We start from the raw sequence: 72089 nt of genomic DNA, 5'->3' as shown, positions 1-72089 counted from the left end.
AGTTTGCTTACTGTATTTCATATTTGTATTATGTTTGTAATAATAATAATAATAGTTCTTTTCAGGGTGGAAATTGGATTACACAACTGAAGCTGTTGGAATCCATTTGGATTTACTGTCTTCATACTCTCTCTCCAAATGGTCTGAACAATGTACAATTGAGCACCCCTCCAATTGGTGTTTTCTGCCTACCATATTGTAACACAGATAGTATGGGCAGGCTGGAGTTGCATTAATGTACCCTACCTAGCATTTCTGATTGATTCCATAATATACACACCAGGATGATGTAGCCTCCAAAAGAGACGCCCCATGGGCTTGAGCCATTGTTTTTGTAGCACCGGCATCTCTGTGTACAGTCCCTCTTGCCCTTCAAAGACGCCAGCCTATTAACCACCGCGGCCCCTGTCTTGCTCCGTCTCCCACTTCCAGGTCTGCAGCCGCCTGGGGTGCGTGCACCGCATGCAAGTCCCCGGGCACTGTGCTTAGGGTGCTCGCACACTTCCGATTTCTTAAAGGGACCGCAGGCATTCCTAAAAAGGGCCGCAGGAACTTCCTTAAAGGGTCCCCAGATTGGGTAAGGCCCTTCCAAGTCTTCCTTGGGCTTCCACACAGTGGTTCCACTACCTAGCCCATTACAGTATGCATAGGCCATGGAATCCTCTGACCCCACAGGTGGCTTCCATCTCGGACCTATACCAGGAGGTCTCCCACCAGAAGGATCAGTAGGATAAGATTTTATCCTATCTACAGGCTGTGAATACCCGTCTAGACATGTTGTCAGTACTGGTCGCTTCCACATCCTATCAGGCGTCTGTTGCCACAACAGTGACCCACCAGGCTGCCAGTTATGCACCAGGTTCCGGACATCGTTTGTTGGCACCACCACCCTTTGGCGGAGATCCCGCCCTGTGTTGGGGTTCATTAACCATAGCACATTGCACTTCGAACTCCTGACTTCATCAATTCCCATTTATCTGGTGAGGCCCTAGCATGAATGGAATATGGCCTTTAACACCCGCGATGGCCATTACATGTATCTTGTTATGCCGTTTGAACTCTGTAATGCCCCAGCTGTCTTCCAAGAACTGGTAAACGACATCTTCTGGGATCTGCTCTATACATGTGGTAGTATACCTAGACGACCATCTTGGTATTCTCTCCCGATATGCCAACACACAGGAGGGATGTTCACCACTTTCTGCTAAGGTTAAGAACTAACCGTCTCTATGCCAAATATGAAAAATGCGTCTTTGAACAGATCTCCCTTCCGTTTCTTGGTTATTTCAATTCCGAGACCGATGTGAGGATGGATCCCGAGAAGGTATCCACCATCCTAAAGTGGCCTTAAGGATATCCAATGGTGCAAATTATTATCGCCAATTTATTCCGCATTTTTCCTCCTCAACTGCTCCTATCTATCTCTGTCCTGATTTCTGTACTAAGGAATAAACTCCAGAGGCAGAAGACAGCTTTGTATCCCTCAAGCAAGTATTCTCCTCAGCTCCTGTGCTGCATAGCCCAAACTATAACAAGCAGTTCTTCCTTGGAGGTGGATGCACATTCTTCAGGGAAGTGGCCATTTTTAATCAGAAGTTTTCATCCAGCCACATGGTGTCCTGCGGCTTCTTCTCTAAGCTCTTCACTGCACCTGAACGCAATTACTCTATTGGCGACAGAGAACTGCTTGCGATCAAGATGGCTCTGGAGGAGTGGTGATACTTGCTGGAAAGATCGTTGCACCCTGTAGTTATACATACTGACCATAAGAATCTTGCTTATCTGCAATCTGCACAGTGGCTTAACCCTCGACAAGCCAGGTGGTCTTTGTTTTTCACTCGCTTCAACTTCACTCTCCATTTTCGTCCAGCTAATAAAAATGTCAAGGCAGCGCTCTTTCCAGATCCTTCCAGGACTTCGACCAGGAAGAGGAGCTTAAACACATCATCGAGTCCTCCAAAATAATCACGGTCGTTCCAATGGACTTGTCTCGCTTTTCCTCCAGAAAGACTTACGTGGCTGAACCCGATAGGTAGCAGTTTCTTCTCTGGAGTCATTCTTCAAAGGTAGTGGGCCATGCTACAGGCGTTCTTAGTAAAAGACTCTGAGCGGATGAAAAGAAACACTGACGAGATGTCTTGATTCACCTGTTTCATCCCGGAGATAAGGGCTGGTTTTCATCTAAGTATGTCAGTCTCACGATATTGTCCTATAAACTGGGTCCTTGCTGCATCGGTCCCTTCGAAGTATTGAAGCAAATTAATGCAGTAGCTTACAAACTCCCTGTCTGTTTGCGAATCCCCAATTCCTTCCTTGTGTCTCCTCAAACCTGTTGTCTTCAGCTCTTTCTTCAAGGTTCCTGGTACCACTCCAGACCCTGTGAGCACTGACGTTTGAGGTAGAGAACATCCTGGCCACCAAGAAGGTAAGAGGGCAGACTATCTTTCTTTTGAATTTGAAGGGGTTTGGTTCTGAGGTTCTGGGAGCCCAGGGAGAACATCCATGCCCCTCTCCACCTGGAGAGATTTCTGGCATGCTTGACAAAGAGGGGGCATAAGGGGGTAAACTGTAGTTCTGGGGTCTTTGTAAACAGTCTCTCTGCCCCTGCAGAGATGCCATCATACTAATTGCCATGGACCCCATCCTGCTCAGTCTTCCCATTCCGGGTCTGCAGCTACCCGGAGTGCGTGCACCACATGCAGATCCCTGAGCACTGTGCTAAGGGCAGGTGCACACATCCCATTTCTTAAATGGACCATATGCATTCCCCTAAAGTATCCCCAGCCAATAACTGGAGGACACTTACTATTTAAGGCATCTTCTCCAACATGGAGGTGCCTGTGCAATGTTGTGTTTGTTTACTAAAACTCTTGTGAGTTCTCAGATTTCTGCATGCTGCACCTGCCAGTGCTTATCTAAATGTCAGCTTGTTCTGTTGCACCTGCCAGTGTGCAGCGCCCCAGAGTCCTGGTCGTTGCAGTACTGTGGCTCCGCCACTAAGGGGAGCTATGGTACGTCTGATGGCACTGAAGGAGTTCATCTGATCAGGTATCACAGACACCAATACATTTCACAGTCGGGCCTCCAGGGGGAGCTAAGGGTTCTATTCACTAGGCCACTCCCCACCATTGTGGGTAAACTGGGGGTCAGGCAGGAAGTTAGATCAGAAAGCTGACTGGGTTGGAACCAGGCAACACCTTGTGGCAGAGGGTGTTGTGGGGGAAGATACAGTAGGGTCTCTGTCAGGGGTGGGATCCTGACAGAGGCTTGGCAACTTGAAAGAACGTAACGGGACCGTGCCTGCTCAGGATATCGGCGGTGCCCAAGGAAGGATCAGAAGCGAGATAGATTGTGCTGAGTGAGAAACGAGATCAAAGCAATAAGGAGAACACCAGTAGGGGTCGTGCTGTAAGACCGAGGCAACATCCTACTGAGACGCACAACCGGTGGCCGGAACGCCGAGGGAGTATCACAATATTCAGCTTCAAGCAATACTCTAAACAGCGGCAGGACAGTCAGTCTAAGGCGGGCTGTCTCACTTAAATCACCTATGTAGTCTTGGGGGGCAACTTGTGGAAAGGGGCGACTCTAGGGTCCCGGAAGAGCTCCGAGCCTACCCGTCAAACGGGTGCCGTCCCAACCGTAACATCAGGGAGGGACGGAGGATTAGCAGAACATCATCTAATCGAGTTGTGAGGGAACTTAAGAAACAGACACAACAGTTGTGAGGACCGCAACACATAGCGCTAGAAGGAAGGCACAGATTTCCACCTGCTAAGAGAACTCTGGAGGTGCCATTGGACCGGCCGGACTTGCGCAGCCTGGTTATCCGGATTCCGGACTAAGGACCCAGAGATCTTCAGTAAAGAGGTAAAGAGACTGCAACTTGGTGTCCTCGTTATTTACTGCACCGCACCACTATCATCATCACTCATTGCACCGGACGTCCCCCACTGACCGGCAGGGCCACGGACCGGGTCTAGCCACCGTGACAACCCCAGCGCAGAGACTCAGAAGCCCGGTACCGGGTACCCCTCGGCCCTGCGGCGGTGTGGGGGAGCTCCAAGTGCTTATCTGAATGCCAGCTGGTCCTCTGGCACCTGCTAGGGCTAATTTCAATGTCAGCCGATCCCGCTGCACCGTAATAAAGATATATTGCAAGACTAAGAAAAAAGTTAATAATCAGTGAGAATAAATGAATAACGAAATATGCAAATATTAGTTGGTGAAGTCGATAAGCATAAGAATAAAGTGACAAGTGCTAAATAAAAAGGGGAGTAAAAGCAAAAAGGGGCAGTGCAAAAACATATCAAAATATGAAGGGACAAAGGGAGGTGATAATGATTATTAGATGAAAAGAAGGTGTATAGTGAAAGAAATAAGAGGGTGTTAAAGAGACAATGGAAAGTGGTACAGAAGGTGGGCAGGATGTGGGTTATATGGAGGAAAGAGGTTGAAGGTAGAACAGGGTGAAAAAAGGCTGCAATTGATAAAAAATTACAGTACAAAGTCTGTGAATCCACCAGATATACAAAAACATAAATAACTGGATGTAAGGAACCCACTTGTAAACAATACAAATTTATCTCGTCTATCAGAGTATTCCACAAAGCAGTATAAAACAGCAGTCCAAATATAAGTCATCATAAATGGCAAAGAGGAAGTGAGTTCATTAGAGCCCTTTTAAAGTCAAGAATAGATGAGAAAATATATCCAAGCAGGTAAGTATAGGCAAGGGCGATGGAGAACATTGATAATATAGCATCAAAGCGAACCTCGTTAGGAAACATTCTTTCCTGTCTAATGACTTGTACATAAATCAAAATTAAAAAGAGAAAAAAAATACCATTAGTCACTGGTAAATGTAATTTTAACATTTTACTACCTTATTAGGACATGTGGTGTGTGTCACATGGTCAGGTACATCCTGTTTAATTTATTAGAGGGACTCTGAAACTCTCAAAGTCTATGTAGACAATGCAAGAACTCCCAAAAATTAGAAGGAAGAGGGACTCTGATACGCCCTGTATTAGACATAAAGGAGGGCCTCATACACATTCTGTTCAGGAGGTTGTCAACTACAATGTGTAGTGTGCAGCTTTAGACCTTGGAAATAAGGCTCTGTTCAAATACCTTGCGTTTCCAAATATGCCTGTGAGTGGCGCTATCGCTGTCCGTTCATCCCCATCACGTGGCCCCTGGCTGTGGCTGCCTCTGATGTCTGGTGATGTACAGGTCCTTCTCACAAAATTAGAGCATCAACAAAAAGTTAATTTATTTCAGTTCTTCAATACAAAAAGTGAAACTCATATATTATATGGTGTCATTACAAACAAACTGATCTACTTCAAGTGTTTATTTGTTAATGTTGATTATTTTGGCTTACAGCCAATGAAAACCCCAAAGTCATTATCTCAGTAAATTAGAATAATTAACAAAAAAACCTGCAAAGGCTTCCTAAGAATTTAAAAAGGTCCCTTAGTCTGTTTCAGTAGGTTCCACAATCATGGGGAAGACTGCTGACTTGACAGATGTCCAGAAGGCAGTCATTGACACACTCCACAAGGAGGTTAAGACAGAAAAGGTCATTGCTAAAGAAGCTGGCTGTTCACAGAGTGTTGTATTCAAGCAAACTAATGGAAAGTTGAGTGGAAGAAAAAAGTGTGCTAGAAAAAGGTGCACAAGCAACCAGGATAACCGCAGCCTGCTGGTGTAGGTCCACTTTGTTTTATCAAGACCCATGTCAGCGCAGCCGTCTACCAGGAAATTTTAGAGCACTTCATGCATCCCTCTGCCCAAAAAATTTTTGGAGATGGAAATGTCATTCCCCAACAGGACTTGGCACCTGTCCACACTGCCAAAAGTACCAATATCTTGTTGAAAAAACAACCGTATCACTGTATCACTTGATTGGCCAGCAAACTCGCCTGACCTTAACCCTATAGAGAATCTATGGGGTATTGTCAAGAGGAAGATGAGACACCAGACCCAACAATGCAGATGTGCTGAAGGCTGCTATCAAAGCATCCTGGGCTTCCATAACACCTCAGCAATGCCACAGGCTGATCAAATCCATGCCTCACCACATTGATGCAGTAATTGATGCAAAAAGAATCCCAATCAAGTATTGAATGCATTTACTGAACACACATTTCAGTAGGCCAATATTTCAGATTTTAAAATCAGTTTTCAATCTGGTGTTATAAAGTATTCTAATTTACTGAGATAATGGCATCTAGGTTTTCATTGGCTGTAAGCGATAATCATCAACATTAACAGAAAAACACTTCAAATAGATCACTCTGTTAGGGATGTGTTAGGTCTACTATCTCATATATTAAGAGGGAATCTGCTGTTGGGGAAAAGAATCTGGCTGAGGACTGTAAAATACTGTACTCTTATTATGTTAATAAACCTTCAGATGATTCTTTACATAGGTGGCTGGGGAAGGGAAGAGAATAATTGACCTACAGGAAAAAGCACAGAGGAAGCTTTTTTCTCCAAGCAGACATATTTTGAACTAGGTAATCAATCCAGTAAATTTCAAGTATATACAGTCAAACAGAACCAAAATTCTCCTTCACTACTAAGTATTAAATAAAAAAAGGGTGTCTCTTTGCTTAAGTTGGAACAGATAGCACAAAGATTTGAAGAATGTTTCAGGGATCTTTATAGTTCCCAATTGAATCATACATCAGAGGAAATAGATAACTACTTAAATCATATTGAGTTTCCTAGATTTTCTGATGAGTGTTAATCACGTAAGGTTAAAAACATCAGCAGTTTGAAATACATGATGCCATGTTGTCAGTTTCTAATGGGAATGCACCAGGACAAGCTGGCATGCAGGTAGAGCTATACAAAAGATACCTGGACCATATTCCAGGTGCCTTCTGGGAAAAGCGAAGAGTCTCCCTCAGCAAGAAGATCATTGGGTACAGCCGGGACCAGCGGCTTGGAAAGCATCGCCAAACCAGGGATTGAAGCTTGAAGAGGACAATTTGCATACTCCAGGTGCCTTCTGGGAAAAGCGAAGAGTCTCCCTCACCAAGAAGATCGTTGGGTACAGCCGTGACCAGCTGCTTGGAAGGCATCACCAAACCAGGGATTGAAGCTTGAAGAAGACAATTTGCATACTCCAGGTCCCTTCTGGGAAAAGCGGAGAGTCTCTCTCAGCAAGAAGATCATTGGGTACAGCTGGGACCAAGCGCTTGGAAAGCATCGCCAAACCGCACACCTTATGCCGCACAAATTTTTGCCTTTAGGACATTATTGCAAAAGAGCTTGGCTGATTGAGTAGATAACACAAGGAAAACACACAGCAAGTCAGCAGGATCAAGGGGTCAACATGGCAGATGTGACAACCTACATGGTGAGCTGCAACATGTGCTACATGTTCAAAGATCGACCAGAAGTGAAGTGTAGACTACTGGCCCTTTTAGAAGAAAAGGTGCGGAGTCTGGAAGAAAGAATTGCAACTTTGAAACTCAAAGAACATGAAGACTTCCTAGACAGAACAGAAGCATCTCTACTGGTCACAGAAGGTGAAGAAAGTCAGAGAACCTCCAAAACCAGACAAGTGGAAGTATGTGACCAAATGAAGCAAGAAGACCATGGAGACATCACCCACCACACAAGGCCGAGAAATCGATACCAAGGCCTTGTGGAGGACGAAGATGGCACATCTAAGGATGAGGCACTACCAGCAAGCAAAGAAGAAAAGGGTACCCAGCAGCACCCAGAAGTGACAGCAAAAAGTACAGCCAAGAAGCGAATACGATTTGTAGTAGTGGGAGACTCACTACTGATAGGCACAGAAGCAGCCATCTGCAGACCGGACATAACCGCAAGAGAAGTATGCTGCCTCCCAGGTGCAAAGATCAAGGATGTGACAGATAGGATACCAAAACTCATCAGTTTCAAGGACATCCACCCATTTCTTCTGATACATGTTGGCACCAATGACTTGGCAAGGAAGGACCTACCGACAATCTGCAAGGACCTTGAAGAGTTGGGGAAGAAAATAAAGGAACTGGATGCACAGGTAGTTTTTTCTTCTATCCTTCCAGTAGACAGGCAGAGCACCAGGAGATGAAACAGGATCCTTGATGTGAACAACTGGCTAAGACGATTGTGCAGTCAACAAGGATTAGGATTCCTGGACCACGTTGTGAATTACCTGTGTGACGGACTACTAGCCAGAGATGGACAACACCTCAACAAACCTGGGAAACACACATTCGCCAGAAGACTCGCTAAACTCATCAGAAGGGCGTTAAACTAGAAGAAGAGGGGACGGGAAGAAAAACATTAGACTCGAACATGAAGCCAGAAAATATACTGATGAGGAATAGGAGGTGTGGCAAAGAAGACCCAAATCAACATACTCAGAAGGGAGGTAAGAAAATTTCTAAAACAATCCACAGGGAAGAGATTGGAACAAAACAAAATCCTCTAAACTGCATGCTCGCAAACGCCACAAGCCTGACAAACATGATGGAAGAGCTAGAAACAGAAATATCTACAGGTAACTGTGACATAGTGGGAATAACGAGGACATGGTTAGATGAAAGATATGACTGGGCAGTTAGCTTACAGGATTACAGTCTGTTTAGAAAGGATCTTAAAAATCAGAGAGGAGGAGGGGTTTGTCTTGACTCTTTATGTAAAGTCTTGTCTAAAGTCCATTTTAAGGGAGGATATTAGCAAAGGGAATGAGGAGGTCGAGTCCATGTGGTCAAAATACATGGAGGGAATAATAGTAACAAAATTCTCATTGGGGTATGTTACAAATCCCCAAATATAACAGAAATCATGGAAAGTCTACTACTAAGGCAGATAGATGAAGCTGCAACCCATAATGAGGTCCTTGTTATGGGAAACTTTAACTACCCAGATATTAACTGGGAAACAGTGTTAGGGCTAGCGGAACGCACCGAGTAAATATAGAGATTTTATTATAATTGATGCGTTCGCAGCCCGGGGTCCACCGTGCAGGAGAACCTGCTGCTAGCAAACGGCGGAACTATATGGCGGTATGAGCTAACCCTGTTACATCACAGAGTAGCCGAAACTCAAAGCACTGCGCCCTGTTTGACTTCACAGTGGCACAGGCTAACTACTCAACTGAGAGCAGTCAGTGGTCATGCCTGCACACAAACTCCTCGCCGGAGGTGCCAGCATTCTAGGGGCATATTTCAGCCAGGTCCCTGAATACATTCACACAAAATCTCCTCGCGGGAGGTGCCAGCATTCTAGGGGCTTATTTCAGCCGGGTCCCTGAACACAAACTCACATGACCACACTGGCGCAAAGCACATAACATAGAACAATACTAGCGCATGGCCGTGCGGCCATGCGAGCCTTAAATAGTTGCAGCACGTACAGGACCCTCCTAGAAGGACCAATGAGAGGCTGCCACAGAGCGTGAGCACCTACAGGACCTTCCTGAAGGACCAATGGCCTTAGCTGCAGTATCTGATCATGTGACCCTCAATCTCCACTGAGAGTTCTTACTCTGGGCATGCTCAGAACGAGAAAAGCAGGACTTAGTCCCAGAAGCGTCTGCTCGCCGCTAGGGTTGAGCGACTTTTACTTTTTTGGGGTCGAGTCGGGTTTTGCGAAACCCGACTTTGTCAAAAGTCGAGTCGAGTGAATTCGGCCGATTATCGCGAAAAGTCGGGGATCGACCGAAACATGAAACCTAATGCAAGTCAATGGGGAAGCATAGTCGGCAGTGAGTGGAGGCCAGGAAAACACCTACAGTGCCCATTTTAATGGCAAAAACATTCATTCTTGTTACTGAAGCTTGTCAATGTTAATGTACCTTATAATAATAGACAGGCATTGGAAATTGGGGGTCATTTGGCAAAAGTTGTGGGGGGTAGGGCTGGTTCAAGTTTTTAGTGGGCCCAGGAAACGTGGACTACGTCACGGCGGTGGAGCAGTGAGAGGTAAGTATGTCAAGTTTGCAAGTGCTGTGATCCTGAGCAAGCAGGGGGGGCCCACTTGTTGGCATTGGCTCTGGCACAGGGCCCCTCAAAGTACAGCGGTGTGTTTGCACGGCGGGGGCGCCTCCCACCGGCAGCGACACTTTTGCGTACTCTGAGGGGCCCTGTGCCAGTGATGTCGCCAACGAGTATGCCCCCCCACCTGATGAAGGAACCTGCACTTTCATCTGCATCTTCCTCTTTGTCCCTGTGTAAGGTGGTATAGCATGCGGGAAGGGGAACCTTACTTTCAGCAGGGTCAGATTCTGGCTGTGTAGAGTGCAAGGGGAATGTAGTGGTATGGGTCAATGTACCAGCAGACTCATCTAGCAGTGGCTGGGCAATGGGCAGGATGGGGAGGAAACACAGATATAGGGCCAAAGAATAAAGTAGGCTAAATGCAGTTCAAAATTGGTAACAGGACTAAACAGGCGGCATTGCTTTGTTCAGTGGAGGAGCAAACCCAGGAGCAGCAGACACCGTTTTAAGGGCCCAACCACACTGGTAGGCCAAATGCAGTTTAATATCTGGTACTATAGGCCGAAAGCCTAAAGACTGAAGCTCAGCTTTATACAGTGGAGGACAACACCAGGGAGCGGCACACACCGTTAGTAGGGCCCAACCAATGTTGAAGGCCAAATGCAATTTAATATCTGGTACTATAGGCCGAAAGCCTAAAGACTGAAGCTCAGCTTTATACAGTGGAGGACAACACCAGGGAGCGGCACACACCGTTAGTAGGGCCCAACCAAAGTTGAAGGCCAAATGCAGTTTAATATCTGATACTATAGGCCGAAAGCCTAAAGACTGAAGCTCAGCTTTATACAGTGGAGGACCACACCAGGGAGCGGCACACACCGTTAGTAGGCCCCAACCAAAGTTGAAGGCCAAATGCAGTTTAATATCTGATACTATAGGCCGAAAGCCTAAAGACTGAAGCTCAGCTTTATACAGTGGAGGACAACACCAGGGAGCGGCACACACCGTTACTAGGCCCCAACCAAAGTAGTAGGGCAACTGCAGTGTGATATTAAAAAATACTTAATGAGAGCCTGTAGGTTGAAGCTCAGACAAGGAAACCTGGAGGAGAACACCAAGGAGGAGGAGAAGACCAAGAAGCGGCAGACACCATTACTAGGCCCCAAACAAAGTAGTAGGCCAACTGCTGTCTTATATTAACAACTATTTAATGAGAGCATGAAGGTTGAAGTTCAGCTTTTTCAGTGGAGGACAGCGTGATTGAGTGGCGCCGCAGACAGACAAAGGTAGTATGTGTTAACTTAAAAAGTTGGCTCTATGCATTTTTAAATTAGTTACAGGGATACACAGGCAGCATTGGTGTGGTCAACGTAGGACAATTGGAAGGAGGGACCGCAGACAGACTTCCTAGGCATAAAATAATAAAATAGGCTCTATGCAGCTTCCAGTAGGTGGCAGGGGTACACAGGCAGCATTGGTGTGGTCAGCGGAGGACAATTGGAAGGAGGGACCGCAGACAGACTTCCTAGGCCCTAAATAGTAAAAGAGGCTCTATGCAGCTTAAATGTGGCTACAGGGGTACACAGGCAGCATTGGTGTGGTTAGCGGAGGACAATTTGAAGAAGGGACCGCAGACAGACTTCCTAGGCCTAAAATAATAAAATAGGCTCTATGCAGCTTCCATTAGGTGGCAGGGGTACACAGGCAGCATTGGTGTGGTCAACGTAGGACAATTGGAAGGAGGGACCGCAGACAGACTTCCTAGGCCTAAAATAATAAAATAGGCTCTATGCAGCTTCCAGTAGGTGGCAGGGGTACACAGGCATCATTGGTGTGGTCAGCGGAGGACAATTGGAAGGAGGGACCGCAGACAGACTTCCTAGGCCCTAAATAGTAAAAGAGGCTCTAGGCAGCTTAAATTTGGCTACAAGGGTACACAGGCAGCATTGGTGTGGTCAGCGGAGGACAATTGGAAGGAGGGACCGCAGACAGACTTCCTAGGCCTAAAATAATAAAATAGGCTCTATGCAGCTTCCAGTAGGTGGCAGGGGTACACAGGCAGCATTGGTGTGGTCTGCGGAGGACAATTGGAAGGAGGGACCGCAGACAGACTTCCTAGGCCCTAAATAGTAAAAGAGGCTCTATGCAGCTTCCATTAGGTGGCAGGGGTACACAGGCAGCATTGGTGTGGTTAGCGGAGGACAAATGGAAGGAGGGACCGCAGACAGACTTCCTAGGCCTAAAATAATAAAATAGGCTCTTTGCAGCTTCCATTAGGTGGCAGGGGTACACAGGCAGCATTGGTGTGGTCAACGTAGGACAATTGGAAGGAGGGACCGCAGACAGACTTCCTAGGCCTAAAATAATAAAATAGGCTCTATGCAGCTTCCAGTAGGTGGCAGGGGTACACAGGCAGCATTGGTGTGGTCAGCGGAGGACAATTGGAAGGAGGGACCGCAGACAGACTTCCTAGGCCTAAAATAATAAAATAGGATCTATGCAGCTTCCATTAGGTGGCAGGGGTACACAGGCAGCATTGGTGTGGTCAACGTAGGACAATTGGAAGGAGGGACCGCAGACAGACTTCCTAGGCCTAAAACAATAAAATAGGCTCTATGCAGCTTCCAGTAGGTGGCAGGGGTACACAGGCAGCATTGGTGTGGTCAGCGGAGGACAATTGGAGGGAGGGACCGCAGACAGACTTCCTAGGCCCTAAATAGTAAAAGAGGCTCTATGCAGCTTAAATTTGGCTACAGGGGTACACATGCAGTATTGGTGTGGTCAGCGGAGGACAATTTGAAAGAGGGACCGCAGACAGACTTCCTAGGCCTAAAACAATAAAATAGGCTCTATGCAGCTTCCAGTAGGTGGCAGGGGTACACAGGCAGCATTGGTGTGGTCAGCGGAGGACAACTGGAAGGAGGGACCGCAGACAGACTTCCTAGGCCCTAAATAGTAAAAGAGGCTCTATCTATGCAGCTTAAATTTGGCTACATGGGTACACAGGCAGCATTAGTGTGGTCAGCGGAGGACAATTGGAAGGAGGGACCGCAGACAGACTTCCTAGGCCCTAAATAGTAAAAGAGGCTCTATGCAGCTTAAATTTGCCTACAGGGGTACACAGGCAGCATTGGTGTGGTCAGCGGAGGACAATTGGAAGGAGGGAACGCAGACAGACTTCCTAGGCCTAAAGTAATAAAATAAGCTCTATGCAGCTTCCGGTAGGTGGCAGGGGTACACAGGCAGCATTGGTGTGGTCAACGTAGGACAATTGGAAGTAGGGACCGCAGACAGACTTCCTAGGCCTAAAATAATAAAATAGGCTCTATGCAGCTTCCAGTAGGTGGCAGGGGTACACAGGCAGCATTGGTGTGGTCAGCGGAGGACAATTGGAAGGAGTGACCGCAGACAGATTTCCTAGGCCCTAAATAGTAAAAGAGGCTCTATGCAGCTTCCATTAGGTGGCAGGGGTACACAGGCAGCATTGGTGTGGTCAACGTAGGACAATTGGAAGGAGGGACCGCAGACAGACTTCCTAGGCCCTAAATAGTAAAAGAGGCTCTATGCAGCTTAAATTTGGCTACAGGGGTGCACAGGCAGCATTGGTGTGGTCAGCGGAGAACAATTGGAAGGAGGGACCGCAGACAGACTTCCTAGGCCCTAAATAGTAAAAGAGGCTCTATGCAGCTTATATTTGGCTACAGGGGTACACAGGCAGCATTGGTGTGGTCAGCGGAGGACAATTGGAAGGAGGGAACGCAGACAGACTTCCTAGGCCTAAAATAATAAAATAGGCTCTATGCAGCTTGCATTAGGTAGCAGGGGTACACAGGCAGCATTGGTGTGGTCAACGTAGGACAATTGGAAGTAGGGACCGCAGACAGACATCCTAGGCCTAAAATAATAAAATAGGCTCTATGCAGCTTCCAGTAGGTGGCAGGGGTACACAGGCAGCATTGGTGTGGTCAGCGGAGGACAATTGGAAGGAGGGACCGCAGACAGACTTCCTAGGCCCTAAATAGTAAAAGAGGCTCTATGCAGCTTAAATTTGGCTACAGGGGTACACAGGCAGCATTGGTGTGGTCAGCGCAGGACAATTGGAAGCAGGGACTGCAGACAGACTTCCTAGGCCATAAATAGTAAAAGAGGCTCTATGCAGCTTAAATTTGGCTACAGGGGTACACAGGCAGCATTGGTGTGGTCAGCGGAGGACAATTGGAAGGAGGGACCGCAGACAGACTTCCTAGGCCTAATATAATAAAATAGGCTCTATGCAGCTTCCATTAGGTGGCAGGGGTACACAGGCAGCATTGGTGTGGTCAACGTAGGACAATTGGAAGTAGGGACCGCAGACAGACTTCCTAGGCCTAAAATAATAAAATAGGCTCTATACAGCTTCCATTAGGTGGCAGGGGTACACAGGCAGCATTGGTGTGGTCAGCGTAGGACAATTGGAAGGAGGGACCGCAGGCAGACTTCCTAGGCCCTAAATTGTAAAAGAGGCTCTATAGCTTCCATTAGGTGGCAGGGGTACACAGGCAGCATTGGTGTGGTCAACGTAGGACAATTGGAAGTAGGGACCGCAGACAGACTTCCTAGCCCTAAAATAATAAAATAGGCTCTATGCAGCTTCCTTTAGGTGGCAGGGGTACACAGGCAGCATTGGTGTGGTCAACGTAGGACAATTGGAAAGAGGGACCGCAGACAGACTTCCTAGGCCTAAAATAATAAAATAGGCTATATGCAAATTCCAGTAGGTGGCTGGGGTACACAGGCAGCATTGGTGTGGTCAGCGGAGGACAACTGGAAGGAGGGACCGCAGACAGACTTCCTAGGCCCTAAATAGTAAAAGAGGCTTTATGCAGCTTAAATTTGGCTACAGGGGTACACAGGCAGCATTGGTGTGGTCAGCGGAGGACAATTGGAAGGAGGGACCACAGACAGACTTCCTAGGCCCTAAACAGTAAAAGAGGCTCTATGCAGCTTAAATTTGGCTACAGGGGTACACAGGCAGCATTGGTGTGGTCAGCGGAGGACAATTGGAAGGAGGGACCGCAGACAGACTTCCTAGGCCTAAAATAATAAAATAGGCTCTATGCAGCTTCCAGTAGGTGGCAGGGGTACACAAGCAGCATTGGTGTGGTCAACGTAGGACAATTGGAAGGAGGGACAGCAGACAGACTTCCTAGGCCCAAAATAATAAAATAGGCTCTACGCAGCTTCCAGTATGTGGCAGGGGTACACAGGCAGCATTGGTGTGGTCAGCAGAGGACAATTGGAAGGAGGGACCACAGACAGACTTCTTAGGCCTAAAATAATAAAATAGGCTCTATGCAGCTTCCATTAGGTGGCAGGGGTACACAGGCAGCATTGGTGTGGTCAACGTAGGACAATTGGAAGGAGGGACCGCAGACAGACTTCCTAGGCCTAAAATAATAAAATAGGCTCTATGCAGCTTCCAGTAGGTGGCAGGGGTACACAGGCAGCATTGGTGTGGTCAGCTGAGGACAATTGGAAGGAGGGACCGCCGACAGACTTCCTAGGCCCTAAATAGTAAAAGAGGCTCTATGCAGCTTAAATTTGGCTACAGGAGTACACAGGCAGCATTGGTGTGGTCAGCAGAGGACAATTGGAAGGAGGGACCGCAGACAGACTTCCTAGGCCTAAAATAATAAAATAGGCTCTATGCAGCTTCCATTAGTTGGCATGGGTACACAGGCAGCATTGGTGTGGTAAACGTAGGACAATTGGAAGGAGGGACCGCAGACAGACTTCCTAGGCCTAAAATAATAAAATACGCTCTATGCAGCTTCCATTAGGTGGCAGGGGTACACAGGCAGCATTGGTGTGGTCAGCGGAGGACAATTGGAAGGAGGGACCGCAGACAGACTTCCTAGGCCTAAAATAATAAAATAGGCTCTATGCAGCTTCCATTAGGTGGCAGGGGTACACAGGCAGCATTGATGTGGTCAACGTAGGACAATTGGAAGGAGGGACCGCAGACAGACTTCCTAGGCTTAAAATAATAAAATAGGCTCTATGCAGTTTCCATTAGGTGGCAGGGGTACACAGGCAGCATTGGTGTGGTCAGCGGAGGACAATTGGAAGGAGGGACCGCAGACAGACTTCCTAGGCCCTAAATAGTAAAAGAGGCTCTATGCAGCTTCCATTTGGTGGCAGGGGTACACAGGCAGCATTGGTGTGATCAACGTAGGACAATTGGAAGGAGGGACCGCAGACAGACTTCCTAGGCCCTAAATAGTAAAAGAGGCTCTATGCAGCTTAAATTTGGCTACAGGGGTGCGCAGGCAGCATTAGTGTGGTCAGCGGAGGACAACTGGAAGGAGGGACCGCAGACAGACTTCCTAGGCCCTAAATAGTAAAAGAGGCTCTATGCAGCTTAAATTTGGCTACAGGGGTACACAGGCAGCATTGGTGTGGTCAGCAGAGGACAATTGGAAGGAGGGACCGCAGACAGACTTCCTAGGCCCTAAATAGTAAAAGAGGCTCTATGCAGCTTAAATTTGGCTACAGGGGTACACAGGCAGCAGTGGTGTGGTCAGCGGAGGACAATTGGAAGCAGGGACCGCAGACAGACTTCCTAGGCCATAAATAGTAAAAGAGGCTCTATGCAGCTTAAATTTGGCTACAGGGGTACACAAGCAGCATTGGTGTGGTCAGCAGAGGACAATTGGAAGGAGGGACCGCATACAGACTTCCTAGGCCTAAAATAATAAAATAGGCTCTATGCAGCTTCCATTTGGTGGCAGGGGTACACAGGCAGCATTGGTGTTGTCAACGTAGGACAATTGGAATTAGGGACCGCAGACAGACTTCCTAGGCTTAAAATTCGCGCGTTTACTTCCTTACGAGAAGTCCCGGCTTGTGATTGGTCGCGTGCCGCCCATGTGGCCGCGACGCGACCAATCACAGCAAGCCGTGACGTAATTTCAGGTCCTTCAGGATTTTAAAATTACGTTCTGGCTTGTGATTGGTCGCGTCGCGGTCACATGGGCGACGCGACCAATCACAAGCCGTGACGTCACGGGAGGCTGGACACGCGCGCATTTTAAAATGCGCGCGTGTCCAGCCTCCCGTGACGTCACGGATTGTGATTGGTCGCGTCGCCCATGTGACCGCGACGCGACCAATCACAAGCCAGAACGTAATTTTAAAATCCTGAAGGACCTGAAATTACGTCACGGCTTGCTGTGATTGGCCGCGTCGCGGCCACATGGGCGACGCGACCGATCACAAGCCGGGACGTCACGGGAGGCAGGACACGCACGCATTTTAAAATGCGCGCGTGTCCAGCCTCCTGGGACGTCACGGCTTGTGATTGGTCGCGTCGCCCATGTGACTGCGACGCGACCAATCACAAGCCAGAACGTAATTTTAAAATCCTGAAGGACCTGAAATTACGTCACAGCTTGCTGTGATTGGTCGCGTCGCGGCCACATGGGCGGCACGCGACCAATCACAAGCCGGGACTTCACGTAAGGAAGTAAACGCACGAATTTTAAGCAAACAACGCTGCCGGTTACCTCGGTGAGGTCCAGGCTGCGTCGGAGAGGTGAGTATAGCAATATTTTTTATTTTAATTCTTTCTTTTACACATTAGTATGGATCCCAGGGCCTGAAGGAGAGTTTCCTCTCCTTCAGACCCTGGGAACCATCAGGGATACCGTCCGATACTTGAGTCCCACTGACTTGTATTGGTATCGGGTATCGGTATCGGATTGGATCCGATACTTTGCCGGTATCGGCCGATTCTTTCCGATACCGATACTTTCAAGTATCGGACGGTATCGCTCAACACTATTCCTAGGCCTAAAATAATAAAATAGGCTCTATGCAGCTTCCATTAGGTGGCAGGGGTACACAGGCAGCATTGGTGTGGTCAACGTAGGACAATGAGAAGGAGGAACCGCAGACAGACTTCCTAGGCCTAAAATAATAAAATAGGCTCTATGCAGCTTCCAGTAGGTGGCAGGGGTACACAGGCAGCATTGGTGTGGTCAGCAGAGGACAATTGGAAGGAGGGACCGCAGACAGACTTCCTAGGCCTAAAATAATAAAATAGGCTCTATGCAGCTTCCATTAGGTGGCAGGGGTACACAGGCAGCATTGGTGTAGTCAGCGGAGGACAATTGGAAGGAGGGACCGCAGACAGACTTCCTAGGCCTAAAATAATAAAATAGGCTCTATGCAGCTTCTATTAGGTGGCAGGGGTACACAGGTAGCATTGGTGTGGTCAACGTAGGACAATTGGAAGGAGGGACCGCAGACGGACTTCCTAGGCCTAAAATAATAAAATAGGCTCTATTCAGCTTCCATTAGGTGGCAGGGTTACACAGGCAGCATTGGTGTGGTCAACGTAGGACAATTGGAAGGAGGGACCGCAGACAGACTTCCTAGGCCTAAAATAATAAAATAGGCTCTATGCAGCTTCCAGTAGGTGGCAGGGGTACACAGGCAGCATTGGTGTGGTCAGCGGAGGACAATTGGAAGGAGGGACCGCAGACAGACTTCCTAGGCCTAAAATAATAAAATAGGCTCTATGCAGCTTCCATTAGGTGGCAGGGGTACACAGGCAGCATTGGTGTGGACAACGGAGGACAATTGGAAGGAGGGACCGCAGACAGACTTCCTAGGCCTAAAATAATAAAATAGGCTCTATGCAGCTTCCAGTAGGTGGCAGGGGTACACAGGCAGCATTGGTGTGGACAACGGAGGACAATTGGAAGGAGGGACCGCAGACAGACTTCCTAGGCCTAAAATAATAAAATAGGCTCTATGCAGCTTCCATTAGGTGGCAGGGGTACACAGGCAGCATTGGTGTGGTCAACATAGGACAATTGGAAGGAGGGACCGCAGACAGACTTCCTAGGCCTAAAATAATAAAAGAGGCTCTATGCAGCTTAAATTTGGCTACAGGGGTACACAGGCAGCATTGGTGTGGTCAACGTAGGACAATTGGAAGGAGGGACCGCAGACAGACTTCCTAGGCCTAAAATAATAAAATAGGCTCTATGCAGCTTCCAGTAGGTGGCAGAGGTACACAGGCAGCATTGGTGTGGTCAGCGGAGGACAATTGGAAGGAGGGACCGCAGACAGACTTCCTAGGCCCTAAATAGTAAAAGAGGCTCTATGCAGCTTAAATTTGGCTACAGGGGTACACACGCAGCATTGGTGTGGTCAGCGGAGGACAATTGGAAGGAGGGACAGCAGACAGACTTCCTAGGCCTAACATAATAAAATAGGCTCTATGCAGCTTCCATTAGGTGGCAGGGGTACACAGGCAGCATTGGTGTGGTCAGCGGAGGACAATTGGGAGGAGTGTCTGACACAGTAAGTACTCCGAGTCCCAAAACCTAAATTGATGTTAATGTATCCCAAACAAAACCAAAACCAAAAAAAAAAAAAGGGTGGCATACTTAGGTACAGGGGTGGGCTCCTATTCTGACTTTCAGACATTGTAATTTGGCGCAAAGTATTTACTGGTGTAAATGTAGGACAGGGTCCCTGACTATTTTAACTAGCATCATACATGTCAACAAATTGTTATCGTCTGTGCCAGGCATGGAAGGATTTCAGCGCATAGACTAAACAGTGGTGGAGCAGTGACAGATAATTTTGCAAGTGGTAGAGCACTGTTTGACCTTGAGGGGGGACACTCTCTCCTGGCCGGCGGTACAAGCCCAGGGCCCCTCATGTTACAACGGTGTGTCTGACGTTGGGTGCGCGCCACCACCGCCAGAGACACTTCATTGTACTATGAGGGACCCAGTGCCAGTGCCGTCGACCAAAAGTGGGCACACCCACCTCTTCAGACAAACGGCACTCTGACGGGTGCTGGCGACAAGTGGCAAGACCACGGCCCCGTGGGGGGAGTTAGGCCATTTAGGGAGGTGTAAACATGTCGTATGCTGGACAAACAGCAGCTGCAAATTAAAAGATTGGAACAGTCAGTAACACCAGTCCCAAAGCAAGACCTTTTTACAGGAAAGCTAGGTGTCAGCCGGGAAAGGTGGGGCAAAATAATTTGAAATCCATGAGTGGTTCATTTTAATGAAGGTTAGATCATCAACATTTTGGGTAGCCAGACGAGTCCTTTTTTCGGTCAGTATTGAACCAGCAGCACTGAATACTCTTTCTGATAGCACACTAGCTGCTGGGCAAGCAAGCTCCTGCAATGCATATTCAGCCAATTCAGGCCAGGTGTCTATTTTGGATGCCCAGTAATCAAAGGGGAATGACGGTTGAGGGAGAACATCGGTAATGGAGGAAAAATAGTTAGTAACGTTGTCTCCTGTCACTTTGAATGGATGCTGCTGTACCTGTCGTGTCTGCGGTCATTGCGAAATCACTCCACAACCTGGTCAGAAAACCCCTCTGTCCTACGCCACTTGTGATTTGTGCACCTCTAACACCTCTGCCCTGTTGCCCCCTGCAGCTCGTGTGAGAACCATCACCGGCGCTGTGTGCTGGGAATGCCTGAATCAAACAGTCTACAAGAGTAGCTTGTTTGGTTGCCAATATCTGTTCGAGGTTCTCATGTGGCATGATATTTTGCAATTTTTTCCTTTATAGCGAGGATCTAGGAGGCAGGCCAACCAGTAATCGTCATCTGTCATCATTTTTATAATGCGTGGGTCTCTTTTGAGGATACGCAAGGCATAATCCGCCATGTGGGCCAATGTTCCAGTTGTCAAGTCAGTGCATATGCTGGGTTGAGGAGCACTTTCTGGCAAATCAACGTCACTTGTCTCCTTCAAAAACCCTGAACCCGGCCTTGCACCGCCAGCAGTTTCTATTGCCCCCTGAGAAGCTTCCTCATCCCAAAAATACTCATCCCCATCATCCTCCTCGTCCTCCTCCTCTTCGCCCGCCACCTCGTCCTGTAGACTTCCCTGAGCAGACAATGGCTGACTGTCATCAAGGCTTCCCTCGTCCTCGGCTGCAGACGCCTGTTCCTTTATGTGCGTCAAACTTTGCATCAGCAGATGCATTAGGGGGATGCTCATGCTTATTACGGCGTTGTCTGCACTAACCAGCCGTGTGCATTCCTCAAAACACTGAAGGACTTGACACAGGTCTTGGAGCTTCGACCACTGCACAGCTGACAACTCCATGTCTGCCATCCAACTGCCTGCCCGTGTATGTGTATCCTCCCACAAATACATAACAGCACGCCTCTGTTCGCACAGTCTATGAAGCATGTGCAGTGTGGAGTTCCACCTTGTTGCAACGTCGATGATTAGGCGATGCTGGGGAAGGTTCAAAGACCACTGATGGTTCTGCATACGGCTGGAGTGTACGGGCGAACGGCGGATGTGAGAGCAAAGTCTGCGCACTTTCAGCAGCAGGTCGGGTAACCCCGGATAACTTTTCAGGAAGCACTGCACAACCAGGTTTAAGGTGTGAGCCAGGCAAGGAATGTGTTTCAGTTGTGAAAAGGCTATGGCAGCCATAAAATTCCTTCCGTTATCACTCACTATCTTGCCTGCCTCAAGATGTACAGTGCCCAGCCATGACTGAGTTTCTTGCTGCAAGAACTCGGACAGAACTTCCGCGGTGTGTCTGTTGTCACCCAAACACTTCATTGCCAATACAGCCTGCTGACGCTTGCCACTAGCTGTTCCATAATTGGACACCTCGTGTGCTACAGTGGCAGCTGCAAATGGAGTGGTCGTGCGACTGCGGTCTGTGGACGAGCTCTCGCTTCTGCTGGGGGACGAGGAGGAGGAGGGGTGACGAACGCCTACAGCCAACTGTTTCCTAGACCGTGGGCTAGGCAGAACTGTCCCAATATTACTGTCCCCTGTGGACCCTGCATCCACCACATTAACCCAGTGTGCCGTGATGGAGACGTAACGCCCCTGGCCATGCCTACTGGTACATGCATCTGTTGTCAGGTGCACCTTTCTACTGACAGATTGCCTGAGCACATGGACAATGCAGTCTTTTACATGCTGGTGGAGGGCTGGGATGGTTTTTCTGGAAAAAAAAGTGTCGACTGGGTAGCTCGTAGCGTGGTACAGCGTAGTCCATCAGGGCTTTGAAAGCTTTGCTTTCAACTAACCGGTAGGGCATCATCTCTAACGAGATTAGTCTAGCAATGTGGGCGTTCAAACCCTGTGTATGCGGATGCGAGGATGAGTACTTCCTTTTTCTAACGAGAGTCTCATGTAGGGTGAGCTGGACTGGAGAGCTGCATAGGGTTGAACTAGCGGGGGTGCCGGTGGACATGGGTGACTGAGACAGGGTTGGTGATGGTATTCTTGCTGTTGCCCTACATACAGTTTTTCCTACCACGAACCTGGTGATTCCCTGACTGCTTTGGCCTTGCGACGAAACCGCCACATTACCTGCAGGTGGTGTGGTAAACGGTGGGCTTACAGTGAGGGAAGGGATGTCGCATTGCTGACTAGCTTCATTGTGAGAGGGTGCTACAACGTTAAGGGACATTTGGTAGTTTGTCCAGGCTTGCAAGTGCATGGTGGTCAAATGTCTACGCATGCAACTTGTATTTAGATTTTTAACATTCTGACCTCTGCTGAAGGTCCTTGAGCATTTCTTACAGATGACTTTGCACTGATCATTGGGATCTTGGTTAAAAAAATGCCAGACTGCACTCTTCCTACTATCGGATACCTTTTCAGGCATTGCACACTGAGCTACTTTAACCGGACGACCACGCTGTCCTACAACTGGTTTTGGTTTTGCCACACGTTTTTGGCCAGATACGGGCCTGCCAGATGGAACCTGTTGGGATGTTGATGCCTGCTGCGGCTCCTCCTCCTCCGCTTCAGAGCTACTGCCGCCTGCACCCTGTTCCCCCAATGGCTGCCAATCGGGGTCAACAACTTGGTCATCTATGACCTCCTCTTCTATGTCCTGTGCACCTTCCTCTGGGTCACCGTGTAAGCAGGTGATATAGCGTTCGTGACGGGGCTCCATAGTCTCATCGGGGTCAGATTCTGGATCAGTACACTGCGAGGGCAATGTTCTGATCTGTGTCAAAGGAACAGCATAATAATCTGGCTGTGGCTGTGCATCTGTGCACTCCATGCCCGATTCATCTTGTAATGGGCATGGCCTGTTAACAATTTCCCTTTCTAACCCAGGCACGGTATGTGTAAAGAGCTCCATGGAGTAACCTGTTGTGTCGCCTGATGCATCCTTCACTGTTGTTCTGGGTGAAGGACACAAGGAAGCGACTTGTTCCTGACCGGGATCATCCACTGACGACGCACTGCTCTGACATTTGGCATTTTCCGAGGAGGAGGCGAAAGAGCTAGAGGCAGAGTCATCAATGAAAGCCAATACTTGTTCCTGCTGCTCCGGCTTCAAAAGCGGTTTTCCTACTCCCAGAAAAGGGAGCCTTCGAGGCCTTGTGTAGCCAGACGATGACGCTGGCTCATCAACTCGAGACTTAGGGGCTATATTGCTTTTCCCGCGACCATCTGATGCTCCATGACCACCACCACTACCATCATTACCAGCTGGCAATGACCGCCCATGGCCACGACCTCTTCCACCAGACTTCCTCATTCTTGGAAAAATATAACCAAACTAACAACCATTATGTGGTCCTGTAAAACCAGGTAGAAGTTGTACGTGAACTTGTTGTGAATTTAAATCTCCCTTTTTTATGTGTGGGAGAATGCAGGGAAAAATCAGGCCCACTGTATTACACTACACTGTTTGATTGGCAGAAAGAGGCTGGCAGATATGCCACTGTCGCGCCCCCTCCACCGCCGCAGGGCCGAGGGGTACCCGGTACCGGGCCTCTGAGTCTCTGCTTCTGGGGTTGTCACGGCGGCTAGGCCCCGGTCCGTGACCCTGCCATGGGGGCGCACAGTAGAATGCAAGGTGTGGGTGTTGGTAGTGATGATAGCGATGTAGCGGTGCAGTTGTGGGGTGCAGGTCGCGATAAATAACGAGGACACCAGGTTGCAGTCTCTTTACCTCTTTACTGGAGATCTCTGAGTCCTCAGTCCAGAACACGGTTCACCAGGCTACGCAAGTCCAGCCGGTCCAATGGCACCTCCAGAGTCCTCCTCTCAGGTGGAAATCTGTGCCTTCCTTCTAGCGCTATGTGTTGTAGTCCTTCCCTGCTGTGCTCACGGAAAGTGACCCCACAACGGTTGTGTCTGTTTCTTAAGTTCCCTCACAACTCGATTTGATGTTCCTCTGTAATCCACCCCTCCCTGTATTCAGGTTGGAATGGCACCCGTTTGTCAGGTAGGCCTGGAGTTCTTCCGGGACCCTAGAGACGCCCCTCTCCCGCAATTGCCCCCCAAGACTTCATAGGTGATATGTGGTAGACAGCCCGCCTGAGACCGACTGTCCTGCCGCTGTTTGGAGTATGGCTTGAAGCTGTATTCTAATCCACTCCCTCGGCGTTCCGGCCACCGGTATTGCGCCTCAGCAGGGTGCTGCCTCTTTCAACAAAACCCCTGCTGGTATTCTCCTTCTGCTTGATCTCGTTTCTCACTCAGCACAATCTGCCTCGCTTCTAGTCCTTTCTTGGGCACCGCCGCTAAGCTGAGCAGGCACGGTCCCGTTACGTTCTCTCAATGCCAAGCCTCTGCCAGGATCCCACCCCTGGCAGAGACCCTACAGTCTCTCCCTTCACAACACCCTCTGCCACAGGGTGTTGCTCTGTTCAATCCCGTCAGCGTTCTCTCTAACTTCCTGCCTGACCCCCAGTTTACCCACTATGGTGGGGAGTGGCCTAATGAATAGCACCCTTAGCTCCCCCCGGAGGCCCTGCTGTGAAACATATTGGTGTCTGTGATACCTGATTGGAGGAACTCCTTCAGTGCCATCGAACGTACCATGGCTCCCCTTAGTGGCAGAGCCACAGTACTGCAACGACCAGGACTCTGGGGCGCTGCACTCCCCCCTGGTTAAACACAGTACTCCGGGACTGGGAAGAAAAACAACAATACAGATTAGTAAACAGACATACAATTTTGTTGAGTGCAAAACAATAAGTATACTTGAACAGGCTTCCCTTTATGGGAGGTGAGGACACTTTTAACGTTACAAACATAGTCAACATTATAAATTACAGGCTATACATAACTCCTGTTACCCAACCGGGTATTCTACTTAGTGCAAATTCTGGAACAATAAATTAACATTGCCTTTAAGAAACATACACTCTTAGTTTACCAAAGGCCTTCCTATAATCACATTACAGGGTAGGGTAACTTCACATTCTCCTACTTTGAACCTGCAGGACCGCCTGTCCCTATGGCACCAGACCTACTGCCTCTCCTTTCTTTTACAGGACCGCCCCGTTCAGCCAGGGCCTACTGCCTTTCGCTACTATACATAGTATAGACATAACATTCCTTTCGTTTAAAGAACTCTGAGCCAGCTCTACTCGGCTCCTTTAAGGACTCACTCTCTAACCCCTACGGGTTCGCTTTCTGTCCTTAGTAACAAAGTAACTTTCTATGGGGACGCAGGGTTTACCTTCTATCCTCACCTTCATCATTACTTCTTTACTTTCAACTACGCAGATCTCTACTTCTACCCCTGCGGGCTCTCTGCATCTTTTCCTTTCACAAAACATTATTTTCAGATTTCACAATTCAAACAATTTAAACACATATAACTTTTCATGTAAAACAGTTACATTCTTTCTCAAAGCATCATCATATTACCGTTCTAAAACAGTATCGCTTTCAAGTTCAATTCCACGCATCCCCTTTAAGAGGGGACCAAGCCTTTCTGAGGTAGCTCATCTTCTCAGCCTACCAGTCCACGCAAAGGCTCCGGAATGGCATCTTCTCAAAGTGTCTTTTAACTAAAACCAGTAGGAAAGGTATCTTCGCAAAGTGTCTTTTAACTAAAACCAGTAGGAGGCACCCTTAAGAAGGTGCAACTATTTACAAGGAAGTTCGAATCATGCACAGTCCATGATTACTGCAGTTTGTGTAAAACTTCTGGAAAACAACAATAGTGACCCCGGGTCAACAAAGGGGTCACCTTTTAAAGTTTACCCTGGACGGGTTTTAGCAGCAAACAATCAGGAATAGTTAAAACAATAAAATAGCAACTATTTACATTTTTCAGGTTTCCGAGGTTTATTGTTCTTCAGGTGGCTTTGGTTCCGGGACCCCGGCCACTGTAGCGCCAGTGTCCGCGGTTCGAACATGCAGATGAACTCGATTGGCCAACTCTGGGGCTGCCACTAGGCGCACCGTTGCGATGGTGACAAGTTCGGGTACTCCCGGGACCAGGTCTGGGGTAGCTAGTGCCGCGACTCCAGACATACACCGCCGAACATTCCGTGCATACCACCCGAGTGGGTTCAAGTGGCGGCTGTAGGTCACTGGATCCCCCTTTTGTAAGGGTTCTCCGCTTCGGCCACAGCAGGGAGCCCTCACGTTACAATGCGCAACGAAAACATCAGTATCCAGTCCCGGCTCGTGTATGAGGCCCCACCCCCTTTTTACATGGTAGGCCAACACAGTGCCCCGCCTTACCGCGTCTCTGTCATCCCCTGTCGGGGGGGGTGGTCGTACTTTCGATGGGCCCATCGACTCAGTCCCTTTCCGTCCTTTCCACTGCAGAATCAAGCACTGTCTATATTGTTCCCATGTAAGCACCGCAAGAGTGGACCCGTTCTCCCGGGATCCATCTGCTCTAAACCAGGGGGTGTCCCACCGAAGAACTACTCCATCTAAGCTCACATCCACGGGCTCCCCCACTCCAGTCGACAGCGGTGGCACCATCCTCCCCAGGTCATCGGGGGATAGCACCATTAGCCCTGCCGAGATAAGTCGCTCCCTACTGAGACGGAGGTGGGTCATGGAATCGGGCTCGTGAAGGGGAGCAGGGACGTCGGCCATACCTGCGCCTAATGTGGTTCCATCGGTGTCGCTCCGGTCCATTAACAAGGGTGCTGGAGTCGGCTGCAGCCCGGACTGCGGCTCCTCCAATAGGATTCTCGGATTCGGCTCCGCTTGCTGTAGTTCCTCCTCCTTTAACTCCGAAGTCAGGATTGGTGGACGTAGCCCCGCTGTCGGGTCCGCAGGCTTCCGGTCCATCGTTGGTGAAGGAGGACAAGCCGGAATCGCTTCCTCCTCGCTCAGGCACTCGCCGTTCATCGTCGCTGCCTGATAGTCGGTCACAGCGCATGCACCTAACTCCGCCATTTCTCCGAGGTCGGGCTTCTCCGTCCCCAGCCCCTCGCTGTTGCATATCAAGCGGTGTTTCTCTTCCGTTTTGGGGCAGGTCACTCCTCTGCAACCAGAAGTGCAGGGGGCGGTAGCCATTTCTCGCGCCACACTGGGAGTCTCCGCCCATAACACGCCCTCCTTCCCCTTGGATGTAGCAATGGCGGCGCCTTTTGGCGGGAACTTTTGGCGGCTAATGGCGCAGCACAGTCTTACAATAAAGTACAATCCAAGCACAGTAAATCACAGTCTCTAGGCACACATGACCTGATTCTTCAGGCTTAAGTAGATCCTGTTCGTGACGCCAAGTTCTGTCACGCCCCCTCCACCGCCGCAGGGCCGAGGGGTACCCGGTACCGGGCCTCTGAGTCTCTGCTTCTGGGGTTGTCACGGCGGCTAGGCCCCGGTCCGTGACCCTGCCGTGGGGGCGCACAGTAGAATGCAAGGTGTGGGTGTTGGTAGTGATGATAGCGATGTAGCGGTGCAGTTGTGGGGTGCAGGTCGCGATAAATAACGAGGACACCAGGTTGCAGTCTCTTTACCTCTTTACTGGAGATCTCTGAGTCCTCAGTCCAGAACACGGTTCACCAGGCTACGCAAGTCCAGCCGGTCCAATGGCACCTCCAGAGTCCTCCTCTCAGGTGGAAATCTGTGCCTTCCTTCTAGCGCTATGTGTTGTAGTCCTTCCCTGCTGTGCTCACGGAAAGTGACCCCACAACGGTTGTGTCTGTTTCTTAAGTTCCCTCACAACTCGATTTGATGTTCCTCTGTAATCCACCCCTCCCTGTATTCAGGTTGGAATGGCACCCGTTTGTCAGGTAGGCCTGGAGTTCTTCCGGGACCCTAGAGACGCCCCTCTCCCGCAATTGCCCCCCAAGACTTCATAGGTGATATGTGGTAGACAGCCCGCCTGAGACCGACTGTCCTGCCGCTGTTTGGAGTATGGCTTGAAGCTGTATTCTAATCCACTCCCTCGGCGTTCCGGCCACCGGTATTGCGCCTCAGCAGGGTGCTGCCTCTTTCAACAAAACCCCTGCTGGTATTCTCCTTCTGCTTGATCTCGTTTCTCACTCAGCACAATCTGCCTCGCTTCTAGTCCTTTCTTGGGCACCGCCGCTAAGCTGAGCAGGCACGGTCCCGTTACGTTCTCTCAATGCCAAGCCTCTGCCAGGATCCCACCCCTGGCAGAGACCCTACAGTCTCTCCCTTCACAACACCCTCTGCCACAGGGTGTTGCTCTGTTCAATCCCGTCAGCGTTCTCTCTAACTTCCTGCCTGACCCCCAGTTTACCCACTATGGTGGGGAGTGGCCTAATGAATAGCACCCTTAGCTCCCCCCGGAGGCCCTGCTGTGAAACATATTGGTGTCTGTGATACCTGATTGGAGGAACTCCTTCAGTGCCATCGAACGTACCATGGCTCCCCTTAGTGGCAGAGCCACAGTACTGCAACGACCAGGACTCTGGGGCGCTGCACCACTAACAGGACTGACACAGATGCACACACTGGCAATATAAATCTCCCTTTTTTATGTGTGGGAGACAGCAGAAAAATCAGGCCCACTGTATTACACTACACAGTTTGATTGGCAGAAAGAGGCTGGCAGATATGGCACTAACAGGAGTGACGCAGATAAAAACACTGGCAATAGAAATGTCCCTCTTTATGTGTGGGAGAATGCAGGGAAAAATCAGGCCCACTGTATTACACTACACAGTTTGATTGGCAGAAAGAGGCTGGCAGATATGGCACTAACAGGACTGACGCAGATGCACACACTGGCAATAGAAATGTCCCTCTTTATGTGTGGGAGAATGCAGGGAAAAATCAGGCCCACTGTATTACACTACACAGTTTGATTGGCAGAAAGAGGCTGGCAGATATGGCACTAACAGGAGTGACGCAGATAAAAACACTGGCAATAGAAATGTAACTTTTTTTGTGTGATAGAATGCAGGGAAAAATCAGGCCCACTGTATTACACTACACAGTTTGATTGGCAGAAAGGCTGGCAGATATGGCACTAACAGGAGTGACGCAGATAAAAACACTGGCAGTAGAAATGTCCCTCTTTATGTGTGGGAGAATGCAGGGAAAAATCAGGCCCACTGTATTACACAACACAGTTTGATTAGCAGAAAGAGGCTGGCAGATATGGCACTAGCCGGACTGACGCAGATGCACACACTGGCAATAGAAATGTCCCTCATTTTTTTAATATGGGAGACAAGGGATTGAATCAGGCCCACTATATCACGGTATAGTTCCTGTGGCACAAAATGACTGACAGATACCACAGACAGCACTCGCACAGATGCACAAGTTTGGCAAGATTATTCTCCCTTTATTTTAATTTTTTGGGGGGATATGTGAGACAAGTGATTTAATCTGGCCCACTGTTATACAGTAGGTTTTCTGTGGCAGAAAAACAAAGACAGATGCCACACACAGGACTGGCAGTAATGCAGATTTGCCAATCTTAATCTCCCACTTTTATTTTTTTTTTCTGGGAGAATTGTGAAGAAATCAGGCCCACTGTTATACAGTAGGTTTTCTGTGGCACAAAAAAAAAAGCCACACACAGGACTGGCACTAATGCAGATTTGCCAATCTTAATCTGCCACTTTTATTTTTTTTTCTGGGAGAATTGTGAAGAAATCAGGCCCACTGTTATACAGTAGGTTTTCTGTGGCAGAAAAAACAAAGACAGATGCCACACACAGGACTGGCACTGATGCAGATTTGACAATCTTAATCTCCCACTTTTATTTTTTTTTCTGGGAGAATTGTGAAGAAATCAGGCCCACTGTTATACAGTAGGTTTTCTGTGGCAGAAAAACAAAGACAGATGCCACACACAGGACTGGCACTAATGCAGATTTGCCAATCTTAATCTCCCACTTTTATTTTTTTTCTGGGAGAATTGTGAAGAAATCAGGCCCACTGTTATACAGTAGGTTTTCTGTGGCAGAAAAAAAAAGCCACACACAGGACTGGCACTAATGCAGATTTGCCAATCTTAATCTCCCACTTTTATTTTTTTTTCTGGGAGAATTGTGAAGAAATCAGGCCCACTGTTATACAGTAGGTTTTCTGTGGCAGAAAAACAAAGACAGATGCCACACACAGGACTGGCACTAATGCAGATTTGCCAACCTTAATCTCCCACTTTTATTTTTTTTTTCGGGAGAATTGTGAAGAAATCAGGCCCACTGTTATACAGTAGGTTTTCTGTGGCAGAAAAAAAAAAAGCCACACACAGGACTGGCACTAATGCAGATTTGCCAATCTTAATCTCCCACTTTTATTTTTTTTCTGGGAGAATTGTGAAGAAATCAGGCCCACTGTTATACAGTAGGTTTTCTGTGGCAGAAAAAAAAAAAAAAAAGCCACACACAGGACTGGCAATAAGGCAGATTTGCCAATCTTAATCTGCCACTTTTATTTTTTTTTCTGGGAGAATTGTGAAGAAATCAGGCCCACTGTTATACAGTAGGTTTTCTGTGGCAGAAAAAACAAAGACAGATGCCACACACAGGACTGGCACTGATGCAGATTTGACAATCTTAATCTCCCACTTTTATTTTTTTTTCTGGGAGAATTGTGAAGAAATCAGGCCCACTGTTATACAGTAGGTTTTCTGTGGCAGAAAAACAAAGACAGATGCCACACACAGGACTGGCACTAATGCAGATTTGCCAATCTTAATCTCCCACTTTTATTTTTTTTCTGGGAGAATTGTGAAGAAATCAGGCCCACTGTTATACAGTAGGTTTTCTGTGGCAGAAAAAAAAAGCCACACACAGGACTGGCACTAATGCAGATTTGCCAATCTTAATCTCCCACTTTTATTTTTTTTTCTGGGAGAATTGTGAAGAAATCAGGCCCACTGTTATACAGTAGGTTTTCTGTGGCAGAAAAACAAAGACAGATGCCACACACAGGACTGGCACTAATGCAGATTTGCCAACCTTAATCTCCCACTTTTATTTTTTTTTTCGGGAGAATTGTGAAGAAATCAGGCCCACTGTTATACAGTAGGTTTTCTGTGGCAGAAAAAAAAAAGCCACACACAGGACTGGCACTAATGCAGATTTGCCAATCTTAATCTCCCACTTTTATTTTTTTTCTGGGAGAATTGTGAAGAAATCAGGCCCACTGTTATACAGTAGGTTTTCTGTGGCAGAAAAAAAAAAAAAAAAGCCACACACAGGACTGGCAATAAGGCAGATTTGCCAATCTTAATCTCCCACTTTTATTTTTTTTTTCTGGGAGAATTGTGAAGAAATCAGGCCCACTGTTATACAGTAGGTTTTCTGTGGCAGAAAAAAAAAAGCCACACACAGTACTGGCCCTAATGCAGATTTGCCAATCTTAATCTCCCACTTTTCTTTTTTTTTCTGGGAGAATTGTGAAGAAATCAGGCCCACTGTTATAGAGTATGTTTTCTGTGGCAGGAAAACAGAGACAGATGCCACACACAGGACTGGCACTGATGCAGATTTGACAATCTTAATCTCCCACTTTTATTTTTTTTTTCTGGGAGAATTGTGAATAAATCTGGGCCACTGTATTGGAGTATATTTTCTGTGGCAAAAAGTGGCTTGAAGAGATATAACAAAAAAAAAAAAGGGACTGTACTACAATTACTATCTCCCTACAGTTATCTCAGAAAAGTATGTCAGGCAGCAATAAAAAGGACTGCTGCACACAAAAGTCAAAAGTGTGGACAAACAAACAAGATAGCTGTGCAGAAAGGAAGGAGCAACAGGATTTGTGCTTTGAAAAAAGCAGTTGGTTTGCACAGCGGCGTACACACAGCAACGCAGCTATCAGGGAGCCTTATAACCTACAGAGCTGTTGCACAGAAATCGAGCCTCCACTGTCCCAAAAAGAAAAGGTGGTGTTGGACAGTGGAAATCGCTACAGCACAAGCGGTTTGGGGGTTAATTTACCCTGCCTAACGCTATCCCTGCTTCTGACGAAGCGGCAGCAACCTCTCCCTATGCTCAGATCAGCAGCAGTAAGATGGCGGTCGGCGGGAACGCCCCTTTATAGCCCCTGTGACGCCGCAGAAAGCAAGCCAATCACTGCCATGCCCTTCTCTAAGATGGTGGGGACCAGGACCTATGTCATCACGCTGCCCACACTCTGCGTGCACCTTCATTGGCTGAGAAATGGCGCTTTAAGCGTCATAGGAAACGCGACTTTGGCACGAAGATCGTGTACCGCATGGCCGATCCCATGCTGGGGTCGGGTCAGGTTTCATGAAACTCGACTTTGCCAAAAGTCGGCGACTTATGAAAATGACCGATCCGTTTCGCTCAACCCTACTCGCCGCTGCCCAGCACTGATTCCATGGCAGAAGCAGGAAAAGCAGCAGTAACTCTTTGTACAGAGTCAGACTGAGCGAGACGCTGGGACCGATGTCTCCGCTGAGCAGGCTCCACTGCGGCAGAAGAAGAATGGGAGACCGCAGCGGAGATGGCCTGAGATTCCCCCTGTGCAGAGGCGGGAACTCGACCCCTAACATTACCCCCCCTCCTAGGGCCCCCCTCCTTGGACCTCGCTACGTTCGAAGGCAGCAATGAGCTGCAGAGCCCGAATGTGCTTAGCAGGCTCCCAGGACCTATCCTCAGGACCGTAACCCTTTCAGTCCACCAAATAAAATTTTTTGCCACAAACCACCTTGCACCCCAAAATAGTGTTCACCTCGTAATCGTCCGTAGACGAACCCGATTTCCCGGCAGACGACTCAGAAAACCGGGACATGTATACGGGCTTAAGGAGGGACAACTGAAAGGTGTCGGTGATACAAAGGCGTGGAGGAAGGGCTAGACAGTGAACCACAGGATTAACCTGTTTGAGGACCTTGAAGGGACCCAAGTAGCAAGGTGCAAACTTAGTGGACTCAAGACGCAGCCTGATGTTACGAGCGGAGAGCCACATTAAGTCACCAGGAGCAAAGGTCGGGGCAGGGCGCCGATGTGCATCAGCGGAGGACCTCATTCTCTCCTTGGAGGCCTGGATGGCATCCTGACTGCGGTCCCAAATGTCTTGTGCCTCCACTGCCCAGTCTGCCACCCTGGAGTCAGCAGAGGACATGGGTATAGGCACAGGAACCCGCGGATGTTGGCCGTAATTAAGGAGGAAAGGAGTCTGACCGGTGGAGTCGGCTACAGCATTGTTAAGGGCAAACTCAGCCCACGGTAACAAGGATGCCCAGTCATCCTGCCTGGCAGAAACAAAATGTCATAAATAAGTGACCAGAGTCTGATTGGCCCTCTCAACCAACCCATTCGTCTCGGGATGATAAGCCGAGGAGAGATTTAACTCAACACTGAGTAGACGACAAAGCTCCCTCCAGAATTGAGACGCAAACTGGGGACCCCGGTCACTGACAATCTTGTCCGGCATACCGTGTAAGAAAAAAATATGCTTGATGAACAAGGCTGCCAGAGCCCGTGCAGAAGGTAGCCGTGGAAGAGGCACCAAATGAACCATTTTGGAAAAATGGTCGGTGATCACCCAGATAATGGTGCAGTTACGAGACTTGGGTAAGCCCACCACAAAATCCATCTCGACCATCTCCCAGGGCCTTTCTGCCACCGGCAGAAGGTAAAGCAACCCAGCTGGCCGTTGCCGAGGGGACTTGTTCTTGGCGCCAGAGACACACGCCCGAACATAGTCTGCGACATCACGCGCCATATGCGGCCACCAGTATGTCCTCGCCAGTAACTCAGATGTCCTTTTGGAACCAAAATGTCCACCAACCCTGGACAAGTGTGCCCAAGAGAGAACCTCCGGTCGCAAACTGGATGGTACAAAAGTCTTGCCCGGAGCCACAGACTCTAGCGAAACCGGGGCCACAGTTCTCAGGCTCTCAGTGGGGACAATAAGCCAAGGCTCCTCTTCCTCCTCCACAGATGACACAACGGAGTGAGAGAGAGCATCGGCACGAATGTTCTTCTCCCCAGAAAGAAAATGGAGGGTGAAATGAAACCGGGAGAAGAACAAGGACCATCTGGCCTGGCGAGAATTTAACCGCTGGGCTGTCTGTAGATAAACCAAATTTTGATGATCTGTGAAGACTTGAAAGGGAAAACGAGCGAGCTCCAAGAGATGTCTCCACTCTGAGAAAGCCAACTTCATGGCTAGCAACTCCCTGTCCCCGATGGAATAATTCCTCTCTGCTGATGAGAAGGTCTTAGAAAAGAAGAAGCAAGGATGCTTCCGACCTTGAGCATCCTTTTGGAAGAGGACTGCTCCAGCACCAACAGATGAGGCATCCACCTCCATGATAAAAGGCTTATCTACATCGGGGCGATGTAGGATGGGAGCGCTAGTGAAGTGAGACTTTATGGAGTTAAAGGCCTTGGAGACCTCCACAGACCACAATTTGGGATTTGCTCCCTTCTTGGTGAGGGCAACCAAGGGAGCTATCAAAGTTGAGAAGTGCGGAATGAACTGGCGATAATAATTAATGAACCCCATAAAGCGCTGCACCGCTTTAAGAGAATGGGGTTCCTGCCAGTCCATCACAGCCTGTAGTTTGGCAGGATCCATGGCCAATCCCTGGGCAGAGATGATATAGCCTAGGAAAGGTAAGGACTCCTGCTCGAACATACACTGCTCCAACTTGGCATAGAGGGAGTTTGCCCGTAGGAGGTCGAAGACTTTGCAAACATCTCTCCGGTGGGAGTCAATATCTGGAGAGTAGATGAGAATATCATCCAGATAGACTACGACCGAGGTGGAGAGCATATCCCGGAAGATGTCATTCACAAAGTCTTGGAAAACGGCTGGGGCATTACAGAGCCCGAAGGGCATCACCAGATATTCATAGTGCCCATCCCTGGTGTTAAAAACCGTCTTCCATTAGTCCCCCTCACGGATGCGAATCAGGTTGTAAGCACCCCGCAGATCTAATTTAGTAAATACCCTTGCTCCCCGAAGCCTATCGAAGAGCTCAGATATCAAGGGCAAAGGATACTTATACTTAACGGTGATGACGTTAAGACCCCTGTAATCTATGCATGGACGCAGTTCCCCATTATTCTTCTGCACAAAGAAGGACCCAGCCCCTGCAGGTGACACTGACTTCCTGATGAACCCTCTTGCCAGATTCTCTTGAATGTACTGAGACATTGCCTCCGTCTCCGGGAGAGATAATGGATAGACTCGACCCCGGGGAGGCTCAGCACCAGCTAAGAGGTCAATAGGACAGTCATAGGGGCGATGGGGCGGAGGGGTCTCCACCGCCTTTTTGGAGAACACGTCCGCATAAGACCAATATTACCTGGGGAGAGAGGAAAGATCTGCGGGTACCTCCGTAGTAGCAACCTGAACGCACTCCCTCTGACACCTACCCCCACAAGATTCACCTCATCCCAAAATTCTTCCTGAGGACCACTTGATATGAGGAGAGTGGTACCGTAGCCAAGGTATCCCCAACAGGACCTCATCAAATCCCTCAGGAATGATGAGCAGAGATATAATCTCCTGATGGGATGGCGACATGGACAGAGTAAAAGGGATGGTCTGGTGTGTTATCTGTGAGGGCAGTGTCGACCCATTCACCACTCGTACCGTTACTGATTCAGCTAGCATAACCAGGGGTATTGCGTGACATTGGGTAAAGGCAGAAGACATAAAATTGCCCTCCGCCCCAGAATCCACACAGAGCTCTACCGAGTGGGAGGATGAGCCTATAATAATTGTCCCGTTAAAGGACAATTTGGAGGCAAACGTCGCCGTGTCTAGTGTACCTCCACCTACTACCACTAGATGCTGACGTTTCCTCGACAGCTGGGGACATCTGGTGGCAAGATGTCCTGACTGCTGACAAACATGACAGACCTTGAGTGCACAAGCGGTCTGGGTCTTAGATCCCGCTCGTGACACTTCCATGGCCTCATGTGACTCAGGAACCAGGACTGGAGATTCCAGAGGTTTGGCGAAGGTGGGAGCCAGCCAAAACCTCTGCCTACACTGCGCTCGCTCTAACCTCTGCTCGTTAAAATGGAGGTCAAAACGAGTAGGGACAGTTATTAACTCCTCCAGTGTGGCAGGAATCTCCCTAGTGGCCAGAGCGTCCTTTATGTGATCAGCCAGCCCCCTCCAAAATATGGGGATAAGGGCTTTATCCGACCACTCCAGCTCAGAAGCTAAAGTACGGAAGTGGACGGCAAAATGGCTGACCAAGGACACACCCTGAGTTAATGCCAGCAGTTGGAACGCCGTGTCATGGGTGACTCGAGGTCCAAAAAGACCTGTTTCAGAGTGCTCAGGAACAGCGGAGCACTCTGCACCACATGATCGCCATGCCCCAACGCGCGTTTCGTTCCTTCATCAGGAGTCGAACTGATGAAGGAACGAAACGCGCGTTGGGGCGCTTAGGAAAACCACGCTGTTAAGGTTACCCTGCTATGTAAGTGTATTTCATTGCGGTTACGTTATCCCATGGTTACATAGGTGTCTATGATGTCAGGGCGCCACCTGGGGTTCTCACTGTGAAATAGCACTAAGCACTTTTTTCATATGAATGGTAGATCAATACAGGGTTGATGTATTTTCCTATACTTGTCAAGTAGTGACATACACCATCATACCTTTGGTATCTGAGATTAACAAGAATTGTAATTGTGGCTACAGGTATTTGTAGTTTTGTTCAATAAAGATTATCTTTTAATATAGCACAGTATACTGGTTGTTCTTTTGTGGTAATTAGGTTATTGGGCATCTAGGAAATAGCGACCACAATATTGTACAGTTTAACTTGTCTTTCGCTAGGGGGACTTGTCAGGGAGTCACAAAAACACTGAACTTTAGGAAGGCAAAGTTTGACCAGCTTAGAGATGCCCTTAATCTGGTTGACTGGAACAATTTCCTCAGAAATAAGAATCTTAATATATACTTACTTTGTAATGTCTTCACATCCTGTTCCATCCAGATGTGTCCGGATCCCAGAATTCTAAGCGGCGCAAGTTCACCGACCTCCATATTGGGACACCCAAGTGATGGGTGTCTCAATATGGAAACTTCTGGTGGTACCAACCTCTTGCGCAGTACCACCAGCAGAACACCGTTGCACCACACACACACACTGTATACGCCATACGCACCACACACACACTGCATACGCTGTATGCAGCCTCTTGCATGGTACCACCAGCAGAACACTGTCGCGAACACGCCGGGATCAGCCGAATGATTCACTGACGGCCGCCATCTTTGTACAGAAGAATGAGAGAAGACAGCAGATGGGGAGAGAGAAAGTGCACAGGGGTGAGAGACAGAGCACAGGGGGGAGACTGCTAAAACGGGACAGCCCATAAATTGAGAACACAGCACAGGAAGGAGAGTGACAGAAGACAAGGGGGATAGCACATGTGGTAGACAGGTCAAAGAAGAGAGCAAAGATGGGTGAAGTCAGCAAATGGGGAAAGAGAGAGTTGATAGGTGGGCACATGGGGGGAGATATTCTCAACGCTGCAAAGCCTTTCCCCATCGTGACATTATTGCCCTCTGATGCGATAGCATTGGGCCTCCATCTAGTACAGATAAATGGGAAATGTTTAAGAACATCCTAAATAGGCACTGTAAGCAGTTTATACCTTGTGGGAATAAAAGGACAAGAAATAGGAAAACCCAATCTGGCTAAACAAAGTAGTAAGAGGGGCAATTAACAGTAAAAATAAAGCATTTAAACTACTAAAGCAGGATGGTACCGTTGAAGCTCTAAAAAACTATAGGGAGAAAAATACTTTATCTAAAAAACTAATTAAAGCTGCAAAAAAGGAAGCAGAAGCACATTGCTAAGGAAAATGAAACTAATCCCAAACTGTTCTTCAACTTTATCAATAGTAAGAGAATAATAAGTGAAAGTGTAGGCCCCTTAAAAAATTGTGAGGAAAGAATGGTTGTAGATGACAAGGAAAAAGCTAATATATTAAACACCTTCTTCTCCACAGTATTCACGGTGGAAAATGAAATGCTAGGTGAAATGCCGAGAGACAAAGAAAATCCTATATTAAGGGTCACCAATCTAACCCAAGAAGAGGTGCAAACCGGCTACATAAGATTAAAATACATAAATCTCTGGGTCCGGATGGTATACACCCACCAGTACTAATAGTGCTAAGTAATGTAATAGACAAGCCATTATTTCTTATATTTAGGGACTCTATAGAAACGGGGTCTGTCCCAGACTGACGCATAGCAAATGTGGTACCAATATTCAAAAAGGGCTCTAAAACTGAACCTGGAAATTATAGGCCAGTACGTCTAACCTCTATTGTTGGTAAAAAATTTGAAGGGTTTCTGAGGGATGTTATTCTGGATTGTCTCAATGAGAATAACTGTTTAACTCCATATCAGCATGGGTTTATGAGGAATCGCTCCTGTCAAACCAATCTCATCAGTTTTTATGAGGGGTAAGCTATAGACTAGACCAATTTGATTCATTGGACGTGGTATATCTTGATTATATCAACTTGCATGTACATACCGCGTAGTATACTACTCCGGTCGTACTGCAAGTAATATGTTTCCTTATTTCAAAGTTTTTTCCATCTGATGACGTGAAAGATGTGGATCTTACCAAATTTTTACATGCCAAACAGCTCCCGCACGGAAAAAATCCATTTTTCTGTTGTCCAACTCCAAAAATACTGGGAGTTTTGGCCACATAGTGACTATGCACCAAAATATCCCGTATATTGGTGCTTCTCCGTGCTGTCATTAAAGGCTGCTCTGATAGGCATTTCCGTAACACTGGGTCAGTTAATAAAACCGACCAGTGTTTCTTCATGATGGATCGCATACGATCCCATTTGTGATTGTATGATACAATCATACTACAATCGTAGTATACTACGCGGTATGTACATGCAAGTTGATATATGTAGGATTAACGTCCCGTGAATTACGAATACGTGTACGAGAACACGTGCGGGACATCATGGGTGCTCGGGGGGTGGAAGATGTGGACAATTTAAAACCGATACCTAGGCATTTCCGTTTACATCACGATTGTAACCCCAAACACTTGAAAATCTGGGGGATTGATAGGATACATACAGGCATTAGAGGAGGAGATCTGAAACGCCGTCTCGCACAATGTGAGTGTAGATGGATTACTTTGTTGAACACCATAGCTCCGTTAGGGCTTAATGAGAATCTTAACTTTAGTTCCTTTTTATAACTCTGAGTCTCCTGAACTTTGCATATGTTCTTTTTAATTATGTGTTGTGTATTGTTTTGTTATTAATTTCTTTCCATTCTTGTTATTTAGTCATTATTTTGACTTCCATCGCATTTGTGCAAATATGCTGAGGTTTCCGGAGTGAATATGTTGGATCCAGATATGACGTCGATTTCTGTTGGAGTCGTTTGATCAGGCCGTGGACATTATGGGCTGTGTGTTCTATGGAGAACTGAAATCCCTCTGATTGGCAATATATATAAAGTGCACTTATTTTATTATTCAGATATGGAGTGTGTTTATGATCTAGGTTTATGGGGCTTTTTCACATTAATATATATAGTGGGATATATATTTATCATATGTGTATTATATGTTTTTTCACATTAATATATATAGGGGGATATATGTTTATCATATGTGCATTATGCTTTTTCACCTGTTATTTTCACTTTTTCATTATTGGAGTTGATTTTCCCTTGTTTTTACTTTTTTTTCCCCTTCCCTTTCTTTCCTTATTTATCTGTACACGTTTGTATTATTCTGATTATCACATGCCAATTCATTGGGGTATTGCATACTGCGCATAGGGGTATGCATGCAATCTATCACCACACAGCACTGACCATAACGGGTAGAGATCTTTGCGGTATCGTCGCTGGAAGTATCTGGCAGCTTTTCCCTAGTGCGCATGTCCGTTGTGGTCCGTACTTTGGGGCATTGTGGGCGGCACCCTTTAATGACGTTTGTGGTTCAGTGGCGTCATATGTACGCGACTGTGGGCCGCGGCGCCATGTTGGGCGCCGAGCGCGATGCAATTCCCGGCGTGATCAACATGTGACATGCGCCGCAATTAGGGACATATTGATCCGGACTCCGGATACTATAAAAACCAGTCTAATTCAATGCACTGCACCGCCCCCTGACGAAGCCGACGCGAAACGCGCGTTGGGGCTCCGGTGGTGTTCCCTGCATCTCTGCTACAATGGGTAAGAGGGATTTAGCCAGGCTTAGCATGGTACCAACCTAAAATATACTCTATAAGGGGATCCCTGCAAACTTAATATAATTGCCAGTCTGGGTTATCTCCCCCTGCCATGATAATGCACTACTAGCACTTTACAAGTAAAAATAAGCAGAGGTAATCTGGGGATACTATCGTAGTGACTATTTTCAGTGCTTTTCCTAGCTCTCCTCACTGTCCAGTTTATGTATTTGATGTTTAATGTGATTTTATTGTATATCGGATGTTGTTTTGATTAATAAAATGTAATTTATATATTTCTAAAGAGGACTTGTACTCCGTTTTTTCTGAGTTTATGTGATATGGATCTGGATAAGTTGGAAATTGAGGACGAAAGGTGGCAGATGCGGTTTAACAATGATAAATGTAAGGTTATACACATGGGAAGAAGGAATCAATATCACCATTACACACTGAACTTGAAACCACTGGGTAAATCTGACATGGAGAAGGACTTGGGGATCCTAGTTAATGATAAATTTACCTGGAACAACCAGTGCCAGACAGCGTCTGCCAAGGCAAACAGGATCATGGGATGTATTATAAGAGGTCTGGATACACATGATGAGAGCATTATACTGCCTCTGTACAAATCCCTGGTTGGACTGCACATGGAGTACTGTGTACAGTTTTGGGAACCAGTGCTCTGGAAGGATATAATAGAACTAGAGCGAGTACAAAGGAGGGCAACAAAATTAATAAAGGGGATGGAAGAACTACAAAATACCCAGAGAGATTAGCAAAATTAGGATTGTTTAGTCTAGAAAAAAGATGACTGAGGGACGATCTAATAATTACTGTATGTATAAGTATGTAAGGGGACAATACAAATATCTCTCTGAGGATCTGTTTATACCAGGGGTGGGGAACCTCAGGCCACAGGGCCATTTACAGCACTCGATGAACTTTTATCAGGCCCCTGAGCAGATTCTTGGGGACCACATTCTTGGGGAGGGAGGTATATTTTGATTACAACCAGCTCATGAATTTCTTCTTGCTCTGTTAGCACCGACATGCAGTGTTCACTACTGAACACTGAAGGGCATGCAATGAAAGATTACATCCTGAAACCACTGCCAGAGTCAGGATGTACTTTGTGGGCGGAGTTTGCACGACCCCCAAAGGATGGTATAAATATCCAAATGGCCCTTGGAAGAAAAAAGATTCCCCACCCCTGGTTTATACCAAGGAATGTGACAGTCACAAGGGGGCATTCTCTGCGTCAGGAGGAGAGAAGGTTTTTCCACCAACATAGAAAAGGATTCTTTACTGTTAGGGCAGTGAGAATCTGGAATTCCTTGCCTGAGGAGGTGGTGATGGCGAACTCAGTTGAGGGGTTCAAGAGAGGCCTGGATGTCTTCCTGAAGCGTAACAATATTGTATCTTACAGTTATTAGGTTCTTTAGAAGGATGTAGATCTGGGGATTTATTCTGATGGAATATAGGCTGAACTGGATGGACAAATGTCTTATTTTGGCCTTGCTAACTATGTTACTATGTTATGTTATTATAAGATGCACTTTTTTTTCCTCCAAATTTGGGAGTAAAGTGTGGGGTGTGTCTTATGGTACAAATGTAACATGTTGGGAAGGGGCAGCGGTGGAGTGGGATCGCACTTGGATCTCACTCTCAGGAGGCATGAAAACGCTGCAGGAATTCGGCGCTGGGGAAATAACGTGGTCCCGATGCTTAAAGTGAAGGAATATTCATTAGCCGCTTCCCCGCCCACCTGTCAGTGCCAAGCAGTGAGCGGGAAGCAGCAAATTAATATTCCTTCACTTAAACAGTGGACCCACATGGTTTCCCCAGCGCCGGATTTTTGCAGCGGCTGGGGAGATCTGTGTCCGGTGGAGGAGGGGGCAGGAGCAGGGTGCCGCAGGAGGGAGGGATGCCGCATACCTAACAGGACAGCCCGGGCTCCTGCTGATGCTGACTGAGTGCTCGGCATACAACCTGCGTTAGGTTATGAAGAGGGCGGGCTAGTGCATCACATGACAGCACAGAGCCTTCACTCTTCACTATGTCATCAGGTCCTGCAGAAAGTTTACTGAAAGCAATCCAGCTTCCTCGGTTGTGATGTTCCAGCCCTTCTTTACCTCACCACTGCGTGGCTGGCTGGCTGCAGGACCTGCACAGCTTATACAAATTAGTGTTAATTAAAAGTTTATTAATTACAACACATAAAAATCCACTCTACAACTCCTGTGGTGAATTATAACTACCATCATGTCATAGGATCTGGAGGACATGCTGGGAGTTATAGTTCTCCCATGGGATCTTAAAGCAGCACTCCAGCTTTATTTTTCAGTGCTGGAGTGGTGCTTTAAATATAAGCCCTGTGCCCCCATTTTTATACTCTGTTAAATATTAATTATTAATTGAATTATTCTTATTCTGAATTCAGTACTGAGCACATTGCTTCTGGCTGACATTACAAAAGTTATTTCTGTGTGTGTAGCTCAGAGTATAAGTCAACACCATATAAAGGGAACATGTGGTCTGTGGGACATATAAATAACGTCTCTTAGGAGGGTGTGGGGGCTTGCTTGTCACGTGGGGGCTGTCACCTCCTGCCTTCACCATCATTCTCCATGGACATCAGACAAGTCACACAAGGAAGGAACAGCTGGTAGCCATGATGATTTCAGATTTCACACAGACAGATGGCTTTTACCATTCAGAACTTTGGGAAAGATGAGTAACAAGCGCTGATATTTACACATGGACAATCTGTTCGTAACTATTTCCTCTATTTTTATGTTTTGCTGCAATTTGGTTTTTCTGTGGACAATTCAATAAACCACTACATTTTTTTTCTTTAAGAGTAACGCACCTGGTAAAGTCCTGATTACATAAATGTGCAAAATAAGCATATTTAACATTGGCCAAGCCAGCCAGTTTGGATTTTTTGTGCTATTTTTGCGTGACTTTCCTTCACCTTCCACATGGGGGAAGAGAGAAGAGCTTCGCTAGATGTGCAAGTTTTCAGGAATTCCACTTCAAAACTTCAAGTCACAAAGATTTCACAAGAACCTATGAGTAAGGAGACTTAACAGGTGTCAGACGAATTGACAAGCAATAGCATTGGAAGTGCTGAAAATAGACGTGCTGATGATCAGAGCCCAGTGTTGTACAGCAAAGGAACTACAAGCTGAGATATTTCAAGGTAAGAAAAATGGATTTAACTAATACGCATGCTAAATCAAGTCAGATGAAATTTGTACAAATCTAACTTAGAAATATTTTGGCTTTCTTTATTTGCAGAATGCAAGATAGCAAATCTAAAGTTAGATTCTAAGCTAATATCTAGAAAAAAAAAGAAAAAGAGCAAATTTAAAATGTTTTACATATGGTTTATGTATTTAACAAGTTTGTTACAGAGAAGTCCAAAAAAGACTGTGTAGAAAGAATTTCTAAGGAAATGAAAATTAATGATGTTCCCAAGATTGACTGTAATGTGGAGAGTCAACAAGATGTGATGCACGTGTCTGTAATGGCCACTCAAGGTGACCTTGTGTCTCATGATGAAAAACAAGATGGAGGAAACGTAGGAGGCATGACAACTGACAAAGGGACAGATGTACAAGGGCCACTAAAAATAGAAAATGACTCAGAGGCCCAATCCCAAACTAAATCTAGGAACATCTTGTTAAAATTATGCAAAATCATTCCTGCATATGATGACAAAATCCATGTGTGCAGAAATTCAGAGATATTTGAGAGTTTTGCTATAAGTTTGATTTGACTAATGAGGAGAAAAATCAGTTGTTTAAAATGTGGCTTCCAGTAACTTTTTCCAGAAGGTTCTCATTAAAAATGCAGAGTGATGAGTTCCATGAAGAAATGACTGATGTAGAAAGATTAAAAAATTTTATATTCTGTGGATTAAAAGAAAATTATCCAGATATTGATATTCTTCTAAAATTGAAGATTAGACGGAAAGAATGTACTTTTACATTCATGTCCATATTTGAATGGTTTTACAAAACTGTCATAACAAATTTGAATAAACAATCAATGATAAATTGTTTTGTAAACAAATTTGGATTCCTAAATCCTGCATCTCGTGTTATTGCATCGCAAAAAGATTCTTTATTTGAATGTGCGCAATCCCTTGATTTTTCTAGAAAACATGAGAATCTTGAAAGGAAATCAAATTATACTAAAACAGACATAATTAAATCTTATCAGAAACCAAAATCAAAATCTCCAAAATTGACCCAAAATCAAATCTATGAAGTACGAAGAAAATTACATCTTTGTTACAAACCCTATGAAAAGATTCAGCAGTCCATTAAAGAAGTTGCTCTGAATGGGTTAAAAGTTGAGGGGCCAGATCTGTCTGTAAAGATGGCGGAAAATGACAGACAGTTGAGCATAGGAAGTGAGCTGAACACTCCATTATCACAGCTCTTAAAAAATTCCATAAATCTAAAGATGGCAATTTTGAATAGAGGTTTTCAACAGATTATCGACAGAGAGATAAATTTTGGTTTAGGAATTTGCTAAAAATGTAATTATATTATATGATGTGTAAATGAGTTATACAATGTATTATTTATTAATATGTAATTATTTAATACAATATAATTCTGAAGTTATATATATATTAATATAGTATACAGTAAATACTGTAGCATATTTGTATAAGTAGAGATTATATTAACTGTATTTTTATGTGTATAGTGAAATAATTAAAATTTACTCCAGTAATACTTAGAATTACATTAAATACATATATTAAATATATACATATGTATAAGATATTTACATTATTTTGTTTTTAAATAAATATGAAATTAACCTTTATCTTTTATTTTTTCTTAGAGTTTTCATTTCAAAGCAGGAATTGAACAAAAAAAACTCTTATGTGGATTTATGTCTTTATTTACACAGGAAGTTATAATAACTGCATGATTTTATATATTTAACACTTAAAAGAAATAATACATAACTAACAATCTAAAATTTGTGTACTGTAATTTTTTTCCTGTAACATAATCTAAAACTTGTTTTTTCCTTTGCATGATAAATATATATTTACTGCATGGCATGACATGTCACACCCCTGTTTCAATTTAGAGCTGTGAGTTAAAAATAAGGATATCATATACCCTTGTTTTAGTTTAAACTTGTAACCTTAGAAAGAAGCTTTAGAAGCTCCTCAACCTTTGCAAGTCAAATGGATTCAGTTGCAGGCCTGTACCAAATATAGCTGTAGAACAAATGCTCAAGTTCTTATGAATCCTAACTATAGGTTAAGACAAAAATGTTAGCTAATGTGTATTTGGGGAATATTCAAAGAAATAGTAAAATATTAAATTTAATAGTTTACAATGCGCATTGATAATTAGGATACAGTAATTTGGGTTATTATACATGTATTCTTATTCTTTGTATGTGAAATATGTATTGTGAACTTCTATGTGTGTCACAGTCTGAGTGACAGATGACAGATGAGCGTATGAGCAGCTGCTAAGAGTGAAGTTAACGTAAGACTAATGTGGAATGTGTATGTACAGTATGAAAGAGGCCTCATGATTTATGGTATGTTGAAAAAAGAAAAAACCTTGTGTTTATGAGAAAATAAGATTCAGTTAAATTATTAGAATATTAAGATATATTTAAATATTATTTACTCAACATATAGTTCTATATTTCTTTAGTAATTATTATTTCTTGATTTATTTAATAGTGAATAAGTGCAATCACACATCAATATGGTTTATCAAGAAAATCTACATTTAGAACATTTTTCCAAATTACAATTTTATGGTATCTAGTGTTTTTTTAGTTACATAGATGGGTACACATCTTCAAACAAATATATGACATAAGGCTGAAATGACAGTTATAAAATTAATTATTTTTAATTTTGGCTTTTACAAATTATTTTTTTCATAAAATAATTTTTTTTATATTAAGGGGGAAATGTGTTTTTTGATCTTGATTACATCATCGCATTTCATCAATACCTCTTCACACATTTTAATAAAGAAGAAATATTAATAAGGTATTATTGGGTATAATAACATTAAGTATTATAAAAGTCATTTTTTTCTCTAATGAAGGGTAGTATATGCAAAGTTACATAATTTCAATATTTTGGTACTACAAGGTTATGACAAGTATGAAAACATGTAAATGATGAAAATATTAAGGAAATGTGTTACTGAGACATAACCTCAGCATTTGTCATCAACATATAAAGGCCTTATTTTTATTTTTATTTTTATTCTCATTTTTATTTTTCATTTTTTATTTTTCCTTACTTCATTTTTATTCTTAATTTTCATTTTTATTTTTTATCTCAAGAGGAAAAAAAATATTATTTAATAAAGTAATGTTTAGTACAAGAATATTGCTTTATTGAATATACTGATCATATGGTTTCATTATAAGAAATGTTTCAATTCTGAGTTAAATACAACAATTCTTTCACTCATTCATTCATTTATTCATATATATTCTTATTTTGGTTCATACACATGCTTACATATTATTGGTTTAATAAACATAGTTTATTAATAAAGTTTTAGTAATAAAGATGGAAATATTTGTTACATAATAAGACACACTGACATCTATGGGTTCAAAAAGAAATTACACCTATGACATAAAAATGTCTTATCACATGAAGTTAGGGGTCAAGTTCCCTCCTCTGCACAGGGGGAATCTCGGTCCATCTCCGCTGCAGTCTCCCATTCTTCTCCTGCCGCAGTGGAACCTGCTCAGCAGAAAAGTCGGTCCCAGCGTCTCGCTCAGTCTGACTCTGTGCTAAGAGTTACTGCTGCCTTTCCTGCTTCTGCCATTGAAGTCGGTGCTGGGCAGCGGCGAGCAGACGCTTCTGGGTCTAAGTCCTGCTTTGCTCGTTCTGAGCATGCCCAGAATAAGATCTCTCAGTGGAGATCGAGGGTCACATGATCTGACACTGCAGCTAAGGTCATTGGCTCCTTCAGGAAGGTCCTGTAGGTGCTCACGCTCTGGTGTAGCTTCTCATTGGTCCTTCTAGGAAGGTCCTGTACGTGCTGCAGCTATTTAAGGTTTGCATGACCGCACGGCCATGCGCTAGTATTGTTCTTTGTTAAGTGCTTTGCGCCAGTGTGGTCACAAGAGTATGTGTTCAGGGACCCGGCTGAAATAAGCCCCTAGAATGCTGGCACCTCCGGCGAGGAGTTTGTGTTTGAATGTGTTCAGGGACCCGGCTGAAATAAGCCCTTAGAATGCTGGCACCTCCGGCGAGGAGTTTTGTGTGCATGCGTGACCACTGACTGCTCTCTGTGTGGGCAGTTAGCCTGTGCCTCTGTGAAGCCTAACAGGGCACAGTGCCTTTCTTTCACGACTACTCGGTGAAGTAACTGAGTTAGTCCATACCGCCATATCGTGCCGCCGTTGCTAGCAGCAGGTACTCCTGCACGGTGGACCCCGGGCTGCGAACGCACCAATATCAATAAAACATCTCCATTTATTCAGTGCGTTCCGCTAACCGTAACATATGTTTAATAATGTATTACTTTATTTTTCCAAATATAAATTCCATATTAATATAATTTAATAATTATATGGATATTATTGATTACTATGGTATGCTGTGATATTATAAGCGAAGTAAATTACCAGATTTGGTATAGAATAGGGAATGAAGACTTCAATCAAGATACTGAAGTTCCGTTAATAAAGACTTTTCATATTTCTAAATTCAATTGATTCTTAAAAGTTGCAAGAAGAAAAAGCCGTTATCCAGAAGTTCCTCAAGGTAAGAATGCTATGATTTCTGAGTAATAATAGACTGTATCAATGGCAGCATCCATCACTGACAACTATGAGTACTGTATCTAAACTGACAACCACAATTGGAGAGGACAATGATCCAGCCAAAGCCAAAGAAGAAGAAAAGAAGAAAAAAAATCTAATATGTTTAATTTGAGGGTTCCAATCAATGTCTGTCACCCTCAAAAGGGGGAATTGTTAAATATTCATTATTAATTGAATTATTCTTATTCTGAATTCAGTACTGAGCACATCGCTTCTAGCTGACATTACAAAAGTTATTTCTGTGTGTGTAGCTCAGAGTATAAGTCAACACCATATAAAGGGAACCCGTGGTCTGTGGGACATATAGATAACGTCTCTTAGGAGGGTGTGGGGGCTTGCTTGTCACGTGGGGGCTGTCACCTCCTGTCTTCACCATCATTCTCCATGGGCATCAGACAAGTCACACAAGGAAGGAACAGCTGGTAGCCATGATGACTTCAGATTTCACACAGACAGATGGCTTTTACCATTCAGAACTTTGGGAAAGATGAGTATCAAGCGCTGATATTTACACATGGACAATCTGTTCGTAACTATTTCATCTATTTTTATGTTTTGCTACAATTTGGTTTTTCTGTGGACAATTCATTAAACCACTACATTTTTATGAGAATGTCATGACATTTTTCTTTAAGAGTAACGCACCTGGTAAAGTCCTGATTAAATAAATGTGCAAAATAAGCATATTTAACATACTCACCCTCCAGCGCCTTCATATAGTACTTTACAGACACCACACTGGTCCCGCAGCACCATCTTATACCCGTAGCTTCCAGCTTAATAACATACTACTATATATAATAACACCACATATAATACCATGTTATTTATGTGATTAAATATTTTACCACATTTTTTGCTTTAAATATTTTTTTACCCATTTTACACCTCTAAAACCTGTGTTTGCCTTATAGTCCGGTACGTCTTATAGTCCAAAAAATACGGTATATTGACCAAATGGTCCCTGCACTACTTCAAACCTTTTCCGAAGCCCACTCAGGGGAGTCCCTTCCTCAATTCTTTTATGATGCCACTATTGTGGTGATCCCTAAGCCAGACAAACCAGTTGAGGAATATAGTTCCTATCGCCCTATATCCCTCTTAAATTCGGATTATAAGATACTTACAAAAATTTTGGCAAATAGATTGAAAACAGTAATTTAAAATATCATCCATGAGGATCATTCTGGTATTATGCATGGGTGATCAACATAATCCAAAATGTAGAGGGTCCAGGTGCTAGCTCAAATAGACCATAAACAGGGAAAGCCATGGTCACTTGTGTCTTTGGATACTACAAAGGCCTTTGACTCCTTAGAATGGAATTTCCTTCATCATGTACTCCTCAGATTTGGTTTTAGTGAAAAGTTTTGTGGCTGGATTGAATTGCTTTACTCCAGGTCATGAGCTAATGTTCTAGTGAATGGAATACTATCAGAATATTGCTCTTAAAATCAGGCAAGACCCTATGGTATAGGAAGTCACAACAAATGCCAGATTGGATAAAGTTGGATTATATGCCAACAACTTAATTCTTTTCTTGCCAGGATTGGAGCAATCTTTTCCGAGAGCAATCAATTTAATTAATCAATTTATCAGCTCTTATAGTAAACTGGGACAAATTCTCAGTTATGGCACTCACTGGGGATATGCCTGGACCCTCGGCATATGGTTTACAAATAGTCAACAAATTTAAATATCTTTGTATAATTATCAATAAAAGCCCAATTATTGATTTGAAAGATAACGTATACCCTCTCCCTGAGATAAAAAAAAAGTTTGAGAAATGTTCCCAACTTTCTCTTTCTGTTGCAGGAAGAACTAATCTTCTTAAGATCAATATTCTCCCAAAGTGTCGCTATATATTGGAGCACTCCTTAGTTATAGGTATTCTTTAAGAGAATGCACGGTATGATGGGATCCTTCATATGGGGATCATCAAGGCCCAAAATTAGTATTGGAACCCTACAGAGACCTAAGAGCCAGGGCGGCATGCAGTACCTGATTAATTTTTATATTATCTACCTGGCCAATTGCGTTATTTAAAAAGCTGCTTGAGGGATCATAAGCCTTCTAATGCGAAGGCAACTATTTTGCAATTTTTGAATGGGATTTCAAAATGGACACTAATGGAGGGCTTCTATAAACCACCACAGGGATTGTTATTTGTGAATTAACTTGTGATACAGATCTGGAGGGAAAATAAACGAATTTTGAAATTCACTGACCAAGTGGGTGAGACTCAGTTTTGGGACAACCCCGAGTTTCCTAACCTTAAAATATTACAAGATCCTATATTTTGGAAGCAACACAGATTGACAACACTGGACAAGGTATTTGATAATGAAGTACTGCTATCATTTGACCAAATACATGCAAAATATGGTTTTACACACAGAGATTTTTATAGATATCTGCAAATGAGACATGCTATTACGCACCAGTTCCCACATGCTAGAATGCAGATATCGAGATACCCACTGATAGGTGTACTCATTACCCAAGGCCCTGAGGGTGCAATTTCCACACTGTATACTTTTCTGCTTAATTCAAAAATTGCATTCACTCATCTTCCTTTGGAAGACATATGGCAACAATTGATAACCTCATTGACTGAAGAACACTGGATTGATGCTTTAGAAACTGACAAAATGGTATCACCAGCTGCAAATAAATTAATACAACTATATATTTTGCATCAATCTTACCGAACCCCTTCCAAACTATATAGGTTTGGTAGATTATCCTCGATGCTTGCCATAGATGTGGGGAATTGGGGGTGGATTTTTGGTATCTTATCTGGAACTGTGTAGTGATGAGGAGATTTTGGAGTGAAGTGGTTACTACATTATCAAGAATAATTGGGGCACCAATTGATTTTGTGCCGGAACTGTGGGTGCTGGGAATTTTGGATGAGGAAATTTGGTCACATTATGATAGAATTCTTATTTGTTTAACTCTGTTCCTTGCCAGAAAAGTGATAGAATTGAGATGGATGGAGGGACGGGCAACTTCCATTAGTCAATGGATAAAATTAGTAAATGATATAATATCGTATGAGAATATAGTACACTACTCAAAAATATAAAGGGAATACTTAAACAATTGAATATAACTCCAAGTAATTCAAACTTCTGTGAAATCAAACTGTCCACATAGGAAGCAACACTGTTTGACAATCAATTTCAAATGCTGTTGTGCAAATGGAATAGACAACAGATGGAAATTATTGGCAATTATCAAGACACACTCAATAAAGGAGTGGCTCTGCAGGTGAGGGCCACAGACCACATCTCAGTACCAATGCTTTCTGGCTGATGTTTTGGTCACTTTTGAATGTTGGCTGTGCTTTCACACTCATGGTAGCATGAGATGGACTCTACAACCCACGCAAGTGGCTCAGGTAGTGCAGCTCATCAAGGATGGCACATCAGTGCGAGCTGTGGCAAGAAGGTTTGCTGTGTCTGTCAGCGTAGTGTTCAGAGGCAGAAGGCGCTACAAGGAGACAGGCCAGTACACCAGGAGACGTGGAGGGGGCCGTAGGAGGGCAGCAACCCAGCAGCAGGACCGCTGCCTCAGCCTTTGTGCAAGGAGGAACAGGAGAAACACTGCCAGAGCTGTTATGACCCCAATTGGCGAGGGTCTCAGAGGAACGTGGAAGTCTGCAGAATACAAAAATCCAGCTCATAGGGCAGTGGTAACTGGGTTGACCATATATCTACTCCTAACGCCAACACTAGAAGTAGCCGGGGATCATTCCTACGTTGATTCTAGATGACACGCGCCAGCCGGAGAATCTAGCTACCCCTAGTAGAGGAAAACAAAGACCTTTCTTGCCTCCAGAGAAGGGGACCCCAAAGCTGGATAGAAGCCCCCCACAAATAATGACGGTGAGGTAAGAGGAAATGACAAACACAGAAATGAACCAGGTTTAGCACAGAGAGGCCCGCTTACTGATAGCAGAATAAAGAAAGGTAACTTATATGGTCAACAAAAACCCTATCAAAATCCACACTGGAAATTCAAGAACCCCCGAACCGTCTAACGGTCCGGGGGGAGAACACCAGCCCCCCTAGAGCTTCCAGCAAAGGTCAGGATATAGATTTGGAACAAGCTGGACAAAAATACAAAACCAAAACAAATAGCAAAAAGCAAAAGGCAGACTTAGCTGATATAACTGGAACCAGGATCAGTAGACAAGAGCACAGCAGACTAGCTCTGATAACTACGTTGCCAGGCATTGAACTGAAGGTCCAGGGAGCTTATATAGCAACACCCCTAACTAACGACCCAGGTGCGGATAAAAGGAATGACAGAAAAACCAGAGTCAAAAAACTAGTAACCACTAGAGGGAGCAAAAAGCAAATTCACAACAGTACCCCCCCCTTAGTGAGGGGTCACCGAACCCTCACCACGACCACCAGGGCGATCAGGATGAGCGGCATGAAAGGCACGAACTAAATCGGCCGCATGAACATCAGAGGCGACCACCCAGGAATTATCCTCCTGACCATAGCCCTTCCACTTGACCAGGTACTGAAGCCTCCGCCTGGAGAGGCGAGAATCCAAGATCTTCTCCACCACGTACTCCAACTCGCCCTCAACCAACACCGGAGCAGGAGGCTCAGCAGAAGGAACTACAGGCACAATGTACCGCCGCAACAAGGACCTATGAAATACATTGTGAATAGCAAACGACACAGGAAGATCCAGACGAAAAGATACAGGATTAAGGATTTCCAATATCTTGTAAGGCCCAATAAAACGAGGTTTAAATTTGGGAGAGGAGACCTTCATAGGAACAAAGCGGGAAGAAAGCCATACCAAATCCCCAACGCGTAGTCGGGGACCCACACCGCGGCGGCGGTTGGCAAAGCGCTGAGCCTTCTCCTGTGACAACTTCAAGTTGTCCACCACATGATTCCAGATCTGCTGCAACCTATCCACCACAGAATCCACCCCAGGACAGTCAGAAGGCTCCACATGACCCGAAGAAAAGCGAGGATGGAAACCAGAGTTGCAGAAAAAAGGCGAAACCAAGGTGGCGGAACTAGCCCGATTATTAAGGGCAAACTCAGCCAACGGCAAGAATGTAACCCAATCGTCCTGATCAGCAGAGACAAAACACCTCAAATAAGCCTCCAAAGTCTGATTGGTTCGCTCCGTCTGTCCATTAGTCTGAGGATGGAAAGCAGACGAAAACGACAAATCAATGCCCATCCTACTACAAAAGGATCGCCAGAACCTGGAAACGAACTGGGATCCTCTGTCTGACACAATATTCTCAGGGATGCCGTGCAAACGAACCACGTTCTGGAAAAACACAGGAACCAGATCGGAAGAGGAAGGCAGCTTAGGCAAAGGAACCAAATGGACCATCTTGGAGAAGCGATCACATATCACCCAGATAACGGACATGCCCTGAGATAGCGGAAGATCAGAAATGAAATCCATGGAGATATGTGTCCAAGGTCTCTTCGGGACAGGCAAGGGCAAGAGCAAACCGCTGGCACGAGAACAGCAAGGCTTAGCTCGAGCACAAGTCCCACAGGACTGCACAAATGACCGCACATCCCTTGACAAGGAAGGCCACCAAAAGGACCTGGCCACCAGATCTCTGGTGCCAAAAATTCCCGGGTGACCTGCCAACACCGAGGAATGAACCTCGGAAATGACTCTGCTGGTCCACTTATCCGGGACAAACAGTCTGTCAGGTGGACAAGACTCAGGCCTATCAGCCTGAAATCTCTGCAACACACGTCGCAGATCCGGAGAAATAGCTGACAAGATAACTCCATCTTTAAGAATACCAACAGGATCAGCGACTCCAGGAGCATCAGGCACAAAGCTCCTAGAAAGAGCATCGGCCTTCACATTCTTTGAACCTGGTAAATACGAGACAACAAAATCAAAGCGGGAGAAAAACAATGACCAGCGGGCCTGTCTAGGATTAAGGCGTTTAGCAGACTCGAGATACATCAGATTTTTGTGATCAGTCAAGACCACCACACGATGCTTAGCACCCTCGAGCCAATGACGCCACTCCTCAAATGCCCATTTCATGGCCAACAACTCCCGATTGCCCACATCATAATTTCGCTCGGCAGGCGAAAACTTCCTAGAGAAAAAGGCACAAGGTTTCATAACAGAGCAACCAGGGCCTCTCTGCGACAAAACGGCCCCGGCCCCAATCTCCGAAGCATCCACCTCAACCTGAAAGGGAAGTGAGACGTCAGGCTGGCACAAAACAGGCGCCGAAGTAAACCGGCGTTTCAACTCCTGGAAAGCCTCCACGGCAGCAGGAGCCCAGTTAGCTACATCGGAGCCCTTCTTGGTCATATCCGTCAAAGGTTTCACAATGCTAGAAAAATTAGCGATAAAACGACGGTAGAAGTTAGCGAAGCCCAAGAACTTCTGAAGACTCTTAACTGACGAGGGCTGAGTCCAATCAAGAATAGCTCGCACCTTGACTGGGTCCATCTCCACAGCAGAAGGGGAAAAAATGAACCCCAAAAAGGGAACCTTCTGTACACCAAAGAGACACTTTGAGCCCTTGACAAACAAAGAATTTTCACGCAAAATTTTAAAGACCAACCTGACCTGCTCCACATGCGAATCCCAATTATCAGAAAAAACCAAAATATCATCCAGATAAACAATCAAAAATTTATCCAGATACTTCCGGAAAATGTCATGCATAAAGGACTGAAAAACTGAAGGCGCATTGGAGAGCCCAAAAGGCATCACCAAGTACTCAAAATGACCTTCGGGCGTATTGAATGCGGTTTTCCATTCATCACCTTGCTTAATGCGCACAAGGTTGTACGCACCACGAAGGTCTATCTTGGTGAACCACTTGGCACCCTTAATCCGGGCAAACAAGTCAGACAACAGCGGTAAAGGATACTGAAATTTGACAGTGATCTTATTTAAAAGCCGATAATCAATACAAGGTCTCAAAGATCCGTCCTTTTTTGCCACAAAAAAGAATCCCGCACCAAGAGGGGAAGAAGACGGACGAATATGTCCTTTCTCCAAAGACTCCTTGATATATGAACGCATAGCGGTATGTTCAGGTACCGACAGATTAAACAGTCTTCCCTTAGGAAATTTACTGCCTGGGATCAAATCTATAGCACAGTCACAGTCCCTATGAGGAGGCAGTGCACTGGACTCAGACTCACTGAAGACATCCTGATAATCAGACAAATACTTCCGAAGGCGTAGAAGAAGCAATAGACACAGGCAGGGAATCCCCATGAATACCACGACAGCCCCAACTTGAGACTGACATAGCCTTCCAGTCCAGGACTGGATTATGGGTCTGTAACCATGGCAGCCCTAAAACAACCAAATCATGCATTTTATGTAAAACCAGGAAACGTATCACCTCGCGGTGTTCAGGAGTCATGCACATGGTAACCTGTGTCCAATACTGCGGTTTATTTGCTGCCAATGGTGTAGCATCAATACCCCTAAGAGGAATAGGATTTTCTAATGGTTCAAGAGTAAAACCACAGCTCTTAGCAAATGAGAGATCCATGAGACTCAGGGCAGCACCTGAATCTACAAACGCCATGACAGGATAAGATGACAGTGAGCAAATCAAAGTTACAGACAGAATAAATTTAGGTTGCAAATTACCAACGGTGACAGGACTAACAACCTTAGCTATACGTTTAGAGCATGCTGAGATAACATGTGTAGAATCACCACAGTAGTAGCACAAGCCATTCCGGCGTCTATGAATTTTCCGCTCATTTCTAGTCAGGATTCTATCACATTGCATTAAATCAGGTGTCTGTTCAGACAACACCATGAGGGAATTTGCGGTTTTTCTATCACATTGCACCGAATTAGGTGTCTGTTCAGACAACACCATGAGGGAATTTGCGGTTTTGCGCTCCCGCAACCGCCGGTCAATTTGAATAGCCAGTGCCATAGTATCATTCAGACCTGTGGGAATGGGAAAACCCACCATAACATTCTTAATGGCTTCAGAAAGGCCATTTCTAAAATTAGCGGCCAGTGCACACTCGTTCCAATGTGTCAGCACGGACCATTTCCGAAATTTTTGGCAATACACTTCAGCCTCGTCCTGCCCCTGAGACATAGCCAGCAAGGCCTTTTCTGCCTGAATCTCAAGATTGGGTTCCTCATAAAGTAAACCGAGCGCCAGAAAAAACGCATCAAGATCAGCCAATGCCGGATCTCCTGGCGCCAGCAAAAAAGCCCAATCCTGAGGGTCGCCCCGTAAGAACGAAATAACAATTTATACTTGCTGAGCAGAATCTCCAGATGAACAGGGTCTCAGGGACAAAAACAATTTACAATTATTCACGAAATTCCTAAACTTAAACCTGTCTCCGGAAAACAGTTCAGGAATCGGTATTTTAGGTTCTGACCTAGGATTTCTGATAACATAGTCTTGTATGCCCTGCACACGAGTAGCCAGCTGGTCCACACTTGTAATCAAGGTCTGGACATTCATGTCTGCAGCAAGCATAGCCACTCTGAGGTAAAGGGGAAGAAGAAAAAAAAAACTCAGAATCTTCTTTCTTATAATCCCTCTTCTGCAATGCATTAAACATTTAATACTGGCCTGGCAAACTGTTATGACCCCAATGGCGAGGGTCTCAGAGGAACGTGGAAGTCTGCAGAATACAAAAATCCAGCTCATAGGGCAGTGGTAACTGGGTTGACCATATATCTACTCCTAACGCCAACACTAGAAGTAGCCGGGGATCATTCCTACGTTGATTCTAGATGACACGCGCCAGCCGGAGAATCTAGCTACCCCTAGTAGAGGAAAACAAAGACCTTTCTTGCCTCCAGAGAAGGGGACCCCAAAGCTGGATAGAAGCCCCCCACAAATAATGACGGTGAGGTAAGAGGAAATGACAAACACAGAAATGAACCAGGTTTAGCACAGAGAGGCCCGCTTACTGATAGCAGAATAAAGAAAGGTAACTTATATGGTCAACAAAAACCCTATCAAAATCCACACTGGAAATTCAAGAACCCCCGAACCGTCTAACGGTCCGGGGGGAGAACACCAGCCCCCCTAGAGCTTCCAGCAAAGGTCAGGATATAGATTTGGAACAAGCTGGACAAAAATACAAAACCAAAACAAATAGCAAAAAGCAAAAGGCAGACTTAGCTGATATAACTGGAACCAGGATCAGTAGACAAGAGCACAGCAGACTAGCTCTGATAACTACGTTGCCAGGCATTGAACTGAAGGTCCAGGGAGCTTATATAGCAACACCCCTAACTAACGACCCAGGTGCGGATAAAAGGAATGACAGAAAAACCAGAGTCAAAAAACTAGTAACCACTAGAGGGAGCAAAAAGCAAATTCACAACACAGAGCCCTGCAAAATGACCTCCAGCAGGCTACAAATGTGTATGTGTCTGCACAAACTGTTAGAAACTGACTCCATGAGGATGGTCTGAGTGCCTGATGTCCACAGATGGGGGTTGTGCTCACAGCCCAACACCGTGCAGGACGCATGGCATTTGCCACAGAACACCAGGATTGTCAAATTCACCACTGGCGCCCTATGCTCTTCACAGATGAAAGCAGGTTCACACTGAGTACATGTGACAGACGTGACAGTCTGGAGACGCCATGGAAAGCAATCTGCTGCCTGCAAATCCTTCAGCATGACCGGTTTGGCATTGGGTCAGTAATGGTGTGGCGTGGCATTTCTTTGGAGGGCCGCACAGCCCTCCATGTGTTCGCCAGAGATAGCCTGACTGCCATTAGGTACCAAGATGAGATCCTCAGACCCCTTGTGAGACCAGATGCTGGTGCGGTTGGCCCTGGGTTCCTCCTAATGCAGGACAATGCCAGACCTCATGGGGCTGGAGTTTGTCTGCTAGTCCTGCAAGATGAAGGCTTTGAAGCTATGGACTGGCCCACCCATTCCCCAGACCTGAGTCCGATTGAACACATCTGGGACATCATGTCTCGCACCATCCACCAACGTCACGTTGCACCAGACTGTTCAGGAGTTGGCAGATGCTTTAGTCCAGGAGATCCCTCAGGAGACCATCCGCTGCCTCATCAGGAGCATGCCGAGGCATTGTAGGGAGGTCATACAGGCACGTGGAGTGTTGTGGATTCTGTTTTTGGGCTCCCTCTGGTGGTTACAACTGGTACTGGGTGACTTTGGTGGGTTGCGGTCTCTGGTTTCCACCTGTCCATCTGAGGCTGGGTGTTTCCTATTTAATCTGGCTTTCCTGTCATTCCCTTGCCGGCTATCAATGTACTCAGATGTGCTCAGTTTGGTTCTGACTACCTGCTTCCAGATCTCTCAGGATAAGCTAAGTTATGCTTTTCAGTTGTTTTGTTTTTTGTCCAGCTTGCTAAATATTACTCTATGCTAGTTGGAAGCTCTAGTGGGCTGAGGTGCTCCCCATGTGCCATGAGTTGGCACATGGGTGCTTGTAATCTCAGGATGGTTTTTGATTAGGGTTTTTTGCTGACCGCTCAGACCCCTTTTTTATCCTTCTGCTTTCTAGTTATAGCGGGCCTCATTTTGCTAACTCTATTTTCATATCTATGTGCGTGCCTTCCTCTCATTTTCACCGTCAATACATGTGGGGGGCAACTATACCTTTGGGGTTTATTTCTCTGGAGGCAAGTTAGGTCTTTATTTTCTCTGCAGTGCTAGTTAGCTCTTAGGCTGGCGCGAGGCGTCTAGAATCAACGTAGGCACGCTCCCTGGCTATTTCTAGTTGTGTTTGTCAGGAGTAGGGCAGCGGTCAGCCCAGGTTCCATCACCCTAGAGCTCGTCCGTTATTTGAGTTATTTTTTGCTTGTCCAGTGCGATCCCCTAGCCATTGGGATCCATAACAGTATAGCCGGCCCAAAAAGTGTTAATTGTTTGGGCTGAAGCAGGAGAAAAAGAAGTGTTGAAGGGAAATTTTTTTTTTTTTCCCTCAGAGTTTTGCTGCCTAGCCTTTAATTGCTGTCTAGCTGCTTCTTACCTCCTCTTAACCCTTGAATGGCTCTGACCTTAGCTGTTTAATATGGATGTCCAGAGTTTGGCTTCCAGCCTGAATAATCTCGCTGCAAAAGTTCAAAACATACAGGATTTTGTTGTTCACACTCCTATGTCTGAACCTAGAATTCCTATTCCAGAGTTTTTTTCTGGAGATAGATCTACCTTCCTGAATTTCAGGAACAATTGCAAATTGTTTCTTTCTTTGAAATCTCGCTCCTCTGGAGACCCTGCTCAGCAGGTCAAGATTGTAATATCTTTCCTGCGGGGCGACCCTCAGAATTGGGCATTTGCATTGGCACCAGGGGATCCTGCATTGCTCAGTGTGGATGCGTTTTTTCTGGCACTGGGATTGCTCTATGAGGAACCTAACCTGGGGATTCAGGCTGAAAAGGCTTTATTAGCCCTCTCTCAGGGGCATGATGAAGCGGAAGTATATTGTCAAAAATTTCGGAAATGGTCGGTACTTACTCAGTGGAATGAGTGCGCCCTGGCTGCAAACTTCAGAAATGGTCTTTCTGAGGCCATTAAGGATATTATGGTGGGGTTCCCTGCGCCTACAGGTCTGAATGAGTCTATGACTATTGTTATGATTTTCCCAATGGCAGGGAAATCAAAATAACAACGGACTAGCTCTCGGGTGATGGGAACTAAAGTGACCGTGACCTGAACCTGACACGACACTGGAAGTAGCCGGGGAGTGTTTCCTACGATGCCCTAGACACCACGCGCCAGCCGGAGATCTAACTACCCCTATCAGAGGAATATACAGACCTGCCTTACCTCCAGAGATGAACCCCAAAAGGAGATAGCAGCCCCCCACAGATATTGACGGTGAGTCAAGAGGAAAAGACATACGTAGGATGAACAGCAGATTTAGCACAGTGAGGTCCGCTTACTAGATAGCAGAAGTACAGGAAAGAGTCACTTCACGGTCAACTTCAAAACACTACTCAAAAACACCATCCTGAAATTACTTTAAAACTCCAGTGACAACTCATGCCACTGGAGTGGCAATTTCAGTCCACGAGAGCTTCCAGCTACAGAGAGTCACATTGCAAATAGCTGGACAAAATAGCATTAACTAGAAACAAAATTCAACTTAGCTGAACAGGATCTTGAGGCAGGAGAATGCAACAGAATGCTACTGATACATTGCTGGCCGGCATCGGACCAGCAGCCAAGCAGCCTTAAATAGGAAACTCCCCTAATGGGTGTCAACAGGTGATCAAGGATAGAAGAAGGCAAATAAGTGGCACTACCATAAAACACCACCGGGGGAGCCCACAAACAGAATTCACAACAGTACCCCCCCCTTAAGGAGGGGGCACCGAACCCTCACCAGAACCACCAGGGCGATCTGGATGAGCACTATGAAATGCACGAACCAAATCAGGAGCATGAACATCAGATGCTGTCACCCAAGAATTATCCTCCTGACCATAGCCTTTCCACTTAACCAGATACTGAAGTTTCCGTCTGGAAACATGGGAGTCCAAGATCTTTTCCACCACATACTCCAACTCACCCTCAACCAGCACAGGAGCAGGAGGATCAGCAGACGGAACAACCGGCACCTCATACCTCCGCAACAATGACCGATGAAAAACATTATGAATAGTAAAAGATGCTGGGAGGTCCAAACGAAAGGACACAGGATTGAGAACCTCCAGAATCCTATAAGGCCGATAAACCGAGGCTTAAACTTAGGAGACGAGACCTTCATAGGAACAAATCGAGAAGACAACCAAACCAGGTCCCCAACACAAAGACGAGGACCGACACGCCGATGACGATTAGTGAACTGTTGAGTCTTCTCCTGGGACAACTTCAGATTGTCCACAACCTGTCCCCAAATCTGATGCATTCTATCAACCACAGCATCTACTCCAGGACAATCCGAAGACTCCAATTGACCGGACGAAAAGCGAGGGTGAAACCCTGAATTACAAAAAAATGGAGAATCCAAAGTGGCAGAACTGACCCGATTGTTAAGGGCAAACTCTGCCAATGGCAAAAAATCAAGCCAATCGTCCTGATCAGCGGACACAAAACACCTCAAGTAAGTCTCCAAGGTCTGATTAGTACGCTCAGTCTGGCCATTAGTCTGAGGATGGAATGCAGACGAAAAAGACAAGTCGATGCCCATCCTGGCACAGAACGCCCGCCAAAATCTAGACACAAACTGAGTACCCCTGTCAGACACTATATTCTCAGGAATACCATGCAAACGCACAACATTCTGAAAAAATAGAGGGACCAGCTCAGAGGAGGAGGGCAATTTGGGCAAAGGTACCAAGTGAACCATCTTGGAAAAACGGTCACACACCACCCAGATGACGGACATCCTACGAGAAACAGGAAGGTCAGAAATAAAGTCCATAGAGATGTGCGTCCAAGGCCTCTTAGGAATAGGCAAGGGCAACAACAACCCGCTGGCCCGGGAACAGCAGGGCTTAGCCCGAGCACAAACATCACAAGACTACACAAAAATACGTACATCTCGAGACAAGGAAGGCCACCAGAAGGACCTAGACACCAGATCCCTGGTGCCAAAAATTCCAGGATGACCTGCCAACGCGGAAGAGTGAACCTCCGAAATAACTCTACTGGTCCAGTCATCAGGGACAAACAGTCTACCAGGCGGACAGCGATCAGGCCTATCCACCTGAAACTCCTGCAAAGAGCGCCGCAGGTCAGGGGAGACAGCTGACAATATCACCCCATCCTTCAGGATGCCAGTAGGTTCGGAATCACCAGGCGAGTCAGGCTCAAAACTCCTAGAGAGGGCATCCGCCCTCACATTCTTAGACCCAGGCAGATATGAAACCACAAAGTTAAATCGAGAGAAAAACAACGACCAGCGCACCTGTCTAGGATTCAGACGCCTGGCTGACTCAAGATAAATTAGATTTTTGTGGTCAGTCAAGACCACCACCTGGTGTCTAGCACCCTCAAGCCAATGACGCCACTCCTCAAATGCCCACTTCATGGCCAAGAGCTCCCGATTTCCAACATCATAATTTCGCTCAGCGGGCGAAAACTTTCGAGAGAAAAACGCACATGGTCTCATCACTGAGCAGTCAGGACCTTTCTGCGACAAAACTGCACCTGCTCCGATCTCGGAAGCATCTACTTCAACCTGGAACGGGAGCGAAACATCAGGCTGGCGCAACACAGGAGCAGAAGAAAAGCGGCGCTTAAGCTCCCGAAAGGCCTCCACAGCCGCAGAGGACCAATTAGCAACATCAGCACCCTTCTTGGTCAAATCAGTCAAAGGTTTAGCAATGGCAGAAAAACCCGCTATGAATCGGCGATAGAAATTAGCAAATCCCAAGAATTTCTGAAGACTCTTTAGAGAAGTAGGTTGTATCCAATCACAAATAGCCTGAACCTTAACAGGGTCCATCTCCATAGATGAAGGGGAAAAAATATATCCCAAAAAGGAAATTCTCTGAACCCCAAAAATACACTTTGAGCCCTTCACAAATAGAGAATTAGCTCGTAAAACCTGAAAAACTCTCCTGACCTGTTGAACATGAGATTCCCAGTCCTCCGAAAAAATCAAAATATCATCCAAATACACAATCATAAATTTATCCAGATATTCACGGAAAATATCGTGCATAAAGGACTGAAAAACGGAAGGGGCATTCGCGAGACCGAAAGGCATTACCAAATACTCAAAATGGCCTTCAGGCGTATTAAATGCGGTCTTCCACTCATCCCCCTGCATAATCCGCACCAAATTATACGCACCACGTAGATCGATCTTAGTGAACCACTTCGCCCCATTTATGCGAGCAAAAAGATCAGTCAGTAAAGGTAACGGGTACTGGTATTTAACTGTAATCTTATTCAGAAGTCGATAGTCGATACAAGGTCTCAATGAACCATCCTTTTTACCCACAAAGAAAAACCCTGCCCCCAGTGGAGACAAAGAGGGGCGAATATGACCCTTTTCCAAAGATTCTCTGATATACTCCCGCATAGCAGTATGTTCAGGTACAGACAAATTAAACAAGCGACCCTTAGGAAATTTACTACCGGGAATCAACTCAATAGCGCAGTCACACTCTCTGTGAGGGGGGAGAGAATCAGTTTTAGGCTCCTGAAAGACATCATAAAAATCTGACAGAAATGCTGGGATCTCAGAGGGAGTAGATGAAGAAATGGGAACCAAAGGTGCATCCCCATGAATCCCCCGACATCCCCAGCTCAGCACAGACATTGATCTCCAGTCCAAGACTGGATTATGAATTTGTAACCATGGTAATCCAAGTACTAATACGTCATGTAGATTATATAACACAAGGAAACGAATAATCTCCTGATGGTCTGGGGTAAGATGCATAGTCACTTGTGTCCAATATTGTGGTTTATTGCTAGCCAAAGGTGTAGAATCAATACCCTTTAAGGGAATAGAAACCTCCAGAGGCTCTAAATCAAACCCACAACGCTTGGCAAAGGACCAATCCATGAGACTCAGAGCGGCGCCAGAATCCACATAAGCATCCACAGTAACAGATGATAAAGTACAAATCAATGTCACGGACAAAAGAAATTTAGACTGCAAGGTACCCATAGAAAAAGATTTATCAACCTTTTTATCAACCTTCTTTATGCGTTTAGAGCATGCTGATATAACATGAGCTGGATCTCCACAATAGAAGCACAACCCATTTTTGCGCCTGTAATTCTGTCGTTCGCCTCTAGACAATACACTATCGCATTGCATATGCTCTGGTGCCTTTTCAGAGGTCACCACCAAATGATGCACAGGTTTTTGCTCAGAAGATACCGCCATATGGTGCACAGGTTTTTGCTCAGAAGATACCGCCATATGGTGCACAGGTTTTTGCTCAAAAGATACCGCCATATGGTGCACAGATTTTTGCTCAGAAGATACCGCCATATGGTGCACAGATTTGCGCTCCCGTAAACGCCGATCAATCTGGATAGCCAATTTCATGGCATCATTCAGACCTGTAGGCACAGGGAACCCCACCATGACATCCTTCACGGCATCAGAGAGACCTTCTCTGAAATTAGCTGCTAGAGCGCACTCATTCCATTTAGTAAGCACCGACCATTTACGAAATTTTTGGCAGTATATCTCAGCTTCATCTTGCCCTTGGGAAAGAGCTATCAAGGCTTTCTCAGCCAAAATCTCTAAATTAGGTTCTTCATAAAGCAACCCCAAAGCCAGAAAAAACGCATCTACATTTAATAACGCAGGATCCCCTGGCGACAATGCAAATGCCCAACTTTGTGGGTCACCCCGCAATAGAGAAATAACAATTTTAACCTGTTGCGCAGGATCACCAGCAGAGTGAGATTTCAGAGACAAAAACAATTTACAATTCTCTCTGAAATTCAAAAAACGGGATCTGTCTCCGGTAAAAAATTCAGGCAAAGGGATCTTAGGTTCAGACATTGGAGCACGTATAACAAAATCTTGTAAGTTCTGGACCTTTGTAGCCAGGTTATTCAGACCTGCAACCAAACTCTGTGGATCCATGATTCAAACAGGTGTAACCAAAGCCATTCAGAGATTAAGAGGAGAGGAAAAAAAAAAAGGCTGAAGACTGCAGTTTAAGCAAGGAGTACAAATAAGCACTAAGGTGCACTTTCCAAACACAGAAGGAAAAAAAACCTTTTCATATCCTTTCCTGCTTTAGTGCATAGTTTTAACACATGTGGGCCGGCCAAACTGTTATGATTTTCCCAATGGCAGGGAAATCAAAATAACAACGGACTAGCTCTCGGGTGATGGGAACTAAAGTGACCGTGACCTGAACCTGACACGACACTGGAAGTAGCCGGGGAGTGTTTCCTACGATGCCCTAGACACCACGCGCCAGCCGGAGATCTAACTACCCCTATCAGAGGAATATACAGACCTGCCTTACCTCCAGAGATGAACCCCAAAAGGAGATAGCAGCCCCCCACAGATATTGACGGTGAGTCAAGAGGAAAAGACATACGTAGGATGAACAGCAGATTTAGCACAGTGAGGTCCGCTTACTAGATAGCAGAAGTACAGGAAAGAGTCACTTCACGGTCAACTTCAAAACACTACTCAAAAACACCATCCTGAAATTACTTTAAAACTCCAGTGACAACTCATGCCACTGGAGTGGCAATTTCAGTCCACGAGAGCTTCCAGCTACAGAGAGTCACATTGCAAATAGCTGGACAAAAATAGCATTAACTAGAAACAAAATTCAACTTAGCTGAACAGGATCTTGAGGCAGGAGAATGCAACAGAATGCTACTGATACATTGTTGGCCGGCATCGGACCAGCAGCCAAGCAGCCTTAAATAGGAAACTCCCCTAATGGGTGTCAACAGGTGATCAAGGATAGAAGAAGGCAAATAAGTGGCACTACCATAAAACACCACCGGGGGAGCCCACAAACAGAATTCACAACAGACTATGGCCATTCAGATTGATCGGCGTTTGCGGGAGCGCAAACCTGTGCACCAGTTGGCGGTGTCTTCTGAAGAGGCACCTGAGACTATGCAATGTGATAGAATTCAGTCCAGAAGTGAACGGCAAAATTATAGGCGGAAAAACGGATTGTGTTTTTATTGTGGTGATTCAGCTCATGTTATATCAGCATGCTCTAAACGCACAAAAAAGGTTGATAAATCTTTTGCCATTAGTACTCTGCAGTCTAAGTTCATTTTGTCTGTAATTCTGATTTGTTCACTGTCATCCATTTCCGTCGATGCTTATGTGGATTCGGGCACTGCCCTGAGTCTTATGGATTGGTCATTTGCCAAACGCTGCGGTTTTAGTCTGGAGCCTCTGGAAGTTCTTATTCCTTTGAAGGGAATTGACTCTACACCACTGGCTATGAATAAACCGCAGTACTGGACACAAGTGACCATGCGCATGACTCCCGTTCATCAGGAGGTGATTCGCTTCCTTGTACTGTATAATTTACATGATGTACTAGTGCTTGGTCTGCCATGGTTACAAACTCATAATCCAGTCCTGGATTGGAAAACAATGTCTGTGTTAAGCTGGGGATGTCAGGGGGTTCATGATTATGCACCTCTGATTTCAATCGCTTCATCTACTCCTTCTGAGGTCCCTGCGTTTTTGTCTGACTATCGGGATGTTTTTGAGGAGCCTAAGCTCAATTCGCTCCCTCCTCATAGGGATTGTTACTGTGCTATAGAATTAATTTCTGGCAGTAAGTTCCCTAAGGGTCGTTTATTTAATCTGTCAGTGCCAGAGCATACTGCTATGCGGAATTATATTAAGGAGTCCTTGGAAAAGGGACATATTCGTCCATCTTTGTCCCCTCTGGGAGCAGGTTTCTTTTTCGTGGCTAAAAAAGATGGTTCCCTGAGGCCTTGTATAGATTATCGCCTTCTGAATAAGATTACAGTCAAATATCAGTATCCATTGCCATTATTGACTGATTTGTTTGCTCGCATTAAGGGGGCTAGGTGGTTCACTAAGATAGATCTTCGCGGTGCGTATAATCTTGTGCGGATAAAGCAGGGTGATGAGTGGAAAACCGCATTTAATACGCCTGAGGGCCATTTTGAGTATTTGGTAATGCCTTTTGGACTTTCTAATGCTCCTTCAGTCTTTCTGTTCTTTATGCACAATATTTTCCGTGAATATCTGGATAAGTTTATGATTGTGTATTTGGATGATATTTTGGTGTTTTCTGATGACTGGGAGTCTCATGTTCTACAGGTCAGGAAGGTGTTTCAAGTCCTGCGGGCCAATTCTCTGTTTGTGAAGGGATCGAAATGTCTCTTCGGAGTCCAGAAGATTTCTTTTTTGGGGTACATTTTTTCTCCTTCTACTATTGAGATGGATCCCGTCAAGGTTCAGGCGATTTGTGACTGGACACAACCTACATCTGTTAAGAGTCTTCAGAGGTTCTTGGGTTTTGCTAATTTTTATCGTCGGTTCATTGCTAATTTTTCCAGTGTTGTTAAACCTTTGACTGATTTGACTAAAAAGGGTGCTGATGTTGCTAATTGGTCTCCTACGGCTGTGGAGGCCTTTCAGGAACTTAAGCGCCGGTTTTCTTCTGCTCCTGTGTTATGTCAACCAGATGTTTCACTTCCTTTTCAGGTTGAGGTTGATGCTTCCGAGATTGGAGCGGGGGCGGTTTTGTCACAGAGAAGTTCCGATGGCTCGGTGATGAAGCCATGTGCATTCTTTTCTAGAAAATTCTCACCCGCCGAGCGCAATTATGATGTGGGTAATCGGGAGCTTTTGGCCATGAAGTGGGCATTTGAGGAGTGGCGTCATTGGCTTGAGGGTGCTAGACATCGTGTGGTGGTCTTGACTGATCACAAAAATCTGATTTACCTTGAGTCTGCCAGGTGTCTGAATCCTAGACAGGCTCGTTGGTCGTTGTTTTTTTCTCGTTTCAATTTTGTGGTTTCATACCTGCCAGGTTCAAAGAATGTGAAGGCAGATGCTCTTTCCAGGAGTTTTGTGCCTGACTCTCCTGGAGACTCTGGGCCTACTGGTATCCTTAGGGATGGGGTAATATTGTCCGCCGTCTCCCCAGACTTGCGTCGTGCATTGCAGGAGTTTCAGGTGGATAAACCTGATCGTTGTCCACCAGAAAGACTGTTTGTTCCGGATGATTGGACCAGTAGAGTCATCTCCGAGGTCCATTCTTCTGTGTTGGCTGGTCATCCGGGAATATTTGGTACTAGAGACTTGGTGGCCAGGTCTTTTTGGTGGCCTTCCTTGTCAAGGGATGTGCGCACCTTTGTGCAGTCTTGTGGAGTGTGTGCTCAGGCTAAGCCTTGCTGTTCTCGGGCCAGTGGGTTGTTGTTATCCTTGCCTATCCCGAAGAGGCCTTGGACGCACATTTCCATGGATTTTATTTCAGATCTCCCTGTCTCACAGAAAATGTCCGTTATCTGGGTTGTGTGTGACCGCTTTTCTAAGATGGTTCATTTGGTACCCTTGCCTAAGTTGCCTTCCTCCTCTGAGTTGGTCCCTTTATTTTTTCAGAACGTGGTTCGTTTGCATGGGATTCCGGAGAATATCGTTTCTGACAGGGGATCCCAGTTTGTGTCTAGATTTTGGCGGACGTTTTGTGCTAAGATGGGCATTAATTTGTCTTTCTCGTCTGCATTCCATCCTCAGACGAATGGCCAGACAGAGCGAACTAATCAGACCTTGGAAACTTATTTAAGGTGTTTTGTTTCTGCTGATCAAGATGACTGGGTTGCCTTTTTTCCACTGGCCGAATTTGCCCTTAATAATCGGGCTAGTTCTGCTACTTTGGTTTCTCCTTTCTTTTGTAATTCGGGGTTTCATCCTCGTTTTTCCTCTGGTCAGGTGGAGCCTTCGGATTGTCCTGGAGTGGACGTGGTGGTGGACAGGCTACATCAGATTTGGAATCAGGTGGTGGACAATTTGAAGTTGTCTCAGGAGAAGGCTCAGCAGTTTGCTAATCGCCGTCGCCGCGTGGGTCCCCGACTTCGTGTTGGGGACTTGGTGTGGTTGTCTTCTCGTTTTGTCCCTATGAAGGTCTCTTCTCCCAAGTTCAAGCCTCGGTTCATCGGTCCTTATAAGATCTTGGAGATTCTTAACCCTGTATCTTTTCGTTTGGATCTCCCAGCATCGTTTGCTATTCATAACGTGTTCCATCGGTCGTTATTGCGGAGGTATGAGGTGCCCGTTGTTCCTTCGGTTGAGCCTCCTGCTCCGGTGCTGGTGGAGGGAGAATTGGAGTATGTTATTGAGAAGATCTTGGATTCTCGTGTTTCCAGACGTAAACTCCAGTATTTGGTTAAGTGGAAGGGTTATGGTCAGGAGGATAATTCCTGGGTGGTCGCCTCTGATGTTCATGCGACTGATTTGGTCCGTGCCTTCCATAGAGCTCATCCTGATTGCCCTGGGGGTTCTCGTGAGGGTTCGGTGACCCCTCCTCAAGGGGGGGGTACTGTTGTGGATTCTGTTTTTGGGCTCCCTCTGGTGGTTACAACTGGTACTGGGTGACTTTGGTGGGTTGCGGTCTCTGGTTTCCACCTGTCCATCTGAGGCTGGGTGTTTCCTATTTAATCTGGCTTTCCTGTCTTTCCCTTGCCGGCTATCAATGTACTCAGATGTGCTCAGTTTGGTTCTGACTACCTGCTTCCAGATCTCTCAGGATAAGCTAAGTTATGCTTTTCAGTTGTTTTGTTTTTTGTCCAGCTTGCTAAATATTACTCTATGCTAGTTGGAAGCTCTAGTGGGCTGAGGTGCTCCCCATGTGCCATGAGTTGGCACATGGGTGCTTGTAATCTCAGGATGGTTTTTGATTAGGGTTTTTTGCTGACCGCTCAGACCCCTTTTGTATCCTTCTGCTTTCTAGTTATAGCGGGCCTCGTTTTGCTAACTCTATTTTCATATCTATGTGCGTGCCTTCCTCTCATTTTCACCGTCAATACATGTGGGGGGCAACTATACCTTTGGGGTTTATTTCTCTGGAGGCAAGTTAGGTCTTTATTTTCTCTGCAGTGCTAGTTAGCTCTTAGGCTGGTGCGAGGCGTCTAGAATCAACGTAGGCACGCTCCCTGGCTATTTCTAGTTGTGTTTGTCAGGAGTAGGGCAGCGGTCAGCCCAGGTTCCATCACCCTAGAGCTCGTCCGTTATTTGAGTTATTTTTTGCTTGTCCAGTGCGATCCCCTAGCCATTGGGATCCATAGCAGTGGAGGCCACAACTACTGAGCATCATTTCCTTGTCTTGAGGCATTTCCAATGAAGTTGGATCAGCCTGTAACTTCATTTTCCACTTTGATTTTGAGCAGCATTCCAACTCCAGACCTCCGTGGAATATTAGTTGTGATTTAGGTTTTATTATTCTCAACACATTCCACTATGTAATGAAAAAGATTTACAACTGGAATATTTCATTCAGTGATACTTTAGTGTTCCCTTTATTTTTTTGAGCAGTGTATAATTGTTTAGTTATATCTACTATATAATTGTCTAAGGGTACTTCCGTCTGTCCTTTTGTCTGTCTGTCGCGGTTATTCGTTCGCTGATTGGTCTCGCCAGCTGCCTGTCATGGCTGCCGCGACCAATCAGCGATGCGCACAGTCCGGAAAAAAATGGCCGCTCCTTACTCCCCGCACTCACTGCCCGGCGCCCGCATACACCCCTCCGCTCTCCGCTCACACAGGGTTAATGCCGGTGGTAACGGACCGCGTTATGCCGCGGGTAATGCACTCTGTTACCGCCGCTATTAACCCTGTGTGTCCGCCACTTTGTACTATTGACGCTGCCTATGCGGCATCAATAGTACAAAATATAATGTTAAGAATAATAAATAGAAAAAAAAAACCTGCTATACTCACCCTCTATAGTCCGCTGAGCCGCTCGCGCCGCCCGCCATCTTCCGTTGCAGGTTGCGGTGGCAAAGATGGTATGGCAGAAGGACCTGCCATGACGTCACGGTCATGTGACCGCGACGTCATCACAAGTCCTGCGCGGAAAGGACCTGACGTGACGTCACGGTCATGTGACCGCTACACGGTTATGTGACCGCTACACGGTCATGTGACCGCGACGTCATCACAGGTCCTGCGCTCAGACCAACCTGGGACCGGAAGCTGCCGTACACTACAAGGGGCCCTCGGAAAGGTGAGTATATGTTTATTTTTTATTTTTTAACCTGTGACAAACGTGGCTGGGCAATATACTACGTGGCTCTGTGCTGTATACCAGAGGTCCCCAACCTTTTTTGCACCAGGGACTGGCTTTAAGCAAGACCAGTTTTCCATGGCCCGGTGGGGGTGGGGCAGGGGCGGGGCTTTGGTCATATGGGGGTGGAGTTTCCTGATCATTCCATAACATTTCCTCCGGCACGGCGGTGCGGATGTAGCAGACCTGTGTTAGTCATTGATCATGTGCTCTCAAGAGAAGTTATCGGTCCACACTGCACTGATAAAAGTACCACAAAGCTTTAGCATGAGGCCAGATGTAGCAGAGAGGAATGTGTCACTTGTAGATTTCATACACAGAGTGATTCATTTGTCGGGTTTATGAAACACTGAACACAGATGTAGCAGAGCTGATGGTGTCACAGCAGAGTACATTCATTAATGATTAATGAATGAATGTACTCTGCTGTGACACCATCAGCTCTGCTACATCTGTGTTCAGTGTTTCATAAACCCGACAAATGAATCACTCTGTGTATGAAATCTACAAGTGACACATTCCTCTCTGCTACATCTGGCCTCATGCTAAAGCTTTGTGGTACTTTTATCAGTGCAGTGTGGACCGATAACTTCTCTTGAGAGCACATGAGTAACAAACAGTAAATAACAAACTCAGCTCTGCTACATCAGTAAAAAACCAATTGATTAATGATTAATCAATTGGTTTTTTACTGATGTAGCAGAGCTGAGTTTGTTATTTATTAAGTTTCATGGCCACTTCATGAAAAAAATATTCAGCACTGCTACATCTATACCCCAGCTCCCCACACATTGACCCTGCACAGCCGCTGGTAATACCTTCATTCAGAGGGGCCCAGCCCGCTGTTCCCGCACACACGCACAGGCCGGATATGACTCACCCATGGTGACTCCGGAAATACATGGTGACGTCACGGATTGGGAGGAGCTGCGGCTGTGGAAGCCGCCCGCCCTGCTCGTACAGCGGGAGATGGAAGGAGGGAGTGGCGGATGAGGGGGAGGAGACTTCCGCCCGAACTCCACGGCCGCCCACCAAAGGGGGAATGACGAACGCTGCGGCGCTGGAGTGGAGGCCGCACAACCGGCATGTTTAGCCGCAGTAGCTGTCAGCGGCGCCGCGGACCGGCTGAAAAACCCCAACGGCCCGGTCCTGGTCCGCGGACCGGCGGTTGGGGACCTCTG

The sequence above is a fragment of the Ranitomeya variabilis genome, chromosome 3, assembly GCF_051348905.1.
Source record: "Ranitomeya variabilis isolate aRanVar5 chromosome 3, aRanVar5.hap1, whole genome shotgun sequence".
NCBI lineage: Eukaryota > Metazoa > Chordata > Amphibia > Anura > Dendrobatidae > Ranitomeya > Ranitomeya variabilis.
This window is presented reverse-complemented; position numbering follows the sequence as displayed.